The 60,948-nt window shown below is 39.3% G+C and overlaps 2 protein-coding genes across 5 annotated transcripts; one reads left to right on the forward strand and one right to left on the reverse strand.

The window, feature by feature from the left end:
• Positions 1 to 18,800: 18,800 nt before the first annotated feature.
• Positions 18,801 to 58,628, reverse strand: IFTAP (intraflagellar transport associated protein). Of its 4 annotated transcripts, none has more exons than XM_084208311.1 (8): positions 58,460 to 58,628; positions 47,359 to 47,514; positions 35,601 to 35,758; positions 34,022 to 34,093; positions 33,034 to 33,088; positions 26,644 to 26,771; positions 20,582 to 20,632; positions 18,801 to 19,958 (listed from the first exon to the last, which is right to left on the reverse strand). In XM_084208311.1, exons 2-8 carry the CDS (start codon positions 47,465 to 47,467, stop codon positions 19,797 to 19,799), a joined length of 735 nt encoding a protein of 244 aa, XP_084064437.1. In that variant the 5' UTR covers positions 47,468 to 47,514; positions 58,460 to 58,628; the 3' UTR covers positions 18,801 to 19,796. The 4 variants fall into 4 exon arrangements, with proteins under 4 accessions (XP_084064437.1, XP_084064438.1, XP_084064439.1 ...); XM_084208310.1 differs by having other exon boundaries at positions 18,803 to 19,958; positions 26,644 to 26,774; XM_084208312.1 differs by lacking the exon at positions 20,582 to 20,632 and having other exon boundaries at positions 18,802 to 19,958; positions 26,644 to 26,774.
• A 216-nt stretch (positions 58,629 to 58,844) lies between these two features.
• On the forward strand, positions 58,845 to 60,523 carry RAG2 (recombination activating 2; the record flags this gene model as incomplete). The annotated part of the gene is made up of 1 exon (XM_084207755.1): positions 58,845 to 60,523. The coding sequence occupies exon 1, from the start codon at positions 58,916 to 58,918 to the stop codon at positions 60,521 to 60,523; it is 1,608 nt and encodes a 535-aa protein (XP_084063881.1). The 5' UTR covers positions 58,845 to 58,915.
• Between the last annotated feature and the right edge of the window lie 425 nt (positions 60,524 to 60,948).

Raw genomic sequence — 60,948 nt, forward strand, 5'->3', positions numbered from 1 at the left:
ATAGAAACTGTGGAAATAAAACTACAAGCAAAGACCCTGTGAGGAATCCTTTCTTGACTTCTCATCACTTCTTCCAGTTACTGTGTGATGATTTCTGTTCCTAATCCAACCTGAGAGAAGTTAAGTCAAACAAGACTGCATTATATTTTTCTTGCCCCTAAAATCACGGTATGTTTTCAACAAATGAGTTATTTCAGACTCATATGAACTACCAACACTTTCAGAACAATGTAGTGTGCATTTCAGTGTAGCAGGCAGCATATGTTCTGTCTCACAGAATGGCAGCTACCTCTGCAGACTGCCAAGTCCCATAAATTTAATGGTGCAGCCTACAGAAAGCAGGATCCTAATGGTTATATATATATAGACAGAAATTCATGGGGCTAGAAAGGCCCATTCAATCATCCAGTTGGACTTCCTATATATTGAGGGGCTCTTAAATTTCACAGTGTAGCCCAGGCTGCAGGAATAAATACATAGCTAGTCATCTTTATCACCCATGGCAGCTTGGAATGAGCTGCAGACGCCGGAGCAGCAGAGCCTGCAGTGTGCACGGGGCAGGACTGCCACGGCTCCTAGGACACAAGGAGGGGGTCAACCAGAATGGATGCTTCCCTCTAAACCTGAGCCTTCCAGCCACTTTCTGTCACGCCTTTGCTGCTCTCACATAAAAGTCTGCCTGTTGTGGGCCTGCAGCCGTGAGGATATACAAACAGACTGGCTTCCTCTGCAGCCCAACAAGATGTGGCACTTGAGGCAGAAGTCTTGGGGTGAAAATAGAGTCAGGTGCTATAGGAAGAGAAAGCAAGATGACAGGTCTATGTTTCTGATGGTGATATTTTTGGGGATTCTGATGGCCTCCATTAAGCCTAAGGTTACTACTGGTGTCTGCACAGGCTGAAATTCGTGTGCCAATCACAGCAAACAGTAAGGCAAGCAGTGTCAACACAGGAGACTTCAGAGAAAACACCTGACTTGAAGATCAACAACTTTACAGTGTAAATTCTACTGTGGGCACAGAAAACCCACCAGGCTTAGAGTTTAACCAAGAAACCTACAGTCTTTTGAAGTTGACTTGGGGATGGACCACAAATAAGTATTGAAAGAATTTGTGGCCATGGTTTTATGTGTGTGCCTAAAGGAGATAAGGATGCCTTTCCCAAAGATCACAACATGCAGCAATTCATTAGGAATGCACAGACTCAAAGACACTGCTTTACCTTTTCTACTAATCCATATTGCAGAAATGGGACTTAGCAGGATGAGACATGGACACTTGATTTAAAATCTGGTAGAAACTCACTTTGAAATACTATACTTTGATGTGTGACAGCTCTAATATAGGAACAGACCAAGATTTGCTGAACTCAGCCTCCCATGCTCTTTTTGATTGTAGGCATAACTGGCCTGTTCTGATTTATACAACTCTCCCTACCAGGGCAAGTACATGTATACTTGACTCAAGAGACAAGTTATCAATGCATAGGGGTCCCTATACTAAATGCATTTGCTATATGCTGTTTTCTGTCACTACAATGCTTTTTCCTTCATATTTTGCATTCATTTCCCTCTTTCATTAAGCTTGCTTTCCAGATAGTTGGTTAAGTTAATGTATTTGCACTTGGCTCGTGCATTAATCTCTACAAACTGCACAACATTTTGCATACTGCACACCTTGTCATAAATTATTGCTTGTAGTATGTATAACTCTGTATTTCCAACCACCATAAATAAAGGTAAACCAATGCCTCAGCCACTGCTGCCTCACAAAATAACGTTGATAGAAGGAAGCCATTCACAAATAGAAGAATAATGAAGATTTCTTTTCAATCTAATGGGCATTAGGGAAAATATTTTAAAGTTCAGCAAGTAGTTGGAATTTTAATATATAAGTTTACCAACCCAACTCCTAGAGCTGGCCACGAATTCTAAGAAGGATAAGAAAATGTCACTGTGCTATGAGATAAGGAGTCACTTAATCTTCCCTGTTTTATTCCTTCCTTTGTTCAGTTTTCTTTTATTAACACAAGAACAACAGGTTCTTATAGGTTTTGAAGTATTCTTATTTATCTCTCTTTGCTGAAGTTCAGTTCTGTAGTTGAAAAACTAACTAGCTGGGGGTGCACACAGTGTCTGTCACTCCTTACAAACCGCAGCAGTGATATGAACCCAAACAAGGAGCTCTTAACACATGCAGTGAGGAAAGTTAGATAGACTTTCCCTACCCTTCAAACTGGAGTCACAGCACACCACTCCCTGGATACAGATTACCCCAGCCTCACTGATCCTCCCACTGGAGTTGTGGGATTGCAGAGTTTGTCCTCATCAGGAGGATGAATTTTCTAGAATCACACCATGTTCCAGTGGAAAAATTAAATTACTCAACAAAAGCTATTTTCTATTTTGAAACCCCTCCATAATCGGGCAAACAAGAAAATTGAATTAATCCTGACACTCTTTCATTCAGGCATACAGTGGTAAAAGGCAAGAGTTGCAAGGAAAACCATGAAGTCTTCCAGACACCTTTTCTTCTCATCATAGCTGCAATAAGATCTGAAATATTCTTAATGTTCAAATGGTTCCTCTCCTGTCTGATGTCTTGTGTGCTACACTTGCACCACTGTCTGAAGGTTGTTGTTTCTGTTTCCCTTTTTTCTTTAATTCCCACAAAAATGTAGAATGAATGTAGCTCTCATATAAATCTGCAGCTCTGAGCCCAGAGATGCTCTGGTGAAAGATGCTCAAAGGAGTTGTAAGTGTTCGCTGGGAGTGGCGCTCAAAGCTTTCACTGTGGAATCAGGCTGTAGTAACAGTAACAAAAACCTGTTCAACACATTAGCTAGAAAAAGAAGGTCATGGGAGGCCTGCAGCTTTGGATGTAAGTTTGTATGTTCACATCCCCCGTGTATTTTAAAGCCTTTTTTTTTTAATACGAGGAACACATCTGCAAGGTGTAGTAAGACCGATGTAGTGTAGAGTGACACTGCTAAGTTTAATACTCCAGCAGTGAAAGTCTAGTCCAAAAAATAAGGAGGAGCCAGTCCTTCCTAGGAGCAGAAGACTTCTTGCCAAATTGGAGAATGCTACTTACCTGCTGTGACCTCCTTGATGTCTGCTCTGTATTTTCCTGCATTCTCTGTGATACATTGATCTGCCACGCTGCCCAGATGTGGGATAAATTTGGCATGCCCTTGCTTCTCACCAGCATTGAAGCATGGTTTTTCTTACACTCGCTGTCCTGAAGGAATGCCTGTCCTCAGCAAAGCTCTGCTTCCTCCCTGTCTCGGTTCAGCTTTGGAATACAATCAAAACTTTGTTTGATTCTGTGGATTGTCCCACATAAATTTCTTTTTATCTCAGGAGTCAATTATATCAGTTAATCATAAAGAATCTGGCAATATTATGTGATGTATGTGTGGGGCAATATATAAATGTCAAATCTTGTTGCTTCAGGCTAGAAGGGAAATGCCGTTAATGAAATATGTTTTAGGAACTGAAAAGGCCAGAGCATTTTTAGGCTGGACTTTAAAAGCAACTGAAGTGCTCCTACCCCTGAAATTCACATGACACGTAGGCTTAAATCACAGTTATGCCATTTGCAATTATTTTCAAGCAAATACATGTGCCTCCAGAGATAACATTTAAAGAAAACAAATACTTAGACAAGAGACTACTCTTTCTGGTTTTCAAATGTTTGGAATGACAAAAATCTTCTATTGCTTGTTATTGTTCAAGATGTTATTTGTTAAGGAAACCTACATTTTAAAGGGACAGGATAGAAGGCTTGACTTCAAGCTGGGCTGAATTTCTGTTATGTTGATAATGTCCAAGTCCCCCTTCTTGACAGAAGTCTGGGGAACACCCAGGAGAGCCGGTTGCTGGCAAATCCCTCCTCATGTGAATTTCCCTTCCCTCTATATTTCTGAATTTCATCTAATTCATGATGATTCTATTTTCAAGGGAAAACATTGTCCTCTGAGTGGTGTTCTGGCCCTTTTCTACATTTAAAGCACTTCCCAGCATTGCCATCAGTAAATTTCATTATCAGACACATTCTTTTGTATTAGATATTAATTAAAGAAAAAATGGGATCATCATGTGGTAGGCAGGGAATCTGGCAGGGAGATCAAAAACATTGGGTTTATAGCCCACAAAGTAAAACCTAATATTTCTTTCAATAGCAACAACAATGTTGAACATGAGGGCAAAAGCATGATTGCTCCTGGAACAGAGAATCTTAAAATAACAGCTTCTGGGGAAGAAAGAAACCCCCAGTGATCGCAGTAAAGTGAACCAGATACACTTAATCCCAGAACAGCAAGAAACAAAACAGATTGAGTCACAAGCTGAGCAGTAAGGATTTTTAATAAATTTTCAATTTGGAAAATATCATATGACTGCAAATAGAAAGATAATACCTTTATGGAAGGGGTAAAAATTACCACATGCTACGGCTGCTTCACTACTCTGACCTCAATAGCACACTGCAACAGATTTTTGAAGTAAGAGGAGGGGAAATGAGGTCTGCATTTTCTTTAATAGGAGCTTGTTTTCAAGAGAATAGGTTAATATGACTGGACAAAACATCTGTCATAGAACAGCATGGAAAATGTGGAAATATACTTTAAGCATCTTGCAGCTCTCCTACACTGCTGCAGATGCCCAGACCACCCCAAAAAAGTAGCTTCCACTGAGAAGTAATAAAACATGAAAAGGAAGTTCCCCAAAGCCAATGAGATCTCAAATGGTGTTTGCTACAAAACAGATTGCCCAGTGATTGCAGGGTAGTAGAGAAGAATGAAGTGAGATAATCAGGATATCAGAGCCATTGTCTCCTCTAACCATTTTCTAGCCTTTGTCACTCCCTATGAGGACAAACTGGGTTTAGTTTCTGGGCAGGCTGGACAACTGTATTTCCACAGTCCTGTCTAAACTACTCAGTGTTTTTGCTTCTAGAAGAGCTTATATCACATCTGAAACCCACACAATTAATCCCTTCTATGGTGCACTTCATGGAAGCAGGACTTATTTCAACATGTAAAAGTGAGGTTCATACTTTCTCCATGTGCTACTCATGCAGAAGAGAAAATATATGATGTACTATGGAGTTTGTTGCTTGTTACCATCAAACCTTGACCAAGGAAAATATTATCAGGGTAGGAGAGTAAAGCTATACCATCTCTGAGCTAGTGATAAGCATTAAATATCACAGTCTCTGTAACTTTCTAGCCCTCACTCAGTACTCCTCAATGCCTGCCTTTATTATCTATAGCTACTGCATTTCTCTTCAGCATCTTTCCCTTGCTGAAATACTTATAGCTGCTCAGTGGAAATAAATCTGCACACCAATGAAGCCTTGCTGAGACTCCCATGGACTTAAGGCCCCCACTACAAAAATAACACTCGTACTGGCTTTTAAAAAAGATTGGCAGAAGGTGATGCAGAAGATCACCATGCAATTAATGCAAAGTGGCAAAAGCACAAATTTCTTAGAGCAACTGACAAATGCTTGGGCTTTTAGCATTTGTTTGAGATTAGCAAACAGATATTTTACTTACATGCGAGAAAACAAGAAAAAGCCAGCAAAACTTTTTTAAAGGATCTTAAAATCCTTCTTCCTAAATTACAAATGTTTAGCTTAGCTATTTCTCTGCACTTCACGGATGACAATTTTTACAGAGGGATTTATCATTTTCTTACTAGTAGTGTTTGAGTTTGTTTCTGTCATTTTCAAACTCGATTTAGAACCAAAACAGAAAGATGAAGGTAAACTAAATCTCTGAGGCAAACAGGGTGGTGCATTTCTTTGCCTTGTGACTGCAGGCAGCTGGGCCGAGTGCTCCTAAAGAAATTTCACTGCATTGTTAATCTCCAGCAGTGTGGGCTGTAAAGCAAAGAGCACAGAAAATCACACAAAGTAGTACAACCCTGACACACTATTCACAGGTGTTGGGCAAGTGGGGACCTGGCAGAGGCTGAAGAGGGGGAAATAAAATGAAATAAAATAAGGACTGGGTATGGGAGCTATCATAGCATTTCTGAGACAGGGAACATGGCAAGTCACAAGAATCTTCACCAGCAAGACAGAGAGGGTGGGTAATAGGATTGATAAATTAGGAACTGTGTCAGTCTGGCCCAGGGAGTCACAGGTACAGGCAGCAGGTCTGGTTCGTGTGTACAGGTTGAATTGGGACCTTCACAGTTACAGCTGAATCACTCAAGGATAACACATTTTGAGAAAATTCATTACCATAGCCATTTCTTTTTATTTCTCTGTCTAATATTGACAGTAGAAATAATGATCATAATATATGGGCTATGTTACACATTTGAAAAATAATTGTATGGCATTTAAGTTTCCTCCCTTAATACATTTCTGACAATCTCCAACTTGGTTTTTGGAAGCAGGGAGAGGCAAGACATACCAAGATCCTGATTAGCAGTTGTTGGCCAATTTCCACTCTAATTTTTCCACTACCACTTAAGCTATCCCTCTTGTGAATAAATAAAGAAGACACTGAATTGTATGACTCTTGATCTTCATCCTGGAAATGTAAACCTAAAAAAGGTCTTTGACACTGAAAAAATGCACCATTCATTTCTCTGCTATTGCTGCATCAATTACTTCAACATATTTTCAGTGGTTTAGGTGGTTTTTATTTACAGTAACCTTAACAGCAACATGATATAATTATTTCTTTTATTCCTAATATTTTGGTTTTGCTGGTCTTTGTGAATATGTGTTGTTCACAAAAATCAACCCATATCAACCAGTTTGAATGCACTTGTCTCCCAAGAATTGAATCTAAGCAGTTGGTTGTACATGGCTTACTTGGAGTGCTTGCTCCCACACTGACATTTGCTCTTTTAAATTTTAGTTTACAGTTGTGCCTGAAAGAATTAGGAGAAGGGAACAAAGCACAGTGTTGCTTGTTAGCTGAAATAACCTGTGTTTTCCTTCTTGCTCTATAAGAAGGCATCTTGGCGTCCTGCAGCTTTGTTTTTCCTCTTGGCCTCTCCCACTAAGACAGCAAGAAAGGAGTGTGGAAATAGCCTGGGGATACCTGCTGACTTCATTGCTCCTGCCATCAAGATCTAGAGTTGAATCCAGATTCTTTTAGGAGAATTAGAATAACCAGGCAGTGGCTGATACCATGTCTACCTCTAAAAAAGCCGAAACAACAGAAGGTGAAAAAAATTCATTCAGCTTGTGTTGGTGGGATGGAAACCAGATTAGCCATGACAGGCACAGCGAAAGATGTGTCTGCCAGGGCACAGAGATCATTAAAAGCAGAGGAACACTAGGGAAGACTGTGGCTTGGGCACTGAGTTGCTAGAGCTGCAGCAGCACACCAAAAGCAGGACAAATGTGAAAGACAACAGCCCCAGGGACCTGAAATACTCAGCAGTGTTGCCTTTGTAATGCAAGTACTCTCCTACTCCGTCTGCCTCTGAAGAGCCCTCCTGTCAGGCTGAACAGAGAAGAAAGCCAGAGGTACATGAATCCTTGGCTGCTCTGCTGCAGTGATCACTGAAGAGTTCAGCCAAACCACCCAGGCTCTCAGGGGTTTGTGCTAAGAGCCATCCACCGCCACTGAACCCAGGAACTCACGTGTGCCTGGAATTTCTCCAGCTAAGGAAAAGTTTCCTTCCACTTCTTTGACAACATTTAGGAAATCTTATATTTAGGCTAGAGATGTTTCTCAAAGAGAGAGTTCATGGCTAGCTTGTTTAAATAGTAAAGCCTTCTTTTGAAAGCAAGAAACCTTCAGTTTCCGATTTCTCTGCGTGTGTGATGCGCAGAGAGTTTTATTATCCTAAGTGCTCCTCCAAGGCAGGTGTACTTGGTTTATGGAATGAAACTAAATTTTCATATCTTTTTCCAATACCAGCTACATTATTTCTGCAAAACTTAAACTGTATCTCTGTGCCTAGGATGCATGCAAACAATGCAGAAGTGGTAAAAAGAAAGGAAGAAAAATGATTTTTCCTATACCTTACTCTTTATTTTACCCAAAAACACAATCAGTGCTACCATGTATGAGTATGATATTCCCTGGGTAAAGCAGCACTCTACTGCATCTATCTATTTATTGCACAGTAAATGAATATGGGTTGGGTAAGTGCCACATGAGAGCTGCTCAGGAGCGGTGCAACATTGCCACCATGTGCTCTGCACTGAGAACTGGTTTTATGGAGTCGATACAGTTACCCTCCTTTCTGAGCTATTTTAGAGAAAAAGTAAAAAAAAAAAAAAAAAAACAAGGGTAAGTAAGTAATTTCTCCCCATCATTTTTTTTTTGTTTGTTTTACTGTGGATTTAGGCACTGGAAAACTATGTCTGGAGCATTGGCCATCAGCCACCAGTGTCTTTACAGAGTCAGCCAGCAGGCAGCACACCTGGGAGTCTCCTACTGGTCTGTTGCTCTCGTGGGGCACATGAATTGCATTAGGAATTAACGATCCCAGGCTTAAGTGGAAAATTCAAGAACTGAAATAGATCAGGAGGGAATGATTTTTTCTAAAAACACCACAGTTCTTTAACATTTTTGCTGAAACTGCCAAGCAGCATCTTTCCTAGAGTAATCCAATGAAAATCACATTCTAGTTATGCTGGGAATGATTAGCCATACATGACTGCCTTCCAGGATCACTGACATTTTCAACCACCTTTGACACAAACTTGTTCTTTTTCAGAGGGACTAGGTCTTGAGTAAGTGTGATGCTGATCTCAGCACTAATAGCATTCATGAACAATCTTTGCCTTTCAACAAGGCTGGATTGTATTTTTTTTTCCTCTTGATGAAAAAGGCTTAACATAAATATAGAACCTCAGTGCAATCAAGCTACAGTAGAGTGAAGGCATGGTATGTTTTTGGTATTTTTCATTTGGGAGAACTGGAGAAGCACATAAATATATAGCATCTGCAATGGTAGGAAAGGCAAATTTAAATAAAAAAGAAGAAATAAGATTTTTTTGTTTCATAATCTCAGTTGATGTGGAGGGCTACATTGAACCATTCATACCACAGCTGGAAAAAGCCAATATGTGATTGTATCAGCAGCGTGGATACATTTACTGACTACACACAGTCAATTAAGCTTGACCACCACGTTCAAGGTCACTGAAGCCACAGTCCTCAGCTGGTCCAGAGGATGGGCAGCAAACCAGGAAGGGGCAGGTGCTGAGCTGGATCTTTCACCCTGCAGACACCCTCAGTGAGCCACAAGCAAATTTGAAATGCATCCTTGAGGAAGTGAATCTTTACTGAATTAACTGGCCCAAATTGCACCTCTCTACCTAATGCCAGGCATGTCATGCAGCCATAGTGGTTCCTGGCTTTGCCATTCTGGTCAACACTAAATATTTTTACTGGTACACAAGACTAGAAAGTGCATCTGGCAGCACTCCTTGCTTACTGTTGTTTTCCAGCCCAATTCTACCACAAGTCAAAATGTTAATTATGAAATCCAAGACTTCTAATTAAATTAAATCTCTAAATAATGAAGAATATACTAAATCAGAACTTCCCAGTCCCATGGTGCAGTGCTCACAGCCACAATTTTGCACTTCTGAAATTAATTTCTAGTACAGATTCTCCTTCACACTGCTGCTAGAAATCTTCATAGCCCATCTCAAGTTTTTCCATAACCATAGTTACTAGCTTCCTTTTATAAACAAATCCCTCATCAGCTGGCCCTTCTCTAAGAACACAGAAAGATCAGAGAGCCTGCAATGACAGTACTGCTCCTCTTTTGTGCAGCTTTTTATTTTTCATTGTTTATGGCCTTGAGACATTAGAAAAATCTGTGATAATATTTTATCTGAGTTCAGACAGTTATGAGTTAATTCATGAGACATTCTCTGGTGATGGAGTCTTTCCTTTATTACTCAGCTCTTGGATATTTGATTCTACAGCTCACCAGAAAAGACCTAGCCCACCTCAGCATGAAAAGCAGGATGCAGGCAAATACATTTTCAGCAGACAAAATCCATCAGGGAAAGTGATGTGACCCAGTTGTACTAGTTCAGCAAGACAAGAACATGTCCAATATCAAACAGACATATCATGTAGATTCCTAATGTTATTTTCTTTCAATGTAAAGGAACATCATTACAAGGATACGCATGATTTGCAAAAAAAAAAAAACCTATGTTGTTTCATGTCATATTTAGAATATTTAAATTAAAATTTTCACTTAAAAATCATATTCTCAGCAAGCACAAAAAATATAAATTTTTCAGCTTGAGGCAAAAATTGGTTTCAGAAGCAGCTAGTGAATCAACTACTCTAGGTGCTACTACAAATTTGCTACCAATTGTTCTTAGCTGCACATGATTTAGAGGATCATGTCAGTACAAGGCTAACAATCATTTCCACTCCTCATTTCAGTCCAAGACAGCAAATACATCTGAAGCCTGAATATTGCCACAGCAAGGGCTGTCTTAGGGCTTGAGGGTCTGGTTTCAGCCTCCAGTGGGGGTACAGGCTCTGAACTTTCACTGACTCTTCACTGAAATGGGATTTTTGTTTACTCCATTCAGCCTCTCTCCTAAATAAGAGGGCCTAATATTTTTTTTGTCACATGCTCTGCGATGAATGGATAATTGCATCTACCCAGCAAGAGCATGACTCACTAAGTGAGCAATATCCATTTTCAACAGGGCAAAAAATATCAGTGTAGACCCACTTAATTGTTCCATGATACAATTTAGTACTGCTCTAGCATGTATTAAATTAATTAAAAGACTTTCCTTCCCGTCAAAGGTATAATCAAGGCAATTTGCTTCCAAACATAATCAGAAAACTATGCAAGGAAAGCTTTGCAATATGAGCTATTTTTTCATGTGGAAATTTAATTGATTTTCTATAATTTTTTCCCTTTTGGGATTCAAATGAAGCTTTACAAAAGTTGTTGCTCTTTTATGTGTAATTGGTCCACTTGAACTTTTAGAGCTTACCTGAAATTAGGTTAGCAAAGTACTTCTTTTCTCTCCTTCTTCTGAGAGATTGTATCAACAATCATTGAAAAAAAAATTGCCTAGAGGTCACAGAAAACTCCAGAGTACTTAAAACAATTAACATTATAACAGAGAAGCTTTACTGTGAGGTAACAATCAGTTTCCTCTCCTGGTGAATACATCAGCAAACAACTTTCTGAATCTTAATAATATAGGGGTGGTTTGAAGAAACACACATTTTTGTTTCCTCAGTACTTGGCACAAGAGGAAAAATTCTATCTGGAAAGGAAAGGTTGGGGAAGGTGAACTGAAAAGCAAAATTTAACACTGTTACACCAAGTAGTAATCAATCCAGATTTTGGTATTCTCCCCTAGTCATTCCTTCAGGGAGGGCAGGGTGAGGCAGGATTACATGGAGGCTTTTTGAAACAGAAAACAAATAAAAACTCCATGCTCCTCTGGGGAACATCTTGGTAAGCTGCAGCTCCCTGGAAGTGTCCTAGAGAATTGCCAGCATTATACAAGAGCACAACTGAAAAAGACAGGGAGTGTCCATGTGTTTGCTGTGTTGATTCTGATAGAGCTAGAGTGGGAGTATCAAGAGGAATTTGTAATGACCAAAAGACAATTTTGAAGTTGATGGACCTGAGTTTTGCTCTGAATTAGTTCAGCCAGCAGCACCTCCCTGATTTCGGAAGAACAAATGCTCCACAAAAATACCAGCTTACCCCAATAGGTATCCATTCAAATTTACAGATGGTCAGCCAAAGGGTTGGTTTCAACAGCTTCTGGAGCTCTCAATACGGAGAAGATTCCCTTTTCCTTCGAAAAAAGTAGCAATGCCATGGCTTGTTCTCTGTACCCTACATTATACTGATTGCTGTATAGTAGCAGCTGAGACCAATAAAGGCAAGGAGAGAAAACAGTAAAAGAAGAATGCCCTGAAAATATAGATCTGACAGACATTTTGGATTCTGGGAAAAATAAAAAACTTCACTTATTCCAAAGCAAGATCAAATGGGATGTCATTTACTTCAGTAAAGAGCTGAAGGCTGAGCCATGCAGTCATGAACCAAAGATTGCATATAGACACAGGTTTTCACAAAGCCCTGATGGGGTTGTGATCCAACATTCCATTCCAAATTCTAATTTAAGTTGCTTTTTTAAGAACATAAATAAAAGGGCCATCTCCTATCTTATTGTTCAATTGTAATTCAGTGAGACTGTTCAAAAAAGCAGAATATTTAAATAATATATCATTGCTCATTTTTGCAAATGCTGGCAGTGATGCTTCACAAATGGGCTGCCAGCCTGTGTACAAATCAAGAGTTGGTAGAGATGCTCTGGAACTAAAACAATCAGACTGTACCTGCTTCATTGAACTGAACCATTCTTTTTCCATTTTTCAAGACAAAACAGCCTTAACAAGCAAAATTCTTCAAACCTCAACCATTCATTCTCATGTACCTTAATCTTAGAGGAAAAATATTAATGAATTCCAGCTCCTGTCTGATGCACCACTGTGTCCCTATAGCATATTCTCCAATATCTATTTCCAGATTTCTTTTAATTGACCTTAGCAAAACAGGTCCATCAACTTGTCTTTATGGTACTTGCACCATCTAGTGAATCTGAATTTCAGCATGATGCTTTTCCTAAATTTAACATTATTTAATTTTATTTCATTCATAATTTCATCACTTCAGAGCAGTAAAGTCATGACTGTATTTAGTATCATCTTTGAATCATGTCCTCGATCTGTTGATTCTGGAGCAGGGAGTCAAAAGTATCAAAAGAATATACATACCAAAAATTAAATTTTGGGAAATATAGGATTACAAGCAATGCCAGATAAACACTCTTTGCACACTTGTGAGCAGAGCCCAGTCCTGGCAGTTGGGAAATGGCATCAGTTGCCAGCACCTTGTAAAACATGCCCTGCAATGCATGTAAACTTATTCCCCTTGAAACAATAGCCAGCTGAATTTGGTTAGCTTGCTTGCCAGCACCTTCCTACAGAGGGGCTTGGGGGTGCAGTAGGGAGGGGTGTTATTCAACTGGCTTTTGACAACCAAGCTTCTCACACACACATTGCAAAAAAATCAAAAGCAAAATATCAAGCATCGCCTTCAGAGCACAAGCAACGTTTGGCTGCTCAGCCAACCCCTCTTCCCACTCCATCTCTTCTCCCTGCTGTCAGCGGAAGGATATCCACGGGGCCGTTGGGGGTTTGTACACTTTACATCACTAATGTTCATGAATGGGGAATAAATCCGTGGAATTCAGGCAATGTGTCACAACCCGGAGCAAAGAGCCTTAAACGGATCACAATTTTGTTGTGGGAAATGTTGCTCAGCTAATGAAAGCTGTCAGTATTTTTGGCAGTCTGGATTTTGAAATATGTTAGTTAACAGAATCCTCGGTGAGCAGAGGAGACGAAGTGTAAGCAGCTGATTTAAACAAAGGCAATTTGGAATTAAATTTTCATTCAATAAGTAGGCTGACCATTATTTGTCTTTTCCTGATTATTTTGACAGCTTTGCAAATGCTAAGCATGAGCATGAAATGCTAACCAGGCTTTGATGTTTCCTGGCCCACACACCAGCCTTCCATCTTTTTTACTTTAAAATTTTATCCAGCAGGAAAGTAGCTCATTGGATTAATGTAGTGTCAACTTCTGGAAAGCTAGTAGCAAAACTGACATAGGAAAGACAAAATCAAATATAAGGAAAAGAGGATGAAAAATGCACTCCAGCATTTCTCTCTCAAACACCAAATGTACAATCTGCAGCAAATCTAAATGGCAGAATCAAGACTTTAGGTATTCAGTAGGACTTTTCCTAAGTTATTCTGAGGAGCATAAGCAACATCGTAAATGACACTTGCTTCTTTCTACGAAATAGGCACATCATATTGCACCTTTCAAGTTTTTATACACCTGGACATAAAAGCAGATGGATTCAAGAAAACAGAGCTTACTTGCTACAAGTTCACACCTGCTCTCCAGAAACTGCCACAAGAATCCACAACCACAACAGCCACAGAAGAACAAACTTTGTTGTAACATATGACAGAATGAGGCTAAAGCCTTAATTTATGGTGTCAGCACTGCCACAACCTATACTGAAGAATCTCACACCAATTTTAATCTCATTTTAATGGCTGAAGAGATAACAGTTGTATATCCACATGAATTACAAAATTATTACACTAATTTTTCAGTTGGGCATTCAAAGGCTTTCAAGAATTGCATGAAGTCAACAGAATATTTTAGTGTGGTTCATTCTCCTGAAAAATAACATTTTTTGTTTAATTATACTGTCTTTACAGTCCTTTTATCCACTATCTTCATACAGAGTGCATTATGCAAAATTTTCACATTTCATTGGTTCTTTTTATACAGGCAGGTCCCTCACTGTTTTAGTTTTTTTTAGTCCAGATCAGTACTATGTGGTTGCTAGAGAAATGTTTGATTAGTGATTTTTAAAGTTAAGCATCTACTTCCCCAAAGTTTGGGAATATTCAGATCAAAGAGAGCTTTGAATATATATAGAGAGAGCTTCTACAATCTGAAATTCAGTGTGAAGTTAGATTCAGGAATGTTGTTCAGATCTATCTTTCCTCATTCTTTTGGAATGTTTATGTGGAGAGATGTACTGAACAAGATACCACAGAGTACATAAAATTATAGATCATAAATCAGGGGAATTTTATTATCTGTCCTTTTTAGAAGTGCTGTAAATGAGACAAATATTTCTGCATTTTCATAATGCATTAAAATTGATTTTCATTTTTACTCTGGGGCACTGCAATTGCAAATAAAGCAGCTTGTCTATAAAAATGACAGTACCTTTTAGCATTTGCTGTGGTTCTTAGAAACTTGTCACAGACAAGCACTAAAACCATTTTCAGTCTAACTTGCGGTATTTCACAGCCCATACACCTGCAACCACGGCTTACAGTCTCTTGCTAGCCAAACACAAGGTGCCACCTCCAACAGCCAGCAATCACAAACTTACCAAACTCCTCCTTTGAGGTGTTCTACAACTTAACACCACGGGAGAGAAAACCGTCTGCCTTGTTTTCCCAAGGGATGCGCAGACATTCAGCACCTGGGAGAGCTGCGTGTGCCCGGGATGGGCCAAGGCAGCCGGCTCCCAGCGAGAGGAGCCAGGACAGATGTGGCCCAGCTGTGCTAACTGACAGCTGCCACAAGAAAGCGCTGCACGGTGGGAATGCCCTGGGCCGGCGGCAGCGCTTGACTCTGCGGGCAAGGAGCCGCTTCCTGAGGCCAGCAGAGCCCTGAGCAGGGGCTCAGCGGCACTCGGGCGCTGGGAAACGCAGGGGCTGAGCTGCAGCCCGGGATGGAGGCAGCGAGCTGCCTGCTCAGCACGGCCCAGGAAGGGAACGGAACCCAAGGAATCTCTGTGCCAAGCCTTGTGCTCGGGAGCAGCGCATTCACTGCTGCGGGAACACAAATCTCCGCTGAGCAGAGGAGAAGAGCCACAGCTGGCTGAAGTGCGCCGGAGCGCGCACGGAGCCCCAGCACAAGGCTGCTGCTGCGGTGTAAGCTGCTTTGGTCGGTGGGATTTGTTCCACAGTCTCCTTGCAGGGCTGTGAACACTCAGACCCTGGTGGGACCGAGCTACTGCTGAGACTCCCAAGGAAAGTTCAAGGTAGAGGACAACAGGATATAAGTCAGCCTGCTATGCAAGCAGACACTTTTACACCAAATGTGTGTTTACCCACACTATGATGTAAATGAAGTTGCTGAGCAACCAGGAATTTGGTCCTATTTTTATTTCTGCATTTAGAGTATCATCACTAACTGAGAGTCTACCTTTATAAGAAAGTGTATGTTTTCACAAAGGACATCAGATACTTTAAAAGCAATTCCAAGAAAAAGCAAAGCCCACTTCCAATCCTTGTCAATATGCAGAGGGGGAAAAAACCACATTAATGGAGATCAGAATCTTTAGTAATTAGGTATATAAACAAGTTTCATGATTTGCACAGGACTTGAAAATATATGTGATATTTTTGTTAAAGCAAAAAGCAATGTTTTAAGCACACACAACCACAGAAACTTCAAAAGAACCTGTGTAGTATTTGAACAGTTACAGGATATGCTTTTTACATTTCATTTGCATTGGGTCTTCATTTAAATCTTTCCCCATAATGATAATGGGTCATATACATAACTATATATTCAGTGAAGTTAAATCAGGAATTGATTTGGCTCCATGCTCTTTCAGCTAAGACTGTAAATACCAGACTCCTGTCTGCTCTATATGCATACAAATGGCCTCAGTGGAGTTCTGCCAGTTTATAGCAGCAGAAAATGAAGGCCAGAGGATCAGTCTTTTCCATAAGAGCAGGGATTTGTTTCCACGCCATCTTCTTCCTAAGACTCTGAATTATCTGGTGGGTACACTCCATACTAAAATTATTTTCCTTCAGTGGCATTGTGTGTATACAAGTGTATACCAGGATACCTCCAGGCATTAATAGAAATATACCCATAACTGTCTGAGTCAGATTTGCCTGCATATCTTTTCATTTCTTCAGTCTTTATCTCATTCTGCTACAACCATTATCTCAACAAATAATTACTGTTCCCTTTACAGTCCTGAGAAGTAAACATTAACCCTGAACATTAGCAATATCCAAGCTTTCACCTCAGCCAGCCAAAGAAACAACCCTTCAGTTTCCACCCCCAGTGGAAGAACTATTTTACTCCTCATAAAACTCAAAGAGTTCTTAAAACAAATAGTCCTTCCCCATAACTGAGGATACATCAAGACTGTGGAGAGAAAGACTCAGTATCCTTATGGCAACACCAAAGGCAGTCACAAGTTCAACACAGATAGGCTCACTGACTGATAAGGATGCACATCTCTGCTGCACTTTAGACATCAATGAAATCATTAATACAAAGGGACTGGGGATATGCATCACACAGTCTTCACTTCCTATGGGTTCACTCAATGTCAGAGATTTTGCAGTTCAAAATCATTGTCAGCGTGGTAGGGAGAGAGTCAATTCCAAGTAGCACTCCAAATTTCCTGCTCCTTGTGAGAGTTTTACCTTTAATTCTTTGGGAAAACAGGAAAAATGTTTAGAAAAGGCCATAAATAGAAAAGATTAATGTCCCTTGCCAACCCCTGCTGAAAATATTAAATATTAAACAGAATACAAGCTACAAGAGGAAAATATATATATTATTCAGACTTCAAACCACCTCACAAACACTAAAACAATTCCAGGTAACTAACTCCATGAGCAAGTATAAAATTTAACATGCACATAAAGTATGTTCTTAAAAATGACAACCTGGTAATGGCTAAGAGGAAAATATGCCTCCTCTGTGAAAGGTAATCAAATGAAAGGTACAAGCCAAAAACAACCACAGGGGCAGGCCAATAAAATGTCATGTACAGAAAATAGCCTACATTGCCTAATCTTCACTGTGATATTCATGCCTGTTAACAAAGAGTAAAAATCTAACTCATGAGTGGTGTAAATGTAAGTGAATTATTCCCATTTCTCTGTGTAAGATGAATGTCACTAAAGAGTTCCAATTTTGTTGGGTATTCTGCAGCAAAGTGTTTCTTTATATCAAAGGAAACCATATAATGACTATACTGAATGACACTTATGGAGCATAGTAGGCACCCTGAACATTTGGTAAGAATCATCTGCTTATGAGAGAAGGAACTGAATGGCTGGATGTATCCCTAATGTACAGTGAAAAATTGCTAATGAAATGAATAGAAAAGGCACTTAAGAGATTCCAGAGCTGATGTGGCCTGAAGAATATTATGAACCCCTCTACAAGTTTTCTCATCGACTCTACAGGCAATAGGATTCCCACAGGACTGATCTCTAGTTTCTGTGACTCACGCGTTTCTAAAAAACCACACAGAAGAAGCACCTAATTCACCACTGCACAAAGCCACAAATGTTCACCTCTACGGCTGATTCTTTGTCTGCAGGATAGCAAACCCTGTACAGAGAGGTCTCTCAGACAGAAGGCTCCTTACTTTATCTTTGCTATACATACATATGTTAATGAGGTTGTCTCCCTTATTTTTCTGTTGAGGCTTTCAAAGGCTGACCTTGCTATCACTATACAGCAGTTCTCCGTTTCTTTCTCCCAGATTTGTTATGGAGCTCTTCCAGAACTTACTTCTTATCCTTCTGATTTATACACATTATCTGTATCCTTCAGAAGAAGATTAAATAATAATTAGATCTGTTCAGAAGTTTTTAACTTCAAGGTTTCAGTGGAAAACTCCAGTTGGCTCTAAACCATTTAATTTAAAATACCTTGGGTCCAACAAAACTTTATTGAATTAAAATAAATTCACATTTTAAAAAAGTTTCAGAAACCCCAGCAGAATCTGCTACACAGCCAATTACATTTTAAAAAACATTTTAACTACAGCACAGGCATTTTTTTGTGGGTATTAAAAAATTCTCATTGCCTTCTACCAGCAAGGTCCTGTACAAACCAGTTTTTCTATATGACCTACTTGTAATTCTGTATCAGTCTCCTTAAATATCTTCTGTGAGAGCTCTTTCTTTTCTGGTGGTTTTTTTTTTTTGGAATCTCACTCTTAAATTATATCCCCTAATCAAGGTAAATACCATCCCTCAAAACCAATGCTACTCGCATTTCAGTGGAGCATGATTATGGTTTACAAGATCACTAATCCAGAAAATCTCCTTTGGAACATCAGAAGACCTTTCTTTGCTTTTATAAATTACTGACAATGAAGCAGCCAACCAGCCACAGAAAATTCATTCACAGCCTTTACTCAAACCTATGGTTTGGTGCCCTGTCAGTCTGCTTAGGCACTCTTCCCATATTTATCATGCTAATCACCCACTTCAGAAATAACAGAGAGAGGTCAAGGACAAAATGTTGGTCAGCAAACTTTAGTGAATGCAGTTATAGCAGAAAACGACCAAAAATTCAATGCAGCATTGTGATGTTAAACCAAGCCTCAATGGCAAAGCTTCTACAGTTACTGAAAACAAAGGCTTCTGAACTCTTCAGAGAAGGAGAACATACTACCATGTGTCAGAGGTGCACACGCTTCTCTCCCACCCCTATAGCTGACCTTTACTCAACTCCTGCTTGCCATATTTCAGTGATGCAGAGTGTAAGCTATAAGCTACTATTTGGAATCATCTCCTGTGAAAAATATCTAAAATCTGACAGCCTTTCAATGCCAAGTCCTTTAATGGATGAGATTGCTATTTTTTCCTCTGTGTGGAAGGTGGGGGGGGTGGTTTAAGTAGTTACTGTTTTAATTTTAGGAGTTGTACCACGTCAGTTTTGATCAACACAAAAAGTTTGTCGGAAACAGGAATATTTATTTTTTGCAGAAGTAACTCAAAATACAGAGAAAAAAACATACTCCCAGATTTATTCACTCATATATCTCTGTACATTTAAAGAGTTCATAGATGGATTTGTCAGCTGTTAAAAAGCTCTTAAGTGCATTACTGAAAGAGCAAGGTAAAAGGCAGCTTTAGGACCAGCTTTGTACTACTCAGGAACCGAATCAGTTTCGGATATAAGCAAGAGTAGCCACGACCCTATTCTGAAATCCACCAGCTTGTTTTGCTCCTATGGAGAAATCACTCCAGCACACCTACCCTGAGCTAGTACAGGATCCAAGGCACCTTGACAGAATAAATGACAAATCTCTGGGATGCCATTTACTGGCCACGCAGATAACAACACTAAATAAGGGTACAACGAGGGGCTACATTCATCCCATAAAAAGGTCATTCCAACAGCCATGCTGAGAACACCTTTGACTCAGTCTTCAGCTTGTGCTGATTTTACATCTGTACCCATTTTCTCTTCAGACAACTCTTTAATGGCCTTCAGCTCGGCTTCAGAGAACTTAGGGGTCAGTGCCACATTGTCATAATCAAATTCTTCATCAAGTGAGAATGGTTGAACATCATCGCCCAGTAGCTGTAATGAGGAAAAACAGATACATAAATAATATTGCTGCAAGTGATAATAAGAAAGCTCAAAATATAAACTTCTAATTAATATTTAATTAAACCATTTTTTTCTGACTCTAACACTCTCAGCTGATTAAGCTCTTTTTAAGTAAAAGAATAAATTCAATTATTCAATTTGACCTAATTTAAGCCATTTAATGTGCCCCATTTGTACTGTACTGTATCTGAATGAATATCATTAACTAATTTTGTTCAAGGCAAGGAATCTAAAAACCTCCCTTGCACACATCTATTATATTCCTGCCACTTCTAGCAGCAAGGCTGTGGGGATATGGACATGTTATATGCAGCTTTGTTAAATTTCAAAGACAAATTCCATATCATCAAAATCTGGGTTAGTATTACATAAAGCTGCAGCATATATGCATCTGATACTAATGTAATATGCTTCCCAGAACACAGTTGCCATGAAGGAAAGGCCTGCAATGAGCAAAATGACACATAATCAATTTTCAGACTCCAATAATTTTTTCCACCATCTCAGAGACATGGAATTGGCTAGTTTGCATTTCTTGCATGACGAACATAAGAATCCTACTGCATTTGCCAATATGTGCTTTGTTGACATACCGTATTGCATTTCTGCATTGCTTCTGGTTGATGTATCTTGGAATAAACACTCTGCCAATAAAATAAAACAATGAAAACAAATAACTATGGCAGGCTCCATGCTGATAAGAAACTGCAGGGGGCCACGACAAGAAAGGTTTATGCTAAGCAGTTACATAAAATGAATTCCAGGGCAACACAGGAGACACATCTTCAATATTAAAACTGTGTAGGAATGCTCCCTATCCCTTGAGAAGTTAATATAAATTGTCTAGAAATGCGTTTCAAAGATTTAAGCACTTCAGCACCAAATCAGCAAAATGTTTAAACATATGGTTATTTTTTCCAAGCTTTTGACAAGTCCTCAATTAATCCCATGACTACTGATGTATGTGAAATTAATACATGTACTTGCTGAAAAGCAGAAAGAACACTCAGTATCCTATGATCACTGCTTAGTTTAGAAGGCACTATCCTGCACAATTTGATGTGACATTTTGGTAAGAAGAAGCACTGACACAGTTCATGCCATCTAGTAAGTCAGAGTATTGGTAGCTGGATTCCGCTCTGGTGGCCAAGTACTTTATAGACATGAGTTGATAGATACTACACAGAGAGCATCTGCGTAGTAGCTACATCCTTTATTAAGGAACTGTAATTTGCATGAATAATCAGGAAATAGGTTTTCTGGGGTTATATAATTCTATTAATATTGCTCAGTTTTCTAGGGATCTGTCTTACATGCTGGAGCTGCCAAACAATCCTGGATGCAGATGAGTAGACCATGGGGATTTATAAATGGTAAAAGCTTTGTAGATAAAGTTGGTCTAGAATAAACTATTCATTCTGCACACAAAGATTATCTTGCTTGTGTCTATAGACTACTTCAGGTAAACCATCATTAACTTTTATAAATAACACCTTTCATGTTTTTATATTTATATAAAATATAAATATATTTTATATAAATATAAAAACATGAAAGATGTTAACAGGACATAAAGTCTGCACACAAACTCTCATTCCCATTAGAGATAAAACCAACTCCTTGACCTCCTCAGCATATTCATGTTCATTTCCATCTTTTCCACAGGCAGAGCCTTGTAGAATTCCTTGTCAGTAAGATTATCAGCAGCTGTGTAACAAACGGTAGCAGCAACCAGGGTTCCACTACCTGTCTTTCATTTGCAGAAATCCAAAGCACTCTTCTAAAATACAAGGCATGGCATGAATATTTTTCAGTTATTTTGGTTTTAACAATATTTTTTACAACATGTGCTGGATCTGCCTGGAGTAGAGTTAATTTCCTTCACAGTGGTTGGTATGGGGCTGAGTTTTGGATCTGTGCTGAACACAGGGCTGATAACACAGAGATGTTTTTGTTATTGCTGAGCAGGGCTCACACAGAGCCAAGGCCTTTTCTGCTCCTTGTGCAGCCACAGTGGTGAGGGAGCTGGGGGTGCAGGGGTGCAGGTCACAGCTGGCACAGGTGACCCCAGCTGACCAAAGGGATATTCCACACCACATGTGCGTGCAATCATCGGTGCATAAAGCGGGAGAAAGAAGGAGAAAAGGGGAGTTTGGAGTGATGTCCCTTGTCTTCCCAAGCCACTGCCACGTGTGGTGGGGCCCTGCTCTCCTGGAGGTGGCTGAGCACCTGCTCACCTGTGGGAGGTATTGGATTAACTCCTTGGTTTGCTTTGCTTGTGCGTGAGACTTTTACTTTCCCTATTAAACTGTCTTTATCTCAACCCACAAGTTTTCCAGTTTACCCTTGTGATTCTCTCCTAGTCCTGCTGGTGGAGAGCAAGTGAGCGGCTGTGGGGCATGGTGTCTGCCCAGGGTTAAACCATGACACACATCTAAGGCAACTGAGCTAAGAAGAGTTCAAACTACAGTAAGCCTTTATAGGGATATAGGCTACCAATTCTCTGACTTACTAGATGGCATGAACTGTGCCAGTGCTTCTTCTTACCAAAATGTCACAAAAGCAAATCTATTTACAAAAGCAAATCTATTTTCCTCTGCCAATAGAGTTACAGAAAGTATAAACACATCCACTCTGACCTTGTCTTGGCATTCATGTCATTCCAGGAACATTTTATGCAGACACAGCACAATAGTGGAAAAACTTTTGTTTACAAAATTCAATCCCACAGAGCTAACTGAAATAAGATGACAAAATAAAACATATAAAACATACCCCACTTCACTCTGTTATCAATTTCTCTGTTACCTACTCATTGCACATTTGAAAAGTTTATTCACACTGCATATTTATTAGTGTGCTTCATCTCTCAAATGAATACTCAAAGCATTAGGGATTCCTTCTTTTCTTCTTCTTCCAAGAAGCCACTGACTTCAAATTTCCACGAAGACAAGTAATCTAAAACTTATATACTGCAACTGCAATTTTGTTCTATGTCAAAAGGAAGACATTTTACGATAGAACACTGAATTCTCTGAGCTGATCAAGTTATTATCTTGTTATTTTTGCCTAAGGAACTGAGAGAAATATGTGAATTTCAGGTGTCTAATTTAACATCTAATTGAAATCTTTTTGGGAGCTCTCTGGGAATAGAATCCTGCTCTATTAGAAAACTGCCAGTTTGCTTAAGATTGCTTCTGTGATTTACTCTCTGAAGAAAAAAAATCACTTTCATTTACAGTTCCTGCATGTCGAAATTAAAGGAAGGAAAGAATGTAATATTCATATTAACAACTGAAATATTTTGCTAGAGGTTGTTTTACTAAGTAATATTGTAAATAAAATACCTTGAAGTTGACACTTTCAGAAGTCTATTAATAATTGGCAACTCAGTTCTTTTATTAATCTGTGAGGACTTAAACTCAGCTGAACAGCTTGGCTCTCTCCTTCTAAAACTCTTATTTCTGTAATTATGGCACTCTATGATTCACTTGTTCAAATTATGTAAAGCTTGCACGCACACTCACCAGTGATTTCATTGCATGCTGTAGGGAAAACTTAGTAGTTCACTAACAATAAATAAATAAAAAATGAAGTGGGGGGAAGGCATATATGCTGTGATCTCATATAAGCTTAGTATATCCTGGAGTACCTGGGAGAAAAAAAAGCTTGGGGCACTGGACTAGAAGTCAATAAATCTTGGCCAATTTTCCGTTTCTGCTTCATCATTCTGGACAAGTCATTCAATCTCTGTGTCTTTACTGGCCTCTGAGAAGATATAACTCTTCCATCTTCCTTGACTTAGTCAATCCTGTCTTTAAGTTCTTCGGTGTTCCTGTTGCATTTATGCATAGCACGTAGCAGAAACAAACCTCAGCTGAGGCTGAGCAGTAAAACTTTAACCAAAGGAACTCAGTGGAAGTTTTATTTTAGGGGATAAACGCTGTCATGCCACAGATTAAGATAAAATGACAGACATGCTAAGTACTTTTTTGAATGCTCAAACTACAGACAAATAAAGGAGAATAGAAGGGCAGATTTCTTCTTTCCTAATCCAGGCCTTGCAAAAATCAGGTTTCTAGACTAAGGTAGTCAATTAGCCAAAAACAACCCAGCCTAAGCTTGTGGATGGGGATATATTACATTTTATAACAAATTCCTAGAGCAAGTGGGATTAAACACTTTCTGGAGTTGCTTACTCCTGCCTCTTTGTGACTGGAGGACTAAAACTACATTTAAAGCTGAAGTTAGATGAGATGAATGGCACTTTGAATGCATGATTGTAGCAAGTGGATGAAAACTATGCAACTGCACTCATGTGTATGCAGAGAAGGAAATTAGAATGAATAAAGACGCAAGGAAGCAGGAATTAAGACATAAAAATACTATGGTATATTATGTGAAAAAATACATTAAGTATTTTTTAAGTAAGAAATAAAGGAGAAAATAAATTTCTGGGTAGAGGAGGGAAATATTCTGTGATAATGTACTTCAAAGATAGAATGAATGCTGGTTCAATTTGCAGTGGCCTGTGGGAGGTCGCTGTCGATACTGAAATCCTGAAATACATTTATGTCTAAAGGGAGGAAAGAAAGATAAAGTAACACTGGTGGACAATACAAATAATTTGCTGTGTCATTCACTAAGCCACTTCCTAACACCTTTTGACACAAAAACATTTTCAGGGAGACAGGTTGTTCTTTAACAATTATCCAAGTTATAAACCGGGTCTTAGAAGAGATTCTTTTTTTAAACTTTCCCTAGCAATATGTTGAGAGATACACAATTTACCCTAAAGTGCCTCACAAGTGTTTCCATAGCATAGACATTTCTCATCCTTCTATTTTTCATACAGAATGGTCTTCCATTCTCTAAGAAAACCAATTAGGCAGCCACATTATGTTGCCCTTCCCTAACAGATTTGTTTTGATGGACAGAGAACAGTCTCATTTTAAAGCAGAGATGTCTCCAGGGAAAATCTTTTTCTCTTTCTAAACTAGTCCTGCCATAAGCAATGCAAGACTTAATTTTCAAGGCAATGACAATTTGAAACACTGAGGGACTTTAAAATGGACCTGTTCAGTCTTGACAGTTCTAAAATTCAGGTCACAGTTATAATATCTAAATGAAGGCAAAAATATGTTTATAATTTAGGGGAAAGGCTGCCTTCATTTTAAGTAGCCTGGCACCGACCAAATGGTTGTGGAAATTGTCTTTCTTCTTGAAAAATGCAGCAACTCATAGCCAATGTAATAATACTCAGTTTCTTTCATAACCCAAATTTCCCTCAAATGGAAATGAATTTTGCATGCAGTCGGATCTTTATCTATTTTTCATGAACCATAGTTTAAAGAATCATATGCAGTCCTTTATGAACACTGCAGGCTGCTACAACCCTCCTTCTTCTCGACAGAAGTTATGAAATGAGAAAGATATAAAGCCTCATTCTAGTTTTTTGGGTGTTACTTTGTGTCCAATGGATATATCTAAAGGCAAAACCTTGACTTATGTCAATCCTTAGGGAAAAGAGTGGGTATTTTTATTCACAGAATGGTAGGTATTAAAGCTTGAAAGGTCATTTTAGAACATCAACTTTTTCCCAAAGCAGACTTGTTCCTTATAGTAAAGAGTTTATTGCAAGGAACTAAACACAACTGAGCCCAGGAAAGGAGGCACCATATGCAGTGCTATAACACCAAACCTTCATTGGTCATGCGTCATTTATAAACTTGATTTAAGCCTCACGGGAACATCAATAAGCATATGAAACTATCAAAACTGGCCCACTTTAGCTGGAAGCTAACTTCAGCTTCTATTGCAATGATCAGGCAGGGGAAAAGAGCAGTGAGGAATTCTCTGCAATAGAAACACCCCCAAAGTTAATGCTCACGCTGACTATTTGGATAGGAAGCTTAATGACTTAAAATAAGCCTGTGAGCAATCCACACCTTCTGTTGCAGTTTGAGAAGAACTGAATTTCTGAAGGAAGACAGCAATTCTAAATTAAAGTTTGCACTGACTGTGTCTGATTAAAAGGCTCAGAGGCCATAAAGCAAACCTCCCCACACCAGACCCCGACAATGCAGTTTCTCAGCAACATCTTGCTACTACTCATTTCCAAGGAACCAGATCTTAATTCTGACCAGAATATATTCTAAAATCTTTTTTTTACTTCTAAGTGTCATGTTAAAGGGATCATTCCCTACCTCCCTGCTGCAAAAAATGGCTCCTATATTAAGCCAATGAGTATGCCATAAGATCATGAGATCACTGGAAAATTAAATGGTCCATCATTCTACATAAGCAAGGGTAGCTAAAAGGCTCAAAGGGCAAAGGCTTACTTGAATATTCTGTGAGCTACACAAATTAAATATTAAAAAGCCCACATACCACTTGAAGTATTGAAGTGCACATTTTTAAAATGTAAGATTATATAGTAGCAGTGTGCAAGATAAAATAGAGTGTTTATTTCAATTCTTAACATATTTAAGAATTCATTATTCATTTAAAAATTAATAATAAGACTTTTTAACTCACAGCAGTTTCACATACTACATCTATATCCCTCTGTTCTTGTGGAGATAACAGTAGAAGACAAAAGGAAAAATAAAAATAAAAATACCCCAAGTCTGAATGAATACATCTGACCTCATACCTCTTGGGCTTTGCTCTCTGATGGCTGGGGAACTGACCAGGCTCTGAACTTTGGCTGAATAGGCTTATCAAAGAAGGGCGTACTGGAAGTCACTGTCTCTTCCACCTCTCCTGGAAGAACTAATGACCCTGCTGAATAAAAAAGAGTCAACATTAACCTTCCACTTGATGCATGAATCAGCAAAATCCTGCTAAAATCCTGTAATGCTCAGACATGGGCAGTAGCCTGTTAGTCAGAGTGTGATGTAGTTATTGTTGCATAAGCTATCATTAAAACAGAGCCACGCAGTCCTGAGCTAAAATCTAGGTAGTAATACTGCACTAAGGAAAAATCAAACTTGTCTGAAAACACATAGGTAGCTCTTCTTTCTTAAGGGTGCTGAATTAAAATCTGGATGCACATGCTCTTAAACTCAGAGAGCACCTGGTATTACATTCCTTTCTTTCAGAACAAAGATGGAAGGTCCTCAGCAGAGACATCTGCAGTAGAAGTTATAAAACACTTTGTCTGCCACTGATGAGCTGAGCTGAGCAGGGTCATTCCTTTCTCTTTAGCTAGAGCTTCACCACTTGTACATTGGGCATAAAGAATTATTGTAAAGCATCTTAGTATGACTCTCACTGAACATTAAGTAAAGATACCTGGTAGAACTATTAATATTCCCCACTGCAGTGCCAGATGACTCTCTTATCTAAGGGTATTTCACAGATGTTTGTTTCTCCCTGAGCTTTTCAAAAAAAGGTACTTGAGAGGACTTCCCCCTATCTGGGATGGAGTGAGATGTAACCTTTCCATACAGGCAGAATTTCTTCCACAGTTCACAAATGAACAGCTTTTCTGAATCACTTTTCTTTTACATACTTCAGCAACACATTCATACCAGGACCAGTGGATTTGCATTCTGTGACAGATCAGAAGGATATGCCTTAGGTTTAGAAATATCTTCTAACATGAATCAATCTCAGCTCTGCCACAGCACAGATGTGTCCATCGTGTCTCAGTAATGTTTTTATGAAAGAACTTAAGGGGACCATATGTCTTGCAATTTAGTCAAAGGATTATGTAAATCTACCTACTATTTTTTTCAGCTGATACACAAGTTTCTTTACAGTTTTATACTACATTTACATTTATCTTGTAATCTCAGAATAAATTTTCAAAGCTCTGCTTAAATGTTACTTAATGGAAGGAACAAGAGAGTACACAGATCCAGGGTGAAATGGATGAAGTGTGTCATTATCTTCACCTGCACAATTTTACCACAGTAGTGGAGTTACAGACCTCTCATTCCCCTGTGAACCTGCATTTGAAAATAAAGATTTCCTAGGTAGGTCTCCATAAAAAATCCATGATCAAATTCTTCATTTAGTTTTCTTCTGGGAATAGTGTACTATTTAAAAGCCAGCAGGGCTTCGAATTGCAAAGTAGAATGTTCTTTTAAAAAGAGTTGAATTATTCCCTTGGGTATTTAATTTCTGGATTTTTGTCTCTTGTTTCACGATAAGTGGGTTTGTTTTCATCCCCATTCTCTTGGTTGCTTATGTTTATCTCCAGCCATGTAAGTGCTTTCAGTCCTTGTTCTCAGCATAGCATCTGTTCTGATTCTGCACCAGTTATATGAGAAACCTTTCTGAAAAGGACAGCACAATCCACAGGTATCTAGGCTATGTCTACACATGCTCTGCAGCTGCTTTTTTCATCATTTGGGTCAAAAGTACTTATAGGACAGAAGGAAAATGTGAATGCTCATTTAAAGACAATGGCATCTTCTACTATTTTTTCAAACTTGCAACCCAGCTCTATACCCTTACTAAAGTAAGGGAAGTCTCAACACCAGGAGGTTTTTATCACTTACTGATAAAAACACTGATTATTTCTGCACTAAGAGCTTCTCCCCCTCAACAGACCAATCTGCAGAGAGAAGAGGAGGAAGTGCTGTTATGCAACAGCCTGGCAATGGCTCAGAAAGATAACTCTTAAGAATTAGGACAACAGAAGGAAATTTATTTTTGCTTTTAGCAAGAAGTGCTTGTCATACTCAGAATGTCAATTCCACTTTTTAAGGCTTGTTAGTAATGCAAACAATGTTTCGAATTCCCTTCAATCACCCTGTAAGAATGTAATCAACCTTTGTTTGCCAGTAGACAGCCAAAAATGAGCTTTGTCTCTCTCTATCCTGGCTGTGTGACAGCATATGAAAGTCTAATTGGTAAATGCTGCTTTCCCTGATAATGTTTAATAAAGAAACCCCTTCAGAGAGAAAAAATTAGAGAGCTTTGACAGTCGTCCTTCTCAGTGGGAGCACCCAAAGGAACTCCAGGCCATTGTAAGTTCTAGCCAGTACCTCACAGCTTGTTTAAACTGCTGCTACAGCACTACTGGATGATGATCCTAATTAAGCTGCTAATTATGTTCTCTGTGGAGGTGATTAATTAGCAACAGGAAAGCCTTGGATACTGCCAACGGCACCATATATAGAGATAACTGAACAGGCAGTGATACCAAAAGAACTGAGAAGACATTTTGAAATGCACATCTCATACCATGAAGAATCAACTCCCTGGATGATATGGCTGACAATTTTACTGAAGTCCAGCATACTTTATTAACAGCATCTTTGGAAAGTGAACAATAATACTCTTTAGTCCCTCCCTACCACATCCCAGAAAGTGATTACTAAATCTGTCAACACCGCTGAGTTGGAGTTTTTTCTTACTGTGTACCATAGACATCAATTGTGAGTATAGAAAAAAATAATCTACTGGTACAAGCCTGCTTTTAACTTTCAAGAGTGAGGGAGTTCAAAGTTTTGTCTATAACTTTACTGTAGCCAAATGATGCCCAGCTATATATACACTGACAGCTATATATACACTGACACAGGTTTTACCACTTTCAGACACTACATTTCACAAAAATGCTGTTGATGGGGAGTTGAGAAGAGAGTGATAACAAAAAAAGCTTAAAAGCTAAATTTTGCAGTCTCCTCTAATTCTCATGCTTCAGGCTGTTAGTCCCAAAGAGCTGCCTAGTGTGAAATCATCTCAAGGCAGTGTTAAATGGATTGCAGAGACTGGAGAAGAAAAACAAGAAAGCGATTCACCAGCTGGGGGGGAGCCCCATACTTCAAAAAATGCCCTTCATTTAACTGAATCCTCTTTCTCAACACGATTTTTCTGGATGTAAGGGTAGGCTCAAAATATAAATGGAGAGGGACAGATTATGAAAAATAACAGATGTTGATATAATTTGCCAAAAGAATTATTGAAATAATCAATAGTTATGCTTGGCCTCAGCTTCAAAGTAACTGAGTCAATCAGGTTCTCCTCAGCCTCTCGGGGTTACAGACACCTGGGACCTTGAAAAGACAAGTTTGCAGCAGTTCAGTGCTCCAAACTGGATTAGGATGAGACAATTACATCCTTGCCTATGAAGCCTCGCCCACACATTTAATTAGTCCTGTTTTAATTTTCTGTTGTATTTAAACAATAGCACACTCAAGATCTCCAGACATTCTGTAACATATTTGGTACTTTATTAAAATATTACCTATTATTACCAAGATATCCTCCAAGCCCTGCAGCAATAAATTTGAAAGCAGTCCTGGAAAGTCCTGTTGCCAAAACACAGGCACTAGGCAGCATCCATCCATCCCTGGAGAAAACCTGATCATCTCTATTGTTGCCTTAAGCTCCTTACAGTTAAGAGATTAAATTCAGGGAGAAAGAGTGATTACAGTACACCATGCCCATGCTGTCTCTACACCATGCATTAAGGCCGTGGTTTAGGGCAGCAATTTCACTTTGCCAATCATGGCTTATGGTGCCAAATCCCTCCATGCAAAGCACTGTCCCTGTTTCAAGCTTTCAGCCCAGTGCTGTAAAACAAAAGCAGCTACAATGAATTTGCATACTGGCCAAATCTGTGGGCTGCTTTTCCTACTCCCAAGAAGCAGTCACATTCATTCACACCTTAAAAGACACTGAACTTTGCCAGATAAATTGGTAAAAAAACACCAAAAAAAAAAAAAAACCACCAAAAAAAAAATCCAAAAAACTTCACTAGAATGACTCTTCCAGGACATCTGCCAAACAGCACTGGTTAGATGGGATATTTTAATATCTATTTTCTATCGTGCTTCTCACTTATACTGTCAGCTTTAAGCCAGTTGCCCTTAAGTGTGAATATTTACTGTATTAATGTACAGTTGCTAACTCAGCTAACTGATCTGCCCTTTAAAGCTAAGTGAAGCACAGAGATATTGAACTGTTGCTAATAACAAGGAGAGATAAAGGCTTGTTGCAATTACTAGCAAGGTATGGTATTTTTTACTGGGTAAAATAAGCTATGATATTTTTAAGCTTGTTTTGACAATACGAAGGCTTAAATCAATCATAATCAATCATTTGTTCCGACATAAGGTGGCAGCATTTAAAAAGGTCAACAACAGAATGTTTAATTTCTGTCACAATTTACCTCATTTATAAACTAACTGGAATTCTACAGAATTAATTTTTTATTAAGATATTCACTAGTGATATTATTCTACATTACTTTAACATTAAAAGCAATAGAAGTGACATAATTTTATATTTTAAATTGCATTTTGTTGCTATGGTTTCTACAGGACTAAGATTTTACCTCTCTTATTATGAAGCTATTGAGTGGATTTTGACGTGTAAGACAACTATCAAACCATAAGTGCTATTTTCTGCACTTAGGAGTCAAGGAGAAACTTTTTAGCCTGACTCAACAACTATCTTCAAAGACCAGCGTTTCCCAGATACAAATTTGGATGTTGCTCACTTTCCTTGCAGCATTTAGAAGGAACAATTAATTTCTGGCTAGGCAGTGTTTCAATGTTATAAAATACAATCTAAAAGCCTAGCATTGTTAGTGAGCATTGCTGATACAGTCTCAATCTTCACTGAGGCAGTCTGCCTCAAATGAAGCGTGTTTTACCAGGGCTTTCCATATGCATGTGATTAACATTTACCCTTGGACACAAACAAATACAAAGAAATTACCCAAAAGATGGAGAGAGGCAAAGTCTACCACAGTACTGAATGCACTAAGTTTAAGCAGAGCTCTTTTTCCTCTGTTGGTACTGTTCTGCTTGGTATTTTAGCATTGGGCTGAATTCTCATCAACCAGTTTGTGGCCTGTATGGAACTACAGATACCAAACAATACTTTAATGAACTGGTTATAGCCATTTCTCCTTTCATTTTAACATAAGTGAAATGTGGGTTTGTGCTTCCACCAGTAAACTCCAGGGGCTTTTTAATAGATAATGCCAGAATTTAAGATATAAACATAGAACAATGCCCCACAAAGGGAAAAATGGGCACATATGAACACTGCACTCAAAAGAAATCTTTGACATCTGTACCTGATCAGGGACTGCTGTTTTACTCCCTCCTTTCTGAAAGGTTGGAGAAGGAATATTTGCCCTAAACCTGACTTATGTTGGTTTATTATTTTCTTATGAGGTACTGGAAGTCTCTAAGCCCTCGGACTTCAGGAATTCAGGACACTCAGGAAGGAAAGACTAATGAAAACTTCACTGTTAGAGTAGAGAGACCAATCAAGTGGCAATAACTAAGAAACCAAGCATCAAAGCCCTGCAGCTTCTGTCTGTGACCTCAGGCAAATCCCTTAATCTGTGTGGCCTGGTTTCCTTGTACAGTCACAGGTACAGATGGGGAAAATTAATTTAAACACTAAAAGGTTGTCACTTCTGGTTGTAATAAAGACCACAGAAGGACCTATGATAGACAACTAACTATAGACATTAGCATTCCATTTACTTTTTGGAGGTGGGAGAGTTAAAATTATTATAGATGCACAGAAGAGTTCAACACAAGAAGAGTTCAACAACTCAAAATGCTCCTAATTGGAATTTCTAAAGAAGTTCACTGTGAATTCAGAATTAGTCTAATCTATTTTAAACCCAGGTTGAAATTGTTTTAATAGGTAGGGACAGCATTTTCATTAAATATTTCCACTTTACAGCACTGTCTCTTAGCACCCACATTACTTTACAAAAAAACTTTTGTAATGACAGTAATTTCAATACAAAATAGAAATGCATGAATATGGAGAGATGTTGCTAACAAGAAGCACTCTGCACTTCTAGAAGGGTTAGAAAAAAAACTTCACCAGGACAAAGTACAATAAATATTCCTGTTAATTCATTATTTCATTACCTCTTAGAGTGGGGAAATTAGTACTTCAGTTTGGGGAATTGGGGCAATGTGAGGAATTTTCTAGGAGTAGAAGAACTGAGCAAGATCATCTCTTTTAGGAGAGAGGCAGTTTTTAAATCAATGTTCACACACTTGCATTCAAAGACAGAAAACAATGGTGAATACTAAGGGAGAAAACCTACCACTGAATGTCTCTTCATCTGTGTCTACATCTTCCAAGTATAAGTACTTGTCCATCTGCCATGAAAACCAAATCAGAAAATAGATAAAAATATATCAATTCCATTCCTTATAGTACAATCTAGAGCAAAGCAAAAATGCATTAAATTGTCTACTTCATCTTCTCCATTTTCCCCTGCATTTTTCCAAGAAAGCATGTGAGTTTTCTTTGAAATGTGTAACCCAAAGGAAGTACTTTTAGGTATAGTCAAAGATTTACTGCCAAAATTGCCACGTATCAACTTAAGTGATGGAAAGGAAGCTCAAGTTGTAAAGTAACTTTCTCAGGAACTTAGTGGGAAGATGGAGAAGTAAAATATTTTCATAGGAAAATGATGCATGATAAGTTACTATGCAATTTTGCAAGCTCATTTCCTATGGCACAAAGAGAATACATGCTGTAGGCAAACTAGCACTTGATCTTTCTGTTTTGACACTAATGGTGAATTGATTAGGAAAAAAAAAACCTAAGAATTATTACATTTCTAGTATTTCACCTGGGGCTTTACTCTACTGTTTTCTCAGGCTAATGTCCCTTGAACAATCTAAACTATTTAAAACATACCCAAAGACAAAACATTTCTCATTTCAGGTATCACTCTGAATAGATGCACAGGGTGAGAATAAAAGGTTTTTCCCAGCCTGGCTGCAAATAGTGTCACCATGGAGGACTGACTACATGCCCTGTTTTTTCCTCTGTGTTTCCCTGAAGTAATTAAAGATGCTCTCAGGAAATTTTTTCCAACCTGGTTTGAAAACAGTCTCAGGACTTACATAACCTTTACACTTTAAAAGTACATACTCATTAACATCAGAAAAAATTTTGGACTGGTCTCATTCTTCTTTCCCACAGATGGGAAATACATCAGCAAATTGCAAATAATTTGTAAATTAAAACACGAAAAATCAGTCATGTTCTTCTCATAATCTCCACTTTGAAGAAAACCTCACCTTCACTCTTTCAGACAGACTGAGATTATTTCCATCAGAGACACCAGCTGTTGAGCTCTCACTCATCACTGCCTGTAAATAGATGGGCAGAAATACTTACATGTATGAAACAGAATCAAAATCACAACCAAAGCTCCTACTGATTTATACAGAGGTCACAGAATCACAGAATAGGTACGGTTGGAAGGCACCACTGCAGGTCACCTTGAACAAGAAGGCTCCCCTAGAACACATTACTCAGCTTTACAGATATTGTGTATAGAAATTTTTAAGAAGGGAATGGAATGCTCCTGAAAATAGAACAGGTAAAACCTACATGGGACCAGACTTAACCAATTGGAATAACAGTGCAAGTAATCATAGCATGCCTAAAAAGCAGCATTTAGAACAGTAGCACTGTTTTCAATAGCAGTGTTTTCCCCATTTTCCTTTCTCAGGGCAGGCTTAAAGGTTACAGTGGTCAACTTAATGCCTTACAGCCTCTTCCTGCTACTACACAGCAATTTTTTTGCTGCATTCTACTATTATTATCTTTGTTTCTTAAACTGGTAACGTGGCAAAAATGTGCAGGCGTGTCTGAAGCTTTTTCTTTAGAAACAAAAACATACATCAAGGTTTATGAAAGTTCCATTACATAAAGGATAACGGAAGTTGTACATTGCTTTATGTGGCAGAAAGACAATTCAATGTGGCTACAGTAAAAGACACAAAGACAGATTATACCAATGAGGAAACAATACTTCTTAGGAAAAAAATGGCAAAAATTATTGTCATTATTATTACACAATCAACTGACAGAACAGAATTGTTTTAAAAGCCTCTTGATTCTACCTCAAAGACAAGTCCTAGCAAGGAGGAAAGTGGCCGCTTGTGCTCTGAGGCCCGGCAGGCCCATCATTTGAAATCACTTCAATGTGTTGCTCTGTGTATTTCACAGAAGGACCTTTTTTGAATAAAGTTTAATGAAGAGCAATTTTGAGTACAGACTATATCACAGCCTCATTATTTGTTATTCAGGCAGGAAGGCAGAGGTTCTTAACAAGTTGACTCCAATTTCCACCTCTCTCCCTTCCAGATGATGTCTGTTGTTTTCTCGTCCCGACACATTAAATCCCTAATCCCTTATGTTTCAGAAAATCAAAGATGCTCTGGCCTGCCTATTGTTTACTTCAGGCAATAACACAGCTTCAGGAACACAGAACTATGTACTTCCTAAAATCTACAAGAAACAAAATAAATCTGTCCATGCTGGTGGCATCCATACTCCCAGTATTTTTTTTTTCCTTTTTGCCAACCTCCACCACAAACTGCAGTCTCCAGGGAAAGCATTACTTAGCTCATTGCAGGGTGCCTTATTTTTTAATCAGATTATGGCAGCTCTTCAGCAGGGCAAATGCCACTGCCAAACACAATCTCTGCAGGTGCCTCTCTAAGCATTTAACACTTAGGTAGTATTTTAAATATTTGCCTCACATAGGATAAATACCACTAGCCTCTAACATTTGGACAGTGTATCCCTCCATATTTTCATCTGTTTAAATGTGGTTCTTGTCCACATGGACAAATGTTAACTCAATACCTCATTCTCATTTGGCATCCGGGATGGAAATGACACCCACATTTCTTTGCTTCTTTCAGGTGAGCCATCCTGTTTATTTCTGTTTGGTAATTCAGAAGTAGAACATTTTTTTCTTAAGGAGTCCACTTTACTTCCCTGAATTGTCCTTCCCTCTTTCTCTGCAAGCAGAATCACACCAGATTAGATAACATAATGCGTTATCCAAGAAAAATGTATTAAATGTATTTAATTACATTTAATATTGACTTTTTTACAAATTCACTTTTCCTCTCATTAAAGCTTCCATGTATTTTAAGTATAAAATAAAACTTTAGCATAAAACCTTACCAGACTTTACCATAAAACTGAATATGCAGTTTGAACTTCAATTGCACAGAGTCCCACCTATTCCTCAATACTGAAGAATTCATTATCACAAAAGCTTATGCAAGATACAGAAAACTTCATAAAATCAACCAAGAATATAAATACCCCAAAAAGCAAGACAGTAACGTTACACCTTACTGCATCTAGAAGCTGACTACTATGTGCATGCAAGAATGGATTTCCAAACTCACACTGAATAGTTGTTTTTTTTCCTTCAACCTGGCAAAAAAAGAAGTAATCACAGCCAAAATAAAAATGCAGTACTTTTTATTTTCAAAGTCCCATTATCAAAAAAGGAGCAGTTATAGGTCAATCAATTAAAATGCACTTCACACCACATGTTCTTAATAAAAAATAAATGCTCATTTAATTAAGCTTTTTGGGTTTAGTTTGAAACATTTACTTTGCAACAATAAGAAACACTGTACTGCATTAGTAAAACATAATTATGTATTATAAGCACTGAAGTAACTCTTGTGGAGAGTTTTAATGATGCCTTTGGGGTTGCTACATTGAGCCATACAGCACAGAATTATTAATCCCCTGGGACAGCTCTGTGCTGCAGTTACTGTGACACGCAGAAAGGGCTGGCAGGCTGGGCATAACCTCAAGTCCACACTTAACAAGAGTCAGGGTTCAGAGAAAGCAAACTGCACCACACCAGAGCAATCTAGCAAACAGGTTTCAATGCTCAGATAACAGATGGATCCTCTGAATAATTCCTAAATCCCCAGTCTCTATAACATCTTGCTTCTCCCTGCTTTCCTAAAACAGTATTTGGATACAGCAGTACTTATGAGCCATCACGTTTTCCAACACACTCTCTCTTTAAGCCATGGAAATGAAGCAGTATTAGACATGAAACTCTCTTTTAAATTCTTGACTGGTAAAATGGTTACCCACTATTTGAAGATAATTTTACTGTCAGCCTATTTACAGGAAGAACTAGATGGCTAGCTCGAAAAACTTCAATCTTTTTTTACTTTAGCAGTAAAACAGGATGGGCTGCCTCTTTTATCCTAACAACTTGCAAGTTTTATCTTAAAGACTGATAAGCCACAAAAGAATATTAATGTATTTTGGGGCAAATGGGTACTGGCAAATTATGCAGCTGAACATGTGCAGACCAGCAGAGTACCAACAGGGCCTGAGGACCAACCCAGGGTCCTCCCTGTGCACACCAGGAGCATTTCTGTATGAGAAATGACAAAAAGGTTCTGGAAGCCATACACTTTTCTCACCAGACCAAGAGAGAGACAAAAGAAATCATCACTGGAATGATCAGAAGCATAACTCATAGAGCCAACAGACTCTGAGTAAACAGAGTCCTGCATGACATTCCTGCAGTAGCCCATGCTTTACTTGCATACCACTGTGGTCATTCTTCTGGGCTATAAATCAGATCCTCCTCAAAAATATAGGTTCTGAGTTCTCCAGAGAAAATAATACCACTTTTAGCATCAAAAGACCTATGACACATAGCTGGGCAGTTATAATTAGGCACACATATGAGCTGACAAACTTGCTCTATTAGGTTCTATATTTTCTGGACACCTGAGCTATTGTCACAGCCAAAAAGCTAGATAGATTAAATGAGCTAGTAAGAAATCAAGTGCATTCAGAGTATTTATGTGCCATTTATCAACCCCAGACTACAGTTTAGAAGCACTATCCCTTTTCCTAAGAGATCAGTCATAAACTTTTGACAGAAACCTTTTTCAGGTTAAGACCATTGCAAAGTTATTGGGTTAGAGAATATTAAACAATACATTTGATGAAACATTCAGCACTGCAATGTGATACTAGATTCATGACTGCTTGTGAAAAAAAATTCAGGAGAAAAATGTTTAAGCAACCCAAAGCAGTTGTTAAATGCAATTCTGTGGACAGAGCATCTACTATGCAACTGTGTGCATAATGAGGCCATGCCATGTAAGTTAAAAGGGGAGCAGGTGATTCAAACATTATGTTGTCAGCCTTGAGCACAGTCCCTCAGCACCAGTAAGAGCCAACTTCAGCTGCCCAAAGCTACTCCTGACACCTACAGCCTCCCAACGCATGCACCACATAACTGGCCCCTTTGAAGCAGTAGCTGTAATGAACTTAAAAAATATTATTTAAAATACCACACAAAAGTTGTTTTGAAGTTAAAGAAACTACAATCTGAAGACAAGCATCACAGGTGTGTATTTCTTTGATAGTGTTCTGAATTTCAACCATTTCTGTTCTTACTTTTTGAAGAGAAGGGGAAGAAGGAAGGATGGCATTCAAGCCTGCAAGAGGATCACTCTGCCTTTCCCCTGACTAAGTGATAATTGACTCATTATTCACAGTCACAGCTCTCAACCTGCCAAGATCCTGTTGTAGAACACTGGCCTTCACAATATGTGATAAAAATCAAAAATGAGGGATACAAACACAACAAAATGTAGCAGAGGAAGAAAGTTGAAATGATATAAAGATTCACATATTTATTCTGCAGACAGATTCTGTCTCACTTTTTAGTCATTTCACTGTCAGTATCTTAAAAATGAAATAACAAGCCAACTTAGATCTCTAGAAAAGTACATCTGAGTCTCTCAAGAGCAGTATCCATCATAATTGTGTGTCACTATGAGCATGGTGCAGACTTCAGAAACATGTTTCAATCAAAAAGGATATCCAACTTGATAAAGTTTTTTCTCTCCTGCTATCTATCCTCTATATTGCCTAAAATTCTCTTTGTCTTCCAATTTGGATGGGAATTTTTTGAGAATGTCTAGTGATTACCCACATATTTCAAAGAATAATGGAGTCACTTATCACAAAACCAGAGAAGAGAGCTACCTGTATTATCAGGAAAAACTTACTGTCAGTGCAATCTCTCAGATGACATAGTAGCCCCAGAAGAATGATAAAATTCTCATGGTCTGAAGCACTTCAAAGCCAGACCAGACAGGGCAATCAATAACATATTACAGAATGCACTGGACAAAACAATTCAAACAGGTACTTCCTACTTTTTTCAATTGGATTAATTAATTTCAAAAACAAAAACTTTCTGAGATTTAGAAACAGGCCCCTTTAGCTATAAAACAACAGCAACAACAACAACAAAAAACTCATACAGCAAAGCTACTATTTTAGTTCCAATTTACTTTTTTGTCCTCAAATCCCAGACTGAGGGCCAGCAGAAGGCCTATGAATTCCTTAAATCTCTTGCAAGTCATGCTCTGATGGAAAGCCTGGAATTCAAATATTACACTGACTTTCTATAGGACTCTGGAACAAAAAAACCAAAAAAAACAATTCTACTCACAGTACTACAATAACTGTCTTGAGTTGAGATAACAAATACAAATGTCATGTTCATTCACTTTCTCCATTCTTCAAACACACCATCAGCAAACATTTTAAAACAAGAAAAAAAGGCTGCCACTGAAATGTTTCCATAAAATACCACTTTGACATGTTCACACTATAAGGTGGTAACACACTATATAACTACCTATATTTAGCTATTTGTAACTATGTAAACCATTGTACAGCACTGCATTTGTTTACCCCAAATTACAAGCTGTAAGAGGAAAACAAGAAATTTCAAGCCTAAAAATCCAGTTTGCTGAGAAGATAATTTTTAGAACCTTTTCTTAATTTTTTTTAACTCAACCAAAGCAGCTCCCACATTTTCTGCAGTAACGCTATGACACAGTAACCCTACCAAAATTTGCAGCCTCCCTATGCTTGTATATTGTCCTGCAGGGAATAGAACACAGTGTTTTAAAGTTACTTAGCCTAAAAAAGCCATTCTGATTTATGTTAACCAGATATCTTTCTGTTTCCATGTATTTATGTATAAATTGCTGTATATCAATGCAGTTTGACCAACCTTTCAACACAAGAATTATCCCATATAGTATGTACCTGGAGGATTTCAGTACTTGAGCCTAAAATTAAGAGCAATTCAGGTATAATTCAGTCACCTAAACTTTGTCTTATAGTTTAAGAGTAGTTTAAGTCATGCTTGAAGAGTCTAAGGGCTTAGCCTCCTGATGCCACCCAAAAAGGCAGTGGATGTTTTACAGATATTGTACCCTATCTCCCCACACTCAGCACCTGCAGTGTCTGTCCCATTACTATCTGAATTCATGTAAGGTCCATTCCAATCTCACTCCATAAAAATCAGCACTAATTTCAATGGCAGTGATCTCACAGTAGTACTGAGCAAGCATAACTCCTTTACAGCAAAGAACTTACCTAAAACATTTACCTCAGTGTGCAAATTAATATTTGGAACACAAAAATTCAGCTGGTGCAGCCTTTTCATTTAACATCTTTGATCTTATCCTGATTAAATGACAAACAATCAGCACAAAGTATTGTCTAGCCTTTTTTTCTTCCCCTTTCAGAAAAGGTCAGGTTCTATTATAATCAGTAATATGGGCTTGATTTTTTAATTGAAATTTACCCATTTCTTAAGGAAATTCCTGTATTACTTCCTCAGCCAGGATAAATACCTATTTTGTGGACAAGTAATTTCAGTGGGACTAACTAACCTAAAAGGGTAAATTCTTAAGTCCTGATAGTTACTTTTGACTGCCATTTTTGGATACTTATTTTAGTATGTTTAAAAGTAAGTCAAGAAAGGGCTTTTTTATGTGTTCCTTCAGGGGAAAGATGAATGACTGCTACTATCAAGTATATTTCAGCTGCTCTCACATACCTGCTCTAGCTTAATGTACAGCAATACTTCTCTAAAACCAACTGAGCTCCTAATTTCCAAAAATTTAGCTTTTTTTTTGTTGTATCAGTATCTCTTCCTTTGTACTTAATGGAACATATGTGTTCTGGTTTTATGTAGTGTTTATTTGAACCAATATCTATGTCTCTGTTGTGCTTTTGATAGTCTCAGTGTTAGAAAAAGGGCAGTATGTCCTGCTTATTCCTCATTTACCCCATCTGATCATTTAAAAATTCATATGATTCTTTCACAGCTCAGCAGTATTATTGCTGGATACCTTCTCCATTTGAATACTAATGCAGTCAGTTAAATAACAAGGCAAACCTGCACTACACCATTTCAGCAGCTTGTACAAGCAAAATCCTCTTTCTTTCAACAGATATACAAGAACTCTAGACTTCTTTCTGAGTTTGGGTTATACTAAGCCATACTTTGAACCTTTGGAGTTTATTTCTTAAATACTTGGTTGTTTGGTTTTTTTTTACAGTCAAAGAAACCACAAGTTTGTTTAAAGATCTCCTCAGCACAAGGAAACTACATTAAAGACGTATGTCGGGAGCATTTTAAAAGAACACGTGATAAATCAGGGCAGGATCAATCTTGAGGACTTTTCCTGTGCTTGCATCCTAGAAGAATTCAGAGGCAAATAAGTAAGTGCTGTAAGAAACAAGCAAATTGTACATAGCATCTGACATCTTCACATGAAGTATTCCTTTCCTAACAAATAATATAAAAAAAGACGACAACAGGTGGGAACAAAATAAATGTCAGAAGGCCCAAGAGTTTTGAAAATACTGGAATTTGGACATTATAATCACAATAAATATTAAGGCATCCCTAAAAGGCCTGACTTATTTTTTTAAGGCAAATATCTACTTGCTTGAAATTAGGCATTTCTATTGAATTTTATACTGAAAAGTACCTAACTCTACAAAGAATTCAGCACTAAATTGGAAGTGAGGTCACTTGACTTCTGATTGTCCTGTTGAGTCACTGATACACAGCTCTGATCTCTGACATTATTTGCTCTGTGTCGTTTCCACATGGGATTCCTCAGCTCACTGCAATACATGAATCTAAGCCAACAGCTGCATTTAGTGCACTTTGATGCCTTTCTAGACAAGGTGATGAGGTACAGCAGAATTCACTCTGTGTTACTGCTTTTCATATTATCAGAATTCAATCACTGCCAATATGCCACTATAAGACAGAACCTCTACCAAAGTATCAACAGCAAATTACTAAATATTTCCCTTTCTATGTTCTAAAAAATCTCAGTTATGCAAGAGAATGAAAATACTTTTTTTTAAAATCTGAAATACTCTTCAGAAATTGTTTAGTAACAAAGGCATCACAGAAAAAAAGAATTGCTATTAGGGAAGCACTACTATTCAAGCGCTGTTCAAGTTTCCAGGAGGCTGAGTGCCTCTGTACTTATCTGGGGCTGACACTGAGCTACTGTGCAAATGCACAAGTCATTTCCCTTCTTTTGGCCTATTTTTTTCTGTTTATACAATTGAGATGAAGTATCTTGCAGAGCAAATACCAGGACAACAAATATCCATAAAACAGATCAGTTATTATTATTTCAAAAATAATCTATTAAGTTTGCATTTCTATGTCTGGTATTTTTTCTACATTTAGGGGCTCTGTATGGTATTTGATTTTATACTGTATTGAATAAAGGCTACACAGAGATAGCTACTGAATTTATGATCAATAGAAAACTGCAAATTTTGTCTCCCAGCCAATTCTATCAAATGATCCAGCACAACACATCAATAAAAAGCTCTGAATTGACGCTGTTTCCCTATTTCATGCCCTGTTTAAGTTCCCTGGGGATGACAGATTAATTTAATTCGTTTTACTGAACTGTCTAGTTGCTTTTATTGGCAAATCTACTCATAGGTTGAAATTTCTCTTGGGGTTAGCATTGTCCTACTGGTCCATTTTTAAAGTAAAAGTGCATTCACTGTCACTTCTCATATAGTTCTCTGCTATGCTTTCTGCTGTGAAGACTGACATTTGTAAAGTGCTCTCACTGACACTTATATGGGAAGTTTAAACTTGTTGTTTTTCCTAAATGTGGTTAATGTAAAAAGGAAGCAGACAGCTACAGTCAAATGGACTGTGAACTGAATACCTTGCCCAGCTTTCACTGGGGAATTAAGTTAATCTGAGCACAACACAGAATATGGCCCTGGAATACCACCTGTAAGCACAAAAGTGATCAGTCCCTTCCAAACTTCCTCCACTTGACAGTTTGTTCAGCACAGAAGCATCAAAACAACAGCACCAAGGCTAAGAAGTTTCAATCCAAGCTGTGGCTTGCTTAGATGGGTCCAATCAAGGTCCCTGGACTTCAACATACTGCCAGGCAGTGGGAGGCGTATGAAATACAGCAAAATTAACAGCAGGAATGGAATTCATTTAATCCTCGTGGTCAAATGCCCAGAAACATGGAAAAAATGCAAATCCTAACTTGGATATGGGTAAGAATTTTGTCCATGGCAGCATTTTCCTCTCCAGCTAAATGATCCCTAATCCCATATTTTTAGAAGTGTGAGAGGAGTAATTTAAAATCTAGATTAAAATTTTGAAGCTTGGACCATTTGGGGTTTTTTCTGTATTTGTCTGTACAAGGTCAAATGAGATATTTTATGCACCAGTGAATTTCCCATTCTTCCTCTGAGTTTTAAAATATGAGCAGATGCTGCCTTCTGATTTTGAGCATCACACTTCTGCATAGATTTCAAGCACTCTCCCTAAGATTTAAAAGAGGCTTTTGTCCTCTGTGGCACTTTTTTTCAAAAGCGGGGTTGGATGGATTTCCATGAGATTTTGTCCAAAGTTTTTGTAGAAAGTGTGTATTTTTGAACACATCACTGTGTGTTCAATTGACCACATCTGCAGAAATCTGTATCATCCACTCCTTTGTAAATTCAGCTCTTCTGAGGCTCCTTTAACTGCAAAGCTTTACAGCGAGGATGAAAGATTTCATCTTCCTGGACTCATGCTCTAATTTACTAAATTACATTCCCATGGGTTCACCAGCCCTTTCACCCATATATTCATCTTGTTAATATTATCCCTATGAAAAAAAAAACACACTTTGGATGCTCTAAATAGGAAAAATAAAGGGACTTAACTAGAATCTTAACCTAGCCCTCAAATACCCATCCATTACAGAACCAATAAAAAAGGTTTTAAAAAATATCTATTTACAGAGGAAGTCCTCCTATAATTTTAAAATTTTATTTATTTAAGCTATATAGGTCATGTTCTCTTGGAGCAGTATGTTTTATGTGCTGAGGTCAGGGTTTTAAAAATATATTCATGTATGTTTAACCATTTTCCATCAGATTTGTAGAGGTGAATAAATAGTCTTACTGTAGGATTTACTTGTCAATTAGTCTATGAACTCTCATTTTCTCACTGCACCAAACACATTTTAAAAGACAGAACCACTGGGATTTTTAGGAATACTAAAATCCAGAAGATTAAAATTCCGTATCAAAGATGCAGTTTTATGGTCCAGCTAAGTTATAACATATCTCTGTACAAGTTAAACCAAACACACATCCTGAAACCAATTACACAGAATTTAGAAGGACTTATTTTGACTCCAGATCTTGTTCTACGTGAACTAAGAGAGTATATTTCCAAATAGCGCAAGGAAGAAGAGAAGTAGTCATAGGTAATATCACATTTTCAGGTAAAATAAAAAGAAAAGATTCTAAAAATGTGATTTTCTTGATTAGGATATTAGCAACTCTCAAAAAGCCAAATTGAAGTCAGGAATGTAAAAATTCTTTAATCCTGTCTCCCATATTCACAAGAAGGAAACTACACTGTCAACAGAAGGTCCTAATGTGTTCACAGGGGGTAACTCCAGGCTATTTATAGCTACAAAAGGTTCTTATCAGCTAGGCCAGAAGAATGCTTGGGTCTTTCAACTCCAGATATATTTACAGCTTCACTGTGTGAAAATTTACCATATGAATAAAAAAATTAAAAATCACTAGGGTATCAGATTCTTATGAGATGCTTTCAAGATTAACATAGACACTTCAGCTGAAAATATGCTTGCAATGCCAACTGCAGACCTAGTATAAATGCATGCACAAGTGAAAATCACCTTCTGTAAATATGTTACCCTGTGAAACCAATGGAATCCAATTAGTTTTGTGTGTTTTCTGTTTCCAGTGTTATGACAGACAAAAATCTATCAGATGACAATGTATGTTTTATGCTTTAAGTAAAAGTTTTGCAGGTCACTAGTTTATTATGCAAACCAGCAGGTTGTGTACTTTTAAAGGAAAATGAAAGTGGGAGGAAAACAAGTTGAGCTGTTCAGTTCATACCATCATAAGAACCTGCGTTTCTAAGCATTTGATTCAGGTAAAGCTCTACCTTTAATATGATTTTAGTGGCAAATGCCTACAGTGACAGTGAAAGTGACTGAAATACACGCTGAGGCTTTTTGCAAGTAGCCTCATGATATGCAGCATGCTTCTATGATAGTAGCTATCCCCAGTGTATCAATCATACATAAGAAGACCAGAACCAGATTTTCAATCCTCTTATCTCATCCCCCAGTGTCTCCTTTCTCTTCTATATTTTATAGGCAGGAGAGACAGAAAGTTGCCACGAGATTATTCCTGTGGCAGCTTCAGCTCCCCCACTGGTTTTCTGCTCAGTGCTTGTGACTGACACTTAGTTCTGCCTGAAGGACAAGGACAGGACAGACTTCTGAGTACCAATCAATGGGGCATGCCACATGCTGTAATTGAAAAATACAGTGCTTCTGCAATAGTACAAGGACATCACTTCTAGTGCAAAGCTGTGGTAAAGAGAATTGTAAGTAATATGTAGCTTGCACTTATTTTTATGGCACAAATCTGAACACGGTGAAAAAATGTGAAACTGAGCTACAGAATCAGAATTCTGTAACTCAGCAATGCTCGGATCAAGGCTAAGCTCCACTTTTTATTTCATCTGCAGAGCACGAGATCTTTTCAGCCTAATCATCTGTCTGATGTCCTGCTGTAACTTCATCCAAGTTACCTGTTAGCTTGGCACAGGATGGGTCAGGTTGGAAGTGATCACAGTGTAACCTCAGGGTTGGAAGTGACCACAGGGAGTAACCTCCCTGCTTAAGCAGGGCCACCCCAGAGCACCTTGCACAGGATTGTATCCAGAGACATCCTGAGTCTCTCCATTGAAGGAAACTCCACACCCTCTCTGGGCAGCTGTTCCAGTGCTCGTTCACCTGCACAGTAAAGATGTTCTTCCTCATGTTCACGTGGAACTTGTGTGCATCAGTTTCTGCCCATTGCCTCTTGTCCTATTGCTTGGTGCCAGTGGGAAAGGCCTGGCTCCATCCTCTGACACCCTCCTGTCACAGCCCTGCAGACATTGATAAGGGCCCCTCTCATTCATCTCTTCTCGAGGCTGCACAGGCCAGACTGCCTCAGCCTCTCCTCCTGAGTCAGATGCTCCAGCTCCTTAATAATCTCTGCAGGACCTGCTCCAGGAGCTCCTTGTCTCTCTCATCCTGAGGAGCCCAGAACTGGACACAGCACTCCAGATGTGCCTCACCAGGGCTGAGCAGAGGGGCAGGATCATTTCCCTCCACCTGCTGGCAAAGCTGTTCCAAATGCACCCCAGGGTCCCTCTGGCCTTCTTGGCCACTGCTGGCCATGGGCAGCTTGTTTTCCACCAGGTCCCCAGGTCCCTCTCCAGAGCTGCTGTCCAAGAGCCCAGGGGTTGTTCCTCCCCAGAGCAGGACCTGCGCCCGCCTCTGTTGAATTCCAGAAGGTTCCTCTCGAGCCGTCTCTCCAGCCTGTCCAGGCCCTCCTGGGGCTGCACAGCGCTCTGGGCTGTGGCCACTGCTCCTGGCTTTGTGTCTGCAGGGAACTTGCTGAGAAGGCCTCTGCCCTTCACCCCAGTCACCGATGAATCAGGTAAATCAGGGCCCAGCACCGAGTCCTGGGGACACCAGCAGTGACAGGGCTCCGACCAGGCCTGTGCTGCTGACCATGAGCCTCAGGGATCTGCCACTCAGCCAGTTCTCAACCCACCTCACTGCCCATTAATCCAGCCCACAATTCCTGAGTTTGCTATGAGGATGTTGTGAAGGATAGTGTTGTAAGCCTTGCTGAAATCAATTTAGACAATATCCACATCCCTCCAGGTCACTGTTTCATCACAGAATGCAATCACTTTTTAGAAGGCACTCACACAGGCACAGCACAGTCAGCTAGTGTCAGTAAAGCTGTAAAAGTACCCAAATTGCACACTCCTAATCTCAGGCCATCTCACACTATTAAGTACTTTCCTTAGGCTCTTCTTTTATGGAGACTTCTCAAGCAAAACAATGCAAGATGTACTTAGGAAACATCCATTCTTCCAGAAAGTGCATGCTCCCCCCACCTCCCTAAAGCAAGCAGAAATGGCTAACCACCTGTAGAGACACAGCAGCCAGGGAAATAATCTGTGGAAAGTTGTCCTTAGGGTTCCCACTGCTGAGTGGAAAAACAAAAGCATCACAAGGATTTGCCTAAAGTCACAAAGTAGGTGAGTAGAATGATGACACTAAATACCACTGCTTGTCTTTTTATCTTTCCTTGTGTCTGTGGTATCTAACAGGAGATTTGGGAAATTACATACCTTTCAAAAGATATGTGAATGTATTTAGAAACTCCTCATATGACTGCTCATGGCTATTTATAAATTGATCAAGGATGCTGTTCTTTAACAGCTGTTCTCCCATGATCATCCACACCTTGAGAGTCGAATAGGTCTATCTGGTCTTGTATGCTGCTCCTGCAATAGAAAGAAAAGAGCTATATTTACCTGCAGGCAGAAAAGAAATCAACAGAAAAGTCCCTAGTTCACATAGACGGGCAGTAGAAAGTATACTTTTTCTTCTCTCCTTGCGTAGTTCTATCTCGTCAGTGGAACTTTACTCAACGTTTCTCCCAAAATTCACATGGACATAGAAATTTTAAGTACAAAGGGAAATATTGTGATCATTTATGCTTGAAATTTATGACCTTGGGTAAAATGGGCCACAGAAGAACCAGCTTCTCTTGGTGTTGTTCACTCCCTTAAGTTGTTCAGTCATTCAAAGTTTCTGCCTTCTTTGCAGAAACGGTGACACCCCTCATCAGCATGTTGTATTTAACAACCAGGACACAGCTGTACATTCAAATTTTGGACTGAATTCATCATCTTCAGGTACACTGCCCACTGTGCCATCAAAGCCACAAACTCAGATTTTGGACCACATGTTAAATCACAATGACACATGTCTGTCTGTGTGTGTGTGTGTATGCTGAGGCAGCACACAGGACAGGGAGAGCATGCTGGAGCCAGACAGCCAAGCAGGAATATGAGGATCACTCTTGAGATGGGAACAAATGCTGAAAGCTGAAGGAAGGGAGCTCCACTCTCCAATCACACAGCAACAGCTTTGCAGCCACCTTCATCACTTAACCAGACTCTACGGGTCCTGAACAGCCCTCAGTGAAGCATGCTGAAATTTAACCTTGCTCCTAACTCATAAAACCTGTGTAAATGCATTTTAACAGCTGCATGATGCTAAACACTCACCCATATTACTTATTTTTCATACACATAGGTCCACACTAATAGAACCAGTTTGCACACATAAACCTGATCAAGATGCAGGAAGGCATTATACACAAAATGATGGATTTGCATGTGTTCTTCTGTCTCCTCTCCTGATTTACCACAACACTAAGAAGTGGGTTTTGGGAATGAAAGCTTAATTCTTCAGCAAAACTTCAATGATACTATGGAAAGGCTGCCAACCTGATACTAAAGTTAAATAAGATTGAAAAATAATTGTTTGGAGACCAGAAAGAAAATAAAGCATGACTTCTAACATAAAGCTCTAATTTCGTTGCATTGCCTGCTTTCAAGGAAGACTAATGTTCTGAAGATATCAAAATATACACACACCCACGTGACCTAAAGTTTAAGTTTTCTAATGTTTTACAAAAATACAACCATTATTAATCTCTCTGTGGACTGATAAAGCAGAATAAAACTCACCAGACTCTCAGAGTTATGTCTATTACAGGGCTTTGAGAGGCAATCAGTGCCTTCTATTCCTCATTATGGGTATTAAAATCATTACTTGAAATAATGCTGTGATTTGTAAGGCTACTGTAAAATAAAAAAAATATATATCTAATCAAGAAAAAGTTAATAACTTTGTTCTTCTTTGAAGTCTGGTGTCTTGGATCTCCAGCTCTCTTACAAACACTAACAAAAAAACCTTAAAAACATTCCCATAAGGAAGAAAAAACAAATACCATTCCCAATAACACTTAAAAAAAACGAGTCACCGGGAATTTAAATTATTTAAAAACAAGTTAGTGGAGGGCTGACAGCCAAGCTTACATTAATTCACTCTAAAATGCTCTAGGAAACTAGAAAATTAATATGCATTTTGGGGACATAATCATATATTTAACCATCTGCATGACAGCTTTCTCTGTGAAAGCCATGCTCTACAGCCATCAGATCATCAGCCTGAGATTCAGCACCCAGACCAGGTGGTACAAAAAATCATGTATTTCAATTCTTACTCTGCTGTGCAGCTTCTACTTCCTACAGAACGTGGGAAACTTCACTTCAGATATTCCCTTGCACAGCTGTTATTGAGGTCTACAGAATCATCTCCTCACAGAGAGGAAAAAACAGCCAGGTCCTAATGAAAGCCTAGGTTCTGTCAGAAAAACAGCCACTCTCTCAGACAACAGAGGAGAGACTGGCAGCCAGAACTACCTGTTCCCTGTTTGCAATCATTTTCCAGAACTGCTCAATGCTGTAGCATGGCCCTAAATAATGCAGATGATGGTATGGGGGGAATATCTACTATCCCTGAAACTGAACATGTGCTTAGGATGGATGGTACAAGGAGGGTGTTCAAAAATTTATCTCAACCCATCAACGCTTTGGTATTTTTTTCATTTACATTCCACTTTGTTTTCTGCTGCTTCCCACCTACTTTATTCCAGAGTCTCTCTTAATGATCACCACACTGTGTCAACCACAGAAAAGTTTTGTGAGGTGAACAGCTGAAACTAGGCTGACCAGAAGACTCTCACCTTTGCTAAGGAGCTAACCAGTAGATTCTACATAATTAAAAGGCTTCAGCAAACACCCAATTCACAGCCTCAAGGCAATGACTTCTTTAAACTACCCTGAAAAAATGAAAAAATACACAGTAATGGATTGGAATCTGCCACAATTTAAGAAGTTGATACAATGACACTTCAAGTAATGAAATTACTGCATTGTTCTGGTAAAGAACAGATACTACTAAAATAAAAAACTTATCTTCTTTTTTCCCCCAAAAGAATCAAACTGACTTAGAAGTGTCAAGGAAAGTAAAGCAAGGATCCTTTCCTTGTGCTGGCTTTAAATACTTTTAGAGTCAAATATCAGTAAGTGATGCATTCAAGCAGCAACTATGCTTTCTTCTTTTTGCATTTCACTCCTGCTCATCCATCCAAATGACTTTAATGAGGTTTCTTCAGGCGATCACTCATTAAGCCTTGCTGATCATCAGCAGATTGCGCAAAATCAATTTTATTTCTCAAAACACAGTCTTCTTCTGAGCAGTTTAAGACAAATCAGAAATCTCTGCATTGAATCAAAAGGCAGGTCAAGTGAATATCAGCATGATTTCCATTATACAGTGATTAATTCTATTAAACAACACAAAATGTGGTGGAATATAAACTTCCTGGTTTATGTTGCCTTTTTAAATGCATTATGTTTGTTTAAAATACAATAGAGGCAATGAAAGAAAAATCAAGATTTTGAATTTTTTTAAGGAAAGAGCAGTAAAGCTAATTGTCTCTACAAACACAATAAAATTTTATGTAATTTAATTTTTCAGGGGAAAAAAAACAAATTCACTAGCACTTCTGGCATAGGTTCAAGTCAGATTTTCACACTATGGATTTGCTCGCCTAGAAATCATTCTCGATTTAAAAAAAAATGCTGATTAATGTATGGGGCTTTTTAATAGTTCACCCATAGGTTCAGGAAAAATATCCACCTGTTATCAAGATTTTATAATTATGTCTGCAAAAATCAGATTGAACATAAATAGACTATTTTTAAATCTTATACCCTGTGACCACTGGACAATGCCCCATCATTTTTCCCTACAGAGCTATCGCAGTCACTACACCTTTAACAAAATTGTTGCAGCAATGAAGAATGAGATAGCAGCATTGCAAAAAGAATGAGATTTTAGCAGACAAGTGCACTCAGAATCAATTTAAGTCTATCTAGGTTCTGGCTGCTCCCAAAAAGGCCACCTCCTCTTCACCTCCTGGTCTACCCATCTCTTGGGCAGACAAAATAAACCACCAATACAAAACCTGAGAGTAAAAAACAGAGCAAATGCATTTATTATTCTGTTTTAAAGATGTATTTTCCAATCTGCCTTCCAGCTGTACAATCATGATTGCATATACAAGGGGACAGTGGGACTGGGCAGTGTGAGCAAGGGAAGGATGCAGGATGGCCCCTTTGGCAGCTTGTCATAGTTGCTTATGCAACCCTGAAAGCACAGTCTCATCAGAAACACCCTCACAAATGGCCCAGAAAGCTGTGCCTCCTCCATGCTGCAAAAGCAGATGTCAGCAGGGCACTCCTACACCCACCATGCTGAGCTGGTGCCTGCAGTGCAGATCATCAGCCCCCATGGTGCAGAGGCAGGCAAAGCTGGAACTCAAGCCTGTCCTTAACAAATGCTTGTTGTTAGCTATGCACCATGGTTGCTGCCTTAACAAACGTCCCAGGATGGTGCTTTAAAAGTAGGCCAGGTGAAAGGTGTGATTCTGGGAATTCCTGCTCAAGAAAGACATAAAACATTTTGAGTCAAGCAGTTACCTATTTTCCTGCAGGCAGAAAACTGCCTCCTTCTTGTCTAGACATCTGCAAATCTACACTTGCAGAAGAAAGCCCTCCCTGCTCTACTGTCCTGCCCTACTTTTCTCCCTCCTCCCTGCTACCACCACCTGTGGGGAGGCAGAGCTCCAGGAGCAAACACAGAGGCACCAAGTTCTGGCCACAAGCAGGTGCAGGTCAACCCAGCTGGAGGAAAAAACTAAAAGTTACAAAGGACAAAAACTTTCAGATGATGATCCTTCCAACATCTCTCAATTCAATGTGATCTACACAGCTAATCCTGTTAAAATCAACTGGATGTTTGCCATTGCCTTCAGCAGGAGGCCTTAAGGGCACACACATAATGCATCAGCAATTTGTGGCGATGGGAGCTGCATCTGCTTGCCTGAGTGCATTACTGAGCCTGAGAGCTGACCTCTAGATGGACAAAAACATGTGCCTCTCATGCCCAGCTCATATGAGCTTTTAAAGGATTTATCCATGGGCTTTAATTGCAAGCAAGCATATTGATCCTCTTGGATTTCAGTGCTATTATGCCAGTCCCATACCTGGGCAGAATTTTTTTTTACGAATTTCCAACGGCTTCAAGAATACTGCTCCCTTTAAAGACAACCTGGAGGCCCATGGCAAGGGTAACATTTCATCCAAACTGCAGCAGCCACTGCCCCCTGGAATGTGATTGTCCAGGATCTGACAGTTAAAGCACAGCTGGATTCAATCAGATATTTCAGATAAGCCCTCCAAATAAAGCCCTCTCCCTCACAAGTTAAATACTGTTTACTGTCAGTTTTAGATGAGACAGAAAATTGAAGACTGTAGGATGCTGGACTCCCTGTGCCCTTTTTTACAGGTTTCAGCCTGTGGGTCCTGGCTATGTATCCAACACATTTGCATTCTGGCTGGCAAACCCTACACAAATGAGTAAGGCAGCCTTCCCTTCCCCTGCTGAGCTGGAGTGCATTACTGCAACCCACAGGAAGCCAGCTACATTTCAGCTCAGAGATGACTGTGTTTTACTGGCAGAAAATATGCTGAAAAGCCTGGAAATATATCAATGCAATTTGGAATGATTTGGGATGAAGAAGATGCAAACAATATATTATTTTAAGAAATTAATTGTAGAAGAAGAAAACCAAGTAAAATAAAACATTTCTGTAACAGTGAGCAATCTGCTGAAAACATACTAGCTCTGTCCATGTTATTAAAATAGAAATTGTGAAAGAAAGCCTATTTATTCCTTTTCACATGGGTTCTCTGCCAGCTAAATTCAGGATAGAAATCCAAGATCTTCCTGCTATGACCAGGACAGTTTTCAGCATAATTTCCCTACCCTGTAGATACATTATTCTGAAGCTATTTGCTGCAGCTTCTCCAAAGTACTTTGTCATTGACAGTTAGAGACCAGCTTGGACAGACCATGTCCTCATCCAAACAGGTGACATGCTGTTGTCAGAAAAAAATTTAATTTCTCCATCTTCCCAACTACATTAATTGGAAAAAGAATTTCTAAAGATAAGGCATGTCAACTGCTAGAAAAAGTCTAAAATGAATGTAAAATGTTATAGTGACACAACTGGGGATGAGATTTTCCACTTAAATTTTTGTTTGGTTTTGGTTTTTTGGTTGTTTTTTTTTTTTTTTTTGCTGGTAGATCGTTGACCACAGACCCAAACAAGGATAAAAATACATCAAACACTAAGATAAAAAACTTTTGAGTATTATCTAGGCCCTACTGAAAATACAAATAAACGTGATCTGAAAGCCCTTAACTTTGGGGGAAGTTCTTCAGCATTCAACTCTGCACTACAGTTTCCTTTTATCTTTGTTTCAGAAGAAAAGGCCCATATGGATGCTACAGGGCACAGTGCCTTAGCACTCATATTTCAGATGAGAAACATCACCACATCCTATCTGCATTACAGTTATTCAGTGTCTCAAGACAATTTTCGCAAACATTTGGTGTGTTTGCTTTGCTGTACTAATCAAATTCCATTTCAAGTTCCTTCTATTTCTATTCTCACAGCAGTTTCAAATGGGAGTTGAGATATTTCTAAAATACTGTGCAGCAGATGTTGTAACTCAGGAGTGGGTGAAGTAGGGCCAGGAAAACAAAAGCAGGGAGCTATGAAGAGTAAATTGTTTTCCAGGTTTTTCTGTTTATTTGTTGTGCTGTGTTATGCAAGTGGCTTATCCTCTGTGCCCCAGCACTGCTAGCTGTTGAAAGGATATGTTCCCAGTGGACTTCCCAGCATCTCATTATTTATTTGGTGTTGGAGAAAAGCACTGTGAAACAGATGAAAAATGCCACAGAAGGGTGCAAAGTTTTATTAGTCTTTCAAGGTCTGATCAGAAGGCCACCAAAGGAGAAAAAAAGGACATTTCTAATTACTTCAGTTGGACTTGAGTTGGACTTTTTAGTCAGCCTTCACTCAGTGAACTGCATGCATTTGTCATTTCCTTTGCTCTGTTTCAATGTCATTGCCCACTTGCAGCAGAGCACTCCTGGGGAAAGTAGTATGCCAATCAGCAAGAGCTGTTTTCTTTTACTACCTATTGAAATTATTTTTTAACTCAAAATTTATTTTAAATTGCATTTTAAAGTAGCACTGAAAAATTCTGAAGACAATCACAAGGTTGGTAGGTGTAACGGCATAAAAAACTCAACCCTAAAGAAGCATATGCTGCAGATATTTACAACCTAAGAGGCACCTGCTGTCACTCTGGGCTTCCACAGCAAAGAGTTAAAGCTTCTGGAGGCTGGTGGGTTTCTTGTTGTGCCATCTGAAGAGAAGAGAGGGAAGGAAACAAACAAGTCACAGCCAGTTAGCCACAGTAGATCGAGTTCTCAGGAGCACATCTGCAAATTAAGCAGATAGAATCCCCTCCATCAGGCTGTCTCTCCATGCCAGGAGCCCCCTGGGCTGTCACAGAAGATTCCTCACACTGCTCACATTTGAATCCCAATTACACAGAAAGATTACGGAGGACGCACAAAACTGCTATCAGCCAGGTACGTCTAAATTACAAAGCAAACTTGGTTGATACACTTAGAAAATGTTTTGAGAAATACTATACAAACAATTTCCTTCCTTAAGCTTCTTTATGGAGGACTTCAAACTTCTGTGGGTGTCTGGATATGATTTTGATTGTGGACAATTTGGAAACAGCACTTGCTTTTCAGGGGTACGCTTTTCCATTTTGAAAATGAAAAAACATATCTGTCAAAAAATAAAAAAATATAATACTGCAAAATCAATTTATTTCTATACTAGGTATCTGTGTTCGCACCAAAATAACTGCAAACTAATTAATGGTCAGCAATGGGTGTTTACCAGCTAAGACTCCATGATATCCTGCATTTCATTCTCTCAGTGTCCAATCAGTACAGATCAAATATCTTATTTTTGTATAAATGAAAAAAGGTTCTTTGTGTTTGCTACAGTTCATAAGATCAACTCATTAGTCATTCATTATTTTGCAGCATTCAAATTACTGTGAAATTACTATAAATAATACTTTCAATGCTGAAAAATATGAGATGTCATACTAAACAGCAGCACTGATTAGTCATTGTTCTCCTGATTAGAATGTTTTTGTGGCCTAACAGGTAACAGGCAAAGCACATAGGTGAACAAACCATTTCTGCATAGGGTCAAAGAGGACAATAACTAATAAACACAGTCTGTGAGTGACTCAGTGCCTAAACACTGTCATCTAGTGACATTTCATAAACCTTAGATTTACTAGGATCTAGGACACAGAACAGTGGCAGACTTGCTTCCATAGGAGAAGCCAGAAGACAAAGAAGACTATCCAAAGGTATATGAAATGTCAGTTGCTGTTTAGGTCACTCATGCTACCCCTTGCCTCTAAAAGATGTTCATCCTGTAATTCTCTGTGAGCACCTAATAGGGGTTCTGAAATGGTACATCACCCAAAATTGTAAATATGTCCATCTATTTCCATTGTAAGTCCATTTCAAATTACATTAGCTAGTGTTTTTAAAAAAACACCTTCTGTCTTCATCTGATCCTTCTATACGTGTATCTCCCAATGCATCCATCAAAAACTGAATTCCTTATAATCTCATCTTGCCATATAAACAACCCTAAAAACCTGCTAAAAATACTGTTTGATTTTAAAATAAACACAGGGAGAATATTAGTTTTTTTCTTTCTGTTAGCTTAGTGTCTAGCTCAGGTCTCTACTACTTCCCAAAGAGGGGGCTTATAAAAGTAATCTGAGATTCTCTTTTATTTGTATAATCCTTACAGCTTAACCTTCTATAAAAACACCAAATATGATGAAGCATTACTCAAGTCATTATAACTGGCAATTGTTTATGTAACTCCCCCCTTCTCTTATTTGTCTTTACTCCTTGTAGTGTCTCTTCGTCGGTATCATGTGTTGCACCACAACAAAGGCATTTGTCTGTTTCCCTCTGCACTAGCTGTATTGCTAACCCAACTCCAGTTTTGAGCATAAAGCCACAAAAAAAGCACTTTAAACTTTTTGTTTATAAGGTTAGATCTTTTGGGTTCCTCAAAGCTGTTCAGGGTTAGATAAGCCATGGCCCAAAGGAACCAGTGGTATTGGAAGGTTAGAGTTGGAGGTCAGCATAGCCAAAGAGCAACCACACTGTCCTGACCCACTGTAATTAGCAGGAAAATAGATGGAAAGCCAAAGCAATTCCAGCTAGTGCCTAAGGACCTATTTCTGTCCAAAAATCTCAGATAAACATTCCCCCCATTACATACTGAACTGTTTGCTTATGTAAAGTTCAAGAAATATTATGAGATGACAAGGAAGTGTGTTTAAGTGTTCTTAACCAGTATGTTCTCTATGTCTATCAATCAAATAATTTTCACTGATCTTTTCTCCACTCTGTATCTGCAGACTCTTCAGATAGTGAACTCTTCAGAAGTGAGTACTGCTCAATATCTAGGAAATAGTTTGTGACATTGTGGACACTAATAATTGCCCTACTTGGAGATTCTTGAAGTACATGTGAAAATGTAAGATGCATACCAATATGTCAATTAAATTGTTTGCCACTTTTAATAATCTCGTTAGACTTCAAATATAAACCAGCAGTCAAATGTAGAACAGGAGAGGTAGAAGATAAAGAACTCTAATTTTCTTATCTAGAACAGAAATTTTCTTATGGCATCTTCAGTATGGAAGACATTTTACTTTTCTAAAGATCCTATAAAACCAAAGAAGCTAAGTAACCAGACAATATGAAAGAAGAGACAAATGACATCTATTCAAGTAAACCTAACTTAGTGCAAGCTCCTCTGATGATGCCATTTTTGAATGCTGGTAAGAAACAAGCAGCAGATTCCTGTTTAGCATATCACCTGGAGGTAAATAAATTCATAAGTCTTTCTTCATGCATAATAAGGACACAACCTGCTGTGTATACCGACATGCTCAGGAAAGGGTTCACTAATTTAATTAACTTATAACCGAACTTCACCCATCGTGTAGTACTTCTAAAAAGAAATCTAAATGTAGGCAAAACTAACACTTTCATGGCAGCACCTTTAGGCTATCTAGTGAACAGAACTCAACCCTGATCTTTGAATGATTCCACGAGGCAAGACAGCCATTCCATGGATTGTTTTTCAAACAGACCCAGTAATGGCTATGCCTACCCTGTCTGTGTGCTCTGGCCTGAAAACATCTCACCTTTGAAAAATATTCCATGGTAGATCCCTATTTTAGCTCAGCAGCTCCCATACCAGTTTGCAGGCAGGCAGTGCACCAGTATGGTACAACATGGCAATTGATGGCATGGCAGTATCATCAGTTCCCACAGTTTTACAGCAACTCTTCCTCTACACATCGTTGTTCAGATCCCCCCAGGTTCTGACATCACGTAACTAGAAGATACAATCCTTCCTTAAAAAAGAAACCCTATGTGTCTTGTTTTTGTTGTCACACCAAAATGAAAAGCAGCAAGGAAAATATGAATCCTAAAGCTTTCAAAGAAAAAGAGGAATTGTATTTTTAAATACAGGATTTATTAGGTTTTTTTCTAATATTTCGTTCACACCTTTAAATTCTGGGGATTTGGCAAAGACTGGAACAGAGAACTTGGACATTTACTAAAGAGGATCAGTCTGCTGTCACCAAAGGACACTGCCAATGAATCAGCCAGTTATTTCCCTCCCTGGAGTCTGTGCTCTCCAAAACTCTTTCACAGTCAATACCCAGGCTGATTACATAAACTCCTTTCATTCTTCAAGCAAACAGGTTTATGAGAGTAAAAAACGCCCCTTGAAACCTACTCATGAAAGCATGAGTTAAGCGCACAGATAAGAGAGGATTCGATCCCCGAAGCCCGGCGGCCGCGGGACTGGCAAGGCCGAGCACAGGCTGAGATTCACCTCGGGCCCTGCCGCCTCAGCCAGCCCTGCACGGCTGCAAAGACAGAGGGCACCTCCCCCTCCTAAATGCAATCAACAAATCCTGACGTTTTCCTTGTAAACAAGACGTGCAATCTCAAGTTTCCGTGCACGCCGGTCCTCCGGCCCGCTGGCTGCGGGGCCCTGGGGCAGGCTCCCGGCCGGGAGCCCTCTACCGCTCCGGGCGAGCCCGACCCCCGCCGGACGAGGCTCCCGCACTCGGGGCCCCTGGCCTGCGGCAGCCCGGGGGCTCCAGCCCGGCATCCCCGGCCGTCTCGGGGCGACAAACGGGCAGGAAATCCCGGCTTGCGGCATCTCCGGCGCCGCTCCCTCCGCCCCGGGCGCGCCGGGGCCGAGCCCCGCCGCCAGCAGACCGGCCCCGGCCCCGCGGCCACACTCACCGCCGCCGGCTCTCTGAGCCCGCCGCTCACGATTCCCCACGGCCGGGACAAGGAAGGGGCGGCCGGGCCGGGCCGGGCCGGGCCGGCACCCAGCGAGAACTACCGGCCCCAGCAGCCCGCGGGCCCGCGTTCCCGTGGGAGCGACCCCGCCCGCCCCGGGAAGCCGCCCCAGCGCAGCCCGCGGCCGCGGCGTGTGCGGGCTCCGTGTGCCGGCAGCCAGCGGTGTGCACAAAATCCCCAAAATACCGCCTAAATGGTGCACACCTCGTGCTCAGTTCACGTCTTGAGACGCAGAAAAGCGTGCCTTTGTGAGTTTCAGAGGATGAACGGCAGCGCAACTTCCATAGGATTTATTCAAGTTGTGTTAAATAATTGTGATAGGACCTAATTACAGTAATTGTGATAGGATCCAATTGATCTTTTTGTTTTGTTTTTCTTTATTTTCTCAGCCGCGGTATGGCCCAGTCAACAGACAGAATGTCGCTGCAGATGGTATCCACTGTCAGTAACTCATCGTTGCTTCAGCCGGGCTTCTCGCTCCTGAATTTTGATGGGCATGTTTTCTTTTTTGGTCAGAAAGGGTGGCCAAAGAGATCCTGCCCCACTGGTGTTTTCCTTCTCGATATAAAGCAGAATGAGCTCAAAATGAAACCTGTGTTCTTCTCCAAAGACTCATGTTACCTTCCCCCTCTCCGCTACCCTGCTCTTTGCACACTCAGAAGTGATGCAAGGGCTGATGAGTACCAGTATATCATCCATGGTGGTAAAACACCTAACAATGACCTTTCTGATAAGATTTACTTTATAAGCTTGGTAAGCAAAACAAGCAAGAAAATGACGCTCCAATGCATTGAGAAAGACCTGGGTGGAGATGTGCCTGAAGCTAGATACGGGCATACAATTAACGTAGTTCACAGCCAGGGAAAAAGCATGAGTGTTCTCTTTGGAGGGAGGTCATACACTCCTCTTGCACAGAGAACCACTGAAACATGGAACAGTGTAGTCGACTGTTTGCCATCTGTGTTTCTCATTGATTTTGAGTTTGGATGCTGTACATCATACATGCTTCCAGAGCTTCAAGATGGACTTTCTTTCCATGTTTCAATTGCCAGGGAGGATACAATCTACATCTTGGGAGGCCACTCACTTCAAAATAACACCAGGTCCCCCAACTTGTACAAGCTAAAAATTGATCTGCCCCTGGGCAGCCCGGCTGTGACCTGCACCATCCTGCCAGGGGGGGTATCAGTGTCAAGTGCTATAGTGACCCAGATCAGTGACAATGAATTTGTCCTCGTCGGTGGCTACCTCTCAGACAACCAGAAACGGCTGGCGTGTAACACCGTACTTCTGGAAGATAGTAAGATAGAGATTGTTGAAAGTGTGGGTCCAGAGTGGACGCCAGACATTAAACACTGCAGAATGTGGTTTGGCTGTGATATGGGTAAAGGGTCTGTTTTGCTAGGCATTCCAGGGGCCAACAAACAAATAATCCCAGATGCAAACTACTTCTACATTTTGAGATGCAAAGGAGCAGAAGAGGACAAGGAAGAAGAACTGATAACACAAACTTGCAGTCAGACATCAAGTGAAGACCCTGGAGACTCCACTCCATTTGAAGATTCGGAGGAGTTTTATTTTAGTGCTGAAGCCAATAGCTTTGATGCTGATGATGCTGATACTTACAATGAAGATGATGAAGAAGATGAATCAGAAACAGGCTACTGGATCACCTGCTGTGCCGGTTGCAATATTGACATCAACACCTGGGTCCCTTTCTATTCGACAGAGCTCAACAAGCCTGCAATGATCCTGTGCTCCAGTGGGGCTGGCCACTGGGTCCACGCACAGTGTATGGACCTCTCAGAGACCATGCTTCTACGTCTCTCAGAAGCAAATGTCAAGTATTTCTGCAACAATCACATTGACCTTAATAAAGGGCTACAAACTCCCCAAAAGGTGATGTGCCTGAAAAAGCCACCCATGAAACCACTGCGCAAAAAGAAAGCCATGAAGTTATCAACATCAGCGAAAAAGTCCTTTCTTCGGAGACTCTTTGAATAGATTTACACTGCTGATTAGTATTCACTGGGAGGAAATGAAATCACACAATGGTTGAAGCAACGTGGGTTATTGGAGCTTGAAGAGATCTTCTTATTTCAGTTATCTCAATGTTTTTTTTAAATTTCAAAGCACATGAATTTTTTCTCTCTCTTAGGTGTATTTTTGTAATACCAGACAGGGACCCCATCGTAGAGGGCACTGTGCAAGCACACAGCCAGACACTGGTAAACTGTGTGCTGAACTTTATGCTATAACTTACTCCCCAGTAAGTTTAATGGAACTGCTGGTAGGGTAATGGTCCCAGGTAGTCAGTGCTGTTACCATCTGTCCATTAAGAACATTATATTGCCCATTTTAATTTTTTATCTTAGTCAGTAGTTCTAGAAATATTTGACCTAATTCATAGCTGAATTACTCTAGTTTTA

Source organism: Fringilla coelebs, assembly GCF_963513975.1.
Source record: "Fringilla coelebs genome assembly, chromosome: 6".
NCBI lineage: Eukaryota > Metazoa > Chordata > Aves > Passeriformes > Fringillidae > Fringilla > Fringilla coelebs.

Coding starts and splice junctions, on each gene's coding strand:
- IFTAP (XM_084208313.1), bottom strand. CDS start 47,467: ATGATCATGGGAGAACAGCTGTTAAAGAACAGCATCCTTGATCAATTT. Junction 35,759..47,358: donor ATTCACATATCTTTTGAAAG/GTATGTAATTTC, acceptor TTCTGCTTGCAG/AGAAAGAGGGAAGGACAATT. Junction 19,959..20,581: donor CAATGCAGAAATGCAATACG/GTATGTCAACAA, acceptor TCCTCATTACAG/CTACTGGGCGATGATGTTCA.